A 72,089-nucleotide genomic window follows, 5' to 3' on the forward strand; every position below is an offset into this window, starting at 1 on the left:
TGGTCTTTCTTTTCACAGTGTTCAGAAAGTTGTCCCTTGTAGTCTGTTGGATATATTCACTCTCCAGTTTCAGCTGAGGTATGTAGCCTTTGGGTAAGATTGGGAAGTCAGAGGACACTTGTGAATTTTCTTGGTTTTTATAAAAGCTAGCTCTTTGTTTATGAGTAGAGATTTCCAAGATACGTTTCATTTTTCTTTCTGAATTTTCCTGTTGTGAGCTTCCTTTGTTTAGCTTTCTCCTCTCTTTGCCTTGTGATTACCAAAATGCTTAGTGATGGTTGTTCTGGGTTCACATCTACCAGTGAAAGGACTGTCTGTAAGTGCAGGGGCCTTTCAAAGACATTGGTTGCTGCTGTCTAGGTGCTTTGGGAGGCAGGTGTTCCTGTTTGTGTTTAAATATCTGGAAATAAGACATTAGTCTAGAAACTTGATGATGCTTGTCCCCACATGACAGAAAAGTAGACATCTCTCAGCATTGTTATTTACTTTGTGAGTATCTTTAACTTGCCTCAAGCCATCTCTCTTCACAACTATAAGTCCAGTTTTCCCTGCTTATTTACTACAGCTTTCTGTCAAAGGCTCCTTACATGGGTGATGAACCAAAACTCAGGTCCAGACAGAGGGAGGCTGCAGATGCTGCTGTTCTGGGCATTTGGGAGTGGTGTATTTCAGATCCTGTGGACCCAGTACTCCTTGCTGCAGGCAAAACAACCCAGGATTGACAGGCTCTGTGGGAGATTAGGTGCTCCCACAAATCTGAAATGAGTAACCTGCTGTTGAGACACTGGCTACCTGTCCAGGTCACTTGGGTTGGTGCTTACCAAACCAGAAAAGGTGATCATATCATTGCAACAGGATATGGAAACCAAGGCAGTAGCAGCAGCATGGCAGAGCCATGATGGAAACAGTCTTCCTAACACAAGGCCTCTAACTGAATGAATGAATGAATGAATGAATGAATATTGGTGCCTCTAGAGATCTGCCTCACTGAAGAGCCACTTACTGCTTAGTCCTCTACAACCAGCAGCACCATTTCTTACAGACTAAAATGGTTTATTTCTCTAAAATTCACATATTGGGGCCCAGCCTTTGTCCCTTAGGAAGTGATAGGGTTTAATAAGGTCATTAGAGAGGCACATTCATGGTAGAATTAGTGTCCCTTGAGAAGACAGAGAAAGGTTATCCTACCCTGAGAGCTCCTTGTCTATAGGCCAAGTGGGAATACAGCAAAGAGACCACTCTCTGTAAGTCAGGAAGCAGCTCTCAGCAAGAATGGGATCCACCATGAAGCACTTTGACCTTGGATTTCATCTCTAGAACTGCAGGAAGGGAATGACTGCTGTTGAGTGACACCTTCTGTCCTTGGAGCTTGTTTCAGTTGCAGAGAGAAGACTGCTTGCCCATCAGAACTGTGTGCTAAGAGCCTCCTCTGCCTGTCTAATATCATAGCCACTGGCCATATGTAGCTCCTGATCGCTTAAAGTGTAGTTACTATGATTGAGAAATGGAAAATACAAATCGCATTTAGTTTTCATTCATGTAAGTGGGAGTTTAAGTAGTCAAGTGGGATGCATATGCACTGTATCTGATAGCATGCGTACAGATGAATTTCGTCACTAGCCTGCCTGAACACTGGTTGGAGCAAGCAGTCCATGGGAATGGAAACCTAGGAGGCTACCATTAAAGGTGACCCATATCCTCACCTATCTATAGCCTCAGAATTTCAGAGCACTGGGCTGCTGTCATTAACCCTTGAGGTCTCTTTTCAAATTCTTCTCATGTCCTACATTGCATGTCTGAAGTATACATTTTCCTCAGAATGAAACACATAGTCACCAGAGCTCCAGGAATATCAGAAGGGCATGATCAAGCCCCAAATCAGGGGTTTCCTGGTACAATATGGCTTCCCCTAGTGTCCTATATCCTGAGAAATTACAGGGACACTATAATAAATATGGTTGTAGAGAATTCATACTATGTCAGTATGAATGTGGCACATGTCAATAATAAATCTAGTTGCCTATGGCTTTGGCAGGAAATGGGAACTGGGACATCCAGGAGGCAGAAAGAATTCTGGGAGAGTGTCAGGAAAGAGATACACCCTTTCCAATATATATTCATTTGATCTCCTTTTGTTGTCTAATTGCTCTGGCTAGGACTTCAAGAACTATATTGAATAGGTAGGGACAAAGTGGGCAGCCTTGTCTAGTCCCTGATTTTAGTGGGATTGCTTCAAGTTTCTCTCAATTTTGTTTGATGTTGGCTACTGGTTTGCTATATATTGCTTTTATTATGTTTAGGTATGGGCCTTCCATGAATTCCTGATCTTTCCAAGATTTTTATCATGAACTGGTGTTGAATTTTGTCGAATACTTTCTCAGCATCTAATGAGATGATCATGTGTTTTTGGTCTTTGAGTTTGTTTATATAGTGGATTACGTTGATGGGTTTCTGTATGTTAAATCATCCTTGCATCCCTGGGATGAAGCCTATCTGATCATGATGAATGATCATTTTGATGTGTTCTTGGATTCCGTTTGAGAGAATTTTGTTGAGTATTTTTGCATCGTTAGTCATAAGGGAAATTGGTTTGAAGTTCTCTTTCTTTGTTGGGTCTTTGTGTGGTTTAGGTGTCAGGATAATTGAGGCTTCATAGAGCAAATTGGGTAGAGTACCTTCTGTTTCTATTTTGTGGAATAGTTTGAGGAGTATTGAATATTGTACTTGAAGTTCTGTCTCGAACAATTAGAAAACAAAAGGAGGTCAAATGGATATAAATTGCAAAGGAAGAAGTCAAAATATCAATATTTGCAAATTATATGGTAGTATATATATGTGACCCTTAAAATTCCACCAGAGAACTCCTAAACCTGATAAACAACATCAGTGAAGTAGCTGGATATAAAATTAACTCAAACAAATCAGAAGCCTTTCTCTACACAAAGGATAAACAGGTTGAGAAAGAAGTTAGGAAAAAAAACCCTTCGAAATAGTCACAAATAATATAAAATATCTTGATATGACTCTAACTAAAAAGTGAAAGATCTGTATAGTAAGAATTTCAAGTCTCTGAAGAAAGAAATCAAAGATCTCAGAAGATGGAAAGATCTCCCATGCTCATGGATTGGCAGAATCAATATAGTAAAAATGGCTATCCTGCTGAAAGCAATCTACAGACTCAGTGCAATCCCCATCAAAATTCCAACTCAATTCTTCAACGAATTAGAAAGAGCAACTTGCAAATTCATCTGGAATAACAAAAAACCTAGGATAGCAAAAACTATTCTCAACAACAAAAGAACCTCTGATGGAATCACCATGCCTGACCTCAAGCTGTACTACAGAGCAATTGTGATTAAAAAAAAAAACTGCATGGTTCTTGTATAGTGACAGACAAGTAGATCAGTGGAATAGAACTGAAGACCCAGAAATGAACCCACACACCTATGGTCACTTGATCTCTAACAAAGGAGCTAAAACCACCCAGTAGAAAGAAGACAGCATCTTCAACAAATGGTGCTGGCTAAACTGGCTTTTATCATGTAGAAGAATGCTAATTGATCCATTCTTATCTCATTGTACAAAACTCAAGTCTAAGTGGATCAAGGAACTCTACATAAAACCAGAGACACTGAAACTTATAGAGGAGAAAGTGGGGAAAACCCTCTAAGATATGGGCACAGGGGAAAGATTTCTGAACAGAACAGCAATGGCTTGTGCTGTAAGATCAAGAATCGATAAATGGGACTTCATAAAATTGCAAAGCTTCTATAAGGCAAAGTACACTGTCAATAAGGCAAAACAGCAACCAACAGATTGGGAAAAGACCTTCACCAATCCCAAATCTGATAGGAGACTAATATCCAATATATATAAAGAACTCAAGAAGTTGGATTCCAGAAAACCAAATAACCCTATTAAAAATGGGGTACAGAGCTAAACAAAGAATTCTCAACTGAGGAATACTGAATGGCTGAGAAGCACCTACAAACATGTTCAACATCCTTAATCATCAAGGAAATGCTAATCAAAACAACCCTGAGATTCCACCTCACACCAGTCAGAATGGCTAAGATCAAAAACTCAGGTGACAGCAGATGCTGGTGAGGATGTGGAGAAAGAGGAACGCTCCTCCATTGTTGGTGGGATTGCAAGCTGGTACAACCACTCTAGAAACCAATTTGGCGTTTCCTCAGAAAATTGGACATAGTTCTACTGGAAGATCCAGTGACACCACTCCTGGGCATATACCCAGAAGATGATCCACCATGTAAGAAGGACACATGCTCCACTATGATCATAGCAGCCTTATTTATAATAATGAGAAGCAGGAAAGAACCCAGATGTCCCTCAACAGAGGAATGGATACAGAAAATGTGGCACATTTATACAATGGAGTACTACTCAGCTATTAAAAACAATGAATTCATGAAATTCTTAGACAAATGAATGGGTCTGGAGGATATCATCTTAAGTGAGGTAACCCAATTACAAAAGAACACACATGATATGCACTCACTGATAAGTGGAGCCCAGAAGCTCAGAATACCCAAGATACAATTTGCAAAACCCATGAAACTCAAGAAGAAGGAAGACCAAAGTGTGGATACTTTGATCCTTCTTAGAAGGGGCAACAAAATAACCATGAAAGGAGTTACAGAGACAAAGTTCAGAGCAGACACTGAAGGAATGACCATCCAGAAACTGCTCCACCTAGGGATCCATCCCATAAACAACCACTACTTTTGTAGATGCCAACAAGAGCTTGCTGACAGGAGCCTGATATAGCTGTCTCCTGAGAGGCTCTGCCAGTGCCTGACAAATACAGAAGTTGATGTTCACAGTCATACATTAGTCGGAGCGCAGGGTCCCCAATGAAGTAGCTAGAAAGAATACCCAAGGAGCTGAAGGGCTTTGCAGTCCCCTAGAAGGAACAACAATATGAACTAACCAGTAACCCCAGTGCTCCCTGGGACTAAACCACCAATAAAAGAAAACACACGGAGGGACTTGTGGCTCTAGCTGGCCTGGCCTGGGCCAGTAAGTGGGAGTGGGTAGGTTGGAGAGCAAGGAGAGTGGGGAGAGGATGGGGGGTTTTCAGAGGGGAAACCAGGAAAGGGGATAACATTTGAAATGTAAATAAAGAAAAGATCAGAGAGAGAGAGAGAGAGAGAGAGAGAGAGAGAGAGAGAGAGACAGACACCGAAGAGATGGATGAGTGTTACCTGAGCACAGGTAGCCAGACACGTGGCAAAATGTAGGCTAAAATAAATGGAATATTTTCATTATGATCTAGTCAAATATCTATAGTCTAAAGTCTAGTTTAGCTATATGGCCAAGATATTTGTAAATATATTTTGAGTCTGAGTCTTATTTTTGGGAACATGGGACTGGAAGGAAGAGTCGACCCTAACTTCTACATACAATATTTTCACTTTTTTGAGACATGAAGTGAACACCAGAACAGCTCAGGACTTGTTCCCTCTAGACCCATCCATAGCTTGTACTGCTGCTGCTCCCTGGAAGTCGAGCTCATTTTGCCTTGAGATGTTCCTTCTTGAGAACTAGACATTGCCAGAGTCTGACACCCATCCCTGACAGGCTTTCCTCTTAGCCTCACACCTACCACTCAACAGATTGCAGGTCCAGGGCATAGTCATGGCTGCATTGGGAATTCTGAGGTTCAGAGAGGACTTTGGCTATCACAGTACTGTGAAGAATGGATGGCCTGTGGGTTCTGACTGGGAGCACGGTAACCTGGGAGCTGGGAGGCCTTCCTGCACTTGAATTTTGAGATTGTGGGTGCTCTGTGATTTCAGACATAAACCTAAATACCCCATCTTTCTGTTGAATGGCTGAAACCTGTAGGCTAATATGACCGAAAAGCCCATGACTAGTAAGTGACCATACCTTCCCAAAGGTATGTTTATTATTCTAGAATTTTCTTTAAAAAGAAAATTCATGTACTGCTGTGGGAGACCCTGTAAAATTTGTACATATTGAAATACAAAGAACAAGGGAAGCGTACATGTTTTGAAATGCCTGACACAGCTTTTCCTATTTTTTTTTTTTTTTTTTTTTGTGTGACTGCTTACTGGAAGCTCCTTGGAACAACTAACAGCATCACTGGGAGAAAGCTTTGAGGAGCCTGGTATAGTGTCTCACGCAGAGAATGTAGCCCTCTACTAAACATGCTGTCTCTTCAGACCCAATTCAACTGGCTAAGTGGAGCTCTTAGCCCCAGTATTTCTGGGGGTGCATTGATGATCCAGTGCAATCCAGCTGCAAGCCACTTAGGTCATTTCTTTCAGGGAAATACGAATTAAAATACTTTGGGATCCCATCCTGACCAATCAGAATGGTCTTCAAGAAACCAGATGACAAATGCTGCTGTTGGTGTGGGAAAGAGGAAGACTTATTTAAAACTGGCAGGAGGGCAAACTGGAGCTGTTACTGAGGAAATCAGTGGAAATTCCTCAAAACACTAAAACCAGAATTACCATATGACCCAGCTGCTCCACTTCTGGGCATCTACTCAAAGGACTCCATATACTACTACAGAGACCTCCCTGTTTATTGCCTCTCTATTCACAACACAAAGACAAACATGGTATGTACTCACTTACAAGTGGATATTAGCTACAAAGTAAAGGATAATCACACTACAATCCACAGACCCAGAGAGGCTAAGTAACAAGAGGGGCTGAAGGGAGAATTCATGAATCTCTTTGGAAAGGGAAACTAGAATAGACAAATAGACTTGGGGCTGGATGGGGATGGAACAGAAGGATCAGGTTTGGAGAAGATAAAGGGAGAGAATTCTGAGACAACTGGAATTAGGGGGCATTAGGAAGTATGGTAGAAAACTAGTAAACTCCAGGGAATCTACGAGGGTAACCCTAGCTAAGATCCTAGTAGGCAGATGGATAAGGAACCTGAACTGACCATCTCTTGTAACCTGGCAAGACTTCTAGTGGAGGATTGGAACATCAACCCAGCCTCAAAACCTTTATCCTAAAATTTGTCCTGCCTACAAGATGTGCTGTAGTAAAGATGATGCAGAAATTGGAAGAATGGCCAACAAATGACTGGTCCAGCTTGAGATTCATGTCATAAAAGGGCTGGAACCCTAAATGCTGTAAAGCAACTGTTGCTTGAGTAGAAGGTACTGCTGGTATGAGCATCTTCAACTCTCTTGTGACTTCTCTAAGACATTTTATTTCCCCCAGTTTCCTTGAAAATCATGGCCCAGCAAAGCTTGGAGACTGATGGATCCAGCCCCTTTTGCTTAGGTGAGGATGCTGTGGTTTGCCTGAGTCACAATGATGTCCTAGCAGTCCTTCAAGGCCAAATTCAGTCTCTTCCCTCTCCAAGAGAGGTATTTTCACCTCCAGAGAAACTTTCACTTTAATCTGTGTGTTCTAGAAGAGGTGAGAGCTTCAGAAGGGTCTCAGAGTTTCAGTGGAAGAGATCCTGCACATGGTTGTAGACCCAAGGCTCAAAACCACAATGTGGAGACCATTCTCAAGGGATCAAACTGTACAGAGCCACTTGCAACTGGGTATACATCAAGAGTTGGTTGAAGTATAATTTTCCAGTCTTGCAGCTGACTATATCGATCCCCTGAAACAGATTGAGAAAGCAATTGTTTGTAGTCTGTGGGGTAACAGTTTAAGTCAAAGCTCTCCACAGCTTGTGTCCAGAGCTGAACTGTTTGATATTGATGTGCCCAGTATGGAGGCTGCCAGATAGCAACTGGGTTCTCTGTACCATAGCCTCTTCTTTCCCAGTGTTTAGCCAAATGTTGTGAGGCATTAAAAGGTCGCTGGCCCTTGGCTTTGGCATGATCCCAAAGTCTAGTCAGCCAAGTGCACCCGCAGTGCCTGACATCTCTCTGAAATGACACAGTCACTTTGCACATTTTGATTTTTACATGGCATTTAGACTATTATTATCTGTGACTGACATCAGGATCTATTTCACCCCAAGCAAAGGCAGCGTGTGGATTCTGTCAGCATCGTCTGACATTGCACCGTGTTCTCTTTCTCTTGGAAGTATTGCAAGCTTGTGCAATGCCAGAGATGTTCCTGTCTGTCTGAGACAGATGTTGGAGATGAATATTGTTTGGAAAGGATTAGAAATGTTGTCACAGGAAGAATCAAGTGCCAGGAGTGACTGGTGAGGATAGCGCAAGCTCTGATGATGGCTGGGTGCCCACAGCACTCTGCTTCCTCAGTGGTTTTCAGATGGTGGGATCTCTGTACAAGTGCCTAGTGAGAGGCTACAAAGGCAGGGATTGTCTGGGAGCAGTGCCCATTCTTCTAAGGAATGATCATGGAAATGGCACCTACATAAATATCCACCTTCATCATTGCCCTCCTCCTGCTTCATCAGCAGACTGCAGAGCATTGGAAATGGGGGCAACTCCAATTCATGCAGGGCGCAGCTATTGGCCATGGCTGCTTTCAGAGCCTGGGCTCTCTGCTATCTTGTCGGTGCTTGGGAGGACCAACGTCTTCAGTGATAGGTGGACAGTCTAGTTGTCACCTGAATTTTCTCTAGCTCTCATTTATCAAGATTCTTATACCTCATTTGTTTACTTTTCAGAAGGTAACACAAAAGAAAGTGAAAGTACCGAGGGACATTAAAGCTGAAAGGAGCTCACTTCGCAGAGAAGCAACAAGAGGTTGAGGTTGGAGTGACTCACAAGCGTGGTGTTATGCCATGGGCATAGCATCTGATTTATTCCCGGGAGGAACCCGGGAAGCCAGGGTTGTAATAATACCTTTAGAAATGTAGAAACAAGGTTTGGGAAAATGACTTAGTAGGTGAAGTGTTCACTATGCAAACATGAAAACTCTGAATTTGGATCCTGAGTACTCATGTAAAGTCTGGCTGTGGTGGCACAGGCCTGTAACCCCAGCACTAGATCAGTAGACAGGAGGGAGGCCCTGTATCAAAATATAAGCTTGAGAAGTGATTAATGAATGCACCCTGTGTCAATCTTTGGCCTCTACATGTGCCCACACAGCTGGTACATCCCCTTAAAAAACATAGTACACACACACACACACACACACACACACACAAATTGAATATGGAAACAAAGTTCCACACAGTGTGTTACATCTATCAGGCTGCCTGGCAGCCTGATACATGTACATTTTTGTCTGCTGTGAACTTGATGAACACTTAGAGAACAGATACATTCTGGAAATCTCCTCCATCATGTGCCTGTGTCTGGCTCTTAGTCCGTATCTCCATGAGCATCAAAGAGCTTCTTTCCATCCTAGATATCAGCTCAGATCTAGCCTGCCACCACATGCCTGCCTTTAGTTCTGACCTGGCATATCCTATTGCTCCCAGTTTCTAGGGCATCATCATCCAGGAAGCCTTCTTTTCCTCACCTCATAGCCTCAGTGGTCCCTCCTGATTCTCCATGCCACTGACTGCCATCCCAACACTGATATGAGGACTGCCTCCACTTGCTTTGTCATCCACTTGACCCTTGATTCCCACTGAGTGTGATTTTACCATGAAAGGAGCACTTGGGCTTCCTGGTGACATTTTCTGTTGTCTTGTCTGGGAGAGCTCCTGATATCTAGTGAGAAGACAGAGATGTCACTCAGTAATATGCAATATATTGTGATGGTCCCCACAGCAAAGAACTATACACTGCAGAATAATATCTAGCCAAGGCTGAGACAGTCCAATTTCTCCAGACAAAGACCCCAGCTTGTTCTCCCCTGCTCCTTATTACAAGCATGTAGTTACAAGGACTCAGTACTGCTGGCTGAATATTACTGAACAAACAGAGTGATGGAGACTGCAAGATTCATGACATCTTCCATTGAAGAAATCAGTTCACCTGTTGGAAACCTCACAGTAGCTTCATGTCACTATGGAACCCCCCCCCCCAACACACACACACACACACACTATAAGAGCTCTATATCAAGAACTGTGTTCTGGGTATAAGAAAGGCACAGCAGCAGAAGAGATGACTGTACCCTATTGTATCTCATGGTTGGAAATAAAAATGCATTATTGTATGCTAGGGTTTTTCTTGAATGTATTAGAATTGTATTCAGTGACAAGACCAAACACACATTGCTTGTCAGGTAATTAAAAGGCCCTGATTAGAAATCACTTGGCAGTGGCAGAGGCCCTTACTACAAAATTCCAGAGAATTCTTCTTTTACTGTTTGTCCAAAGTGAGTATCACATAGGGTGAGATGACTCACTACTGAATAGGAACTAGTAGAATAGTATTCTGTTGACACATCAGTCACCACACTGAACACCAGGGTTCTAGAACTTATTCTTGTCATTTCACCTTTGACCAGCATCTACCTCCCTGCTTTTCACCTCCCTTCTCTGGCAACCCCTGTGTCATTGAAGTGGAAACGTAAGGGTTCTTTGGAAAGTCAGTTGTGTCAGATGGTATTTTGTCAGAGCACATGGGTGAAGGAACATTTCTCTGAAGCAGACCGGCTGAAAGGATGTTCTGCTAAAGCAAGCATGTGAAAGGACACAATGAGATTCTTCGCTAACGACACATGTGTATTGGTCTGCCTTACACTGCATAGTTGAGCTGCATTTGTTGGTACTCCATAGAGAGAAACGCACCGAAAAAACTTGTGGTGGTGTGCTGCAGCTTCTTGCCGCTTCTGTGGACTCAGGCTGATTGGCAGAATATGTCAGCTAGAGGGTATAAATAGGACTCTATGGACAGTGATGGAAACTGAGCTAGGCTTGCTTATGGATCTAGCTGTGCAATGCTTCTTGGTCTTCATATCTTTGCTGATCTTCACTTCACTAAGAACATTTCCTGACTTTCCTATTGGAAAGCCAGGTCCCTCATGCTGACTCATGGTGATTAGGCTGAGGCTTGGCTGTTCCTGTTAGGTCATGTCACCACTGTTGCTATCCTGACACTACTGAACTGAATTGAGCTGCCACTACTAACCTGTGAACCTGTGAACTGAACTGCTGATTTCCTGGCAATGCAGATAGGATTTGTTCAAACAAAGCAAAACAAAACAAAACAAAACAAAACAAAGCAAAACAAAACGTTTCTAAACAGGCTCACTTCCCTCACAACCTTTCTTTTCCACTGCCTCTTGTGGGTGGTGGGCTAGAAAAGAGGTTAAAGCATTTAAGAACCATCATTAAGTGTAGGTTTTGAAGAAAGTAGAGCTACAGTGCCTAGCTACTCTCTCCACTTAGCCTCCATTGACAAGCGAGGGTAAGGAGAGACTGTTTTCCTCCCTTCCACATGGTCTATTTCACTTATTTTCTCCAGGCTCACCTACAGCAAATGAAGACTTCCCTCTCTTCTCTAAGGCTAAATACTACACCATTATGTTGATATGCCACATTTTAAAATCCATTCTTTGGCTGATAGACATAGACTGTCTCTGAATCTTGCTATTGTGAATACATCTACCATGAATCTGGGAATGTAAGTATCTTTCTGATATAATAATTTAATTCTCTTTGGGTATATGTTCAGTGGTGGGATTGCTGTATCCTATTATCCCATATCCCATGGTAACTCTGCACATACACTCAACTTTCAACCTGCATGTGGTCTCACAGTTACAGAACTGAAGGTATAGTTGTGAGGAGATTCACATTGTCTTCTGTGATGGATGTACCAATTCACACTGACACTAAAATCATACAGCAGTGGTTCTCAACCTTCCTAATGCTGCAACCCCTTAACACAATTCTCCATGTGATGGTTCTCAGCCATAAAAAATATTTCATTGTTTCTTCATAACTGTAATTTTTTATTGTTATGGATTATAATATAAAAATATCTGATATGCAAGATATCTGATATGCAACCCCTAATGGAATTACGATGGACATATTGAGAACCACTGCCCTACAATAGGGTTTCTTTGCTGGTATTTATCCTTTATCTTTTGACAGTCACTATTCTACTAGGTGGAAATGTAATCTTGGTGTGGTTTTTGGCTTTGAATTTCCAGGATAATTGTTGATGCCATTTCAAATAAATACTCATTGGCTATTTGTATGTCTTCTTTAGAAATATGCCCTTTTAGGCCTTTCTTTTTTAATCGATTATTTGTGCTTTTTTGTTATTGGATTGAGTTTGTTATATAGTTTTATATTAGCTCTTTATTGGTATAGGATTTGTAAACATTTCCCTCATTTTGTGAGTTGTCTTAACCTATTGTTTTAATCTTCATGACTAATGGTCACTTAGCCACATCTCATAAATGAAATTTGTGAATGACATTATATAGTTCAGCATGCTTAATTGATATTTGCAATGTCAGGTTTTGGCCATTACTAAAATGGAATCCATTAATAAATTAAAATATGACTCATTTGAGAAAGGACTTGAAGCAGATGAAATTCCCATCCTATAAAATGGGAAGAGATGGAGGTGAATGCAGAACAAGGGGAAGTGAGGTCAGCAGTGCACCACAGTGCTACACAGTGGCTCAAGCAGAATGGACACCCTCAGCTGGTTTCTCAACAGAGTGAAGAGGACAGGGCAGTTGAAGGTGTCATGGTGCTTACATGTGCAAATGTGGCAGCCAAAATGAAATTAATCAATAAGATCCAAAACCCCTATGTTAAGATCTATGGACAAATGTAGTTCACCTTACTCAAACCCAAAGAAGTTTCTCAAACATAACGATAAGGTCAACTTTCAACCTGCATGTGGTTCTCACAGCTACAGAATGGAGGGCATTTCTAGCATGTTAACATCTTTCAAATCTGGAGTGGAGGCAATCGTGAAACACTGTTAAATATCAGAGCTTGCAAGGTTCACAAGTGTTCAAGGCTGACTATCTTCTGTCTTTACATTGTACAAATTAGTTAGAAAAAGCGGGCTTTATTTTTTAAATTAGTCACTAGAATTCTAGAGTATGAATGAGTACACACGAGAGTGCTTACCCATTTAGCTACTAAGACTGAATTTCTAGGATATAGGACTGCCAGCGAATGAGGCAGTTCCCATGTAGATTTTCATCCTAAGGACACAGACAAGATTCTGATGTAGGACAAACCATGTATATCATTTGGGGAGACACTCCAGAGCAGGGCTGTCCAGTCTGGTACCACTGAGCTTAGGTAGCCACTGAACTCTTAGGAAAAAATCCCATCTCAATGGAAATGCACTTTAGGTACAAGCACAGGAGCAGAGGGGATGGCTCAGTGGGGAAAGTGCTTGTTATGCAATTATGAGAATCTGAGTTTGGATCCCCAACACCCATGCAAAAGCTGGGAGCAGTGGCTCATATCGATAATCCAGACAGGAGGATCATAGGACTCATCAGCTAGTCTGATCATGTTGGTAAGCTCCAGGATTAGTGAGAGCTCTTGTCTCAAAAATAAAGGGAAACAGAGGAGTGGATATGGGAAAGGGTAGGCATGACAGATAACTGGGAGGAATGGAGGAAGGGGAAACTGTGATCAGAATATGTGGTATGAAAGAAGAATTTAAAAAGCAACATATTATTCGTATTATGTGTACATGTATATGAAATATACACATGTATGGTTTAGGATTAGAGTATTATATTATTAGGATTAGGGTTAGTGTTGTGTTAGGGTTAGGTTTGTGTTATTGTTAGGGCTTGGGATTAGGATATAGGGTTAGGGTTAGGGCTCAGGTTTAGGTCAGTGAGAAAAATATCTCAGGAAGAATTATTCAACCTTTGCATTATTGGTGCAATGATGCCAGTTAGCTGGGCCTGAAAATACAGAGGTGATTAATAAGAGCTCTGCATCATTGATGTTAACTCTTCCAAGAAGTATCTCCCCATAGCCAGTTGTTAAGCTATTGTCCAGTAGCTTAAGCATCTCCTACTGGCTGACATCATTGGTTCTCACCATCAGCATCAGCATCAACATCAGCACTACCACATCATCAGGCTCCTCTCAGACTCACCAATTCTTGACATCACTACCATGTTAATTAATTACCATCACTTTGTCATCGCCACCTTCATCACTGTAATAATTACTGCCATTGCCACCATTGTTTTATGATCAGCACCATGTATTCAGCATTACTACTGTTTTACTGTATCACCATCACCACCGCAATCACTGTCATTATTAACACTGTTATCACCATTACAATCATGACTGTCATTATCAAGAGCATAATCATCAGGGCTTGTCTCCAGTACCACCATGACCACCATCATCATCATCTTCACCTTCAACAATCCTTTATGGATGTCGAAGTGAAGGTGCATTGGTGGGTTGTTAGAAAAGCTGAGCTTGCAAGCAAGCACCCTTGCAGCCATTGACATCTGTGGTTCAGACAGTTTTACATACTTTTACCTTGTAGCTGATCTCGTATCTCGTGGTTGGTCAGAGGGCTCTGCATGGCTCAGGTATGAATTTCATGGCCCATTTATCTTTCCCACATGAACCCACATTCTGACAGCTAGTTGAATGAAGGAGAAGTTTCTGGAGCTCTCAAACAGTAAGTGGTAAATGATTGATAGCTGCTCTTCTGGACCCACAGCTGTGGCTCTGCTGCGGGGGTGCACAAGCACGCACTAGGCTTCATTCTGGACCAAAATGTATAATATATAATTGTTTATATAATATATTACAATATTACAATTATAATATTTAGTATAATACACACACACATATATATATAATATGATTTTTAATTTAATCCTGGAGACAACAAAGGAAAAGAAGAACAGTGAGAAATTTATTTTGGCTATAGATATTGATCTATTTTTTATGAAGAGTTACAGTTAAAGTTCCCCTGCCTTTGAAAGCACCATGTCAGCAAGCTGGATAATAAAGAAGGCAGTTGTGTGTGATCGGGATGGATAACTTCATGATTTCCTCTCCATAAGACAGAAGATCCAGGGTAACTTTAGACAGCCATCTGTATTTCAAAAACCTGAATACTGTGTCAATATGAAAACACAGCCTCAACTGATCTTCCTGAGAAACGGAGAGATGTGGAAAGAATCCAGAGAAGGAAGGAGGACGGCTGAGGCCCGGAAGCTGGTGTCTCCTCTGCTAGTAAATAGGCCCTGAGTTAGTGACTGGTTTGGATAACTAGATATGCACTCACTGATAAGTGGATATTAGCCCAGAAACTTAGAACACACAAGATACAATTTGCAAAACACAGGAAAATCAAGAAGAAAGAAGACCAATGTGTGGATACTTCATTCCTCCTTAGAATAGGGAACAAAATACCCATGAAAGGAGCTACAGAGACAAAGTTTGGAGCTAAGACAAAAGGATGGACTATCCAGAGACTACTCCACCCAGGGATCCATCCCATAACCAGCCACCAAACCCAGACACTATTGCATATGCCAGCAAGATTTTGCTGAAGGGACTCTGATATAGCTGCTTCGTATGAGGCTATGCTAGTGCCTGGCAAATACAGAAGTGGATGCTCACAGTCATCTATAAGATGGAACACAGGGCTCCCAATGGAGGAGCTAGAGAAAGTACCCAAGGAGCTGAAGGGGTCTGCAACCCTATAGGTGGAACAAGAATATGAACTAACCAGTACCCCCAGAGCCTGTGTCTCTAGCTGCATATGTAGCAGAAGATGGTCTAGGCGGCCATCATTGGGAAGAGAGGCCCCTAGGTCTTGCAAACTTTATATGCCCCAGAAAATATCTAATAAAATAAAATAAAGCCAGGTGTGGTGGTGCACGCCTTTAATCACAGCACTCAGGAGGCAGAGGCAGGCAGATTTCTGAGTTCGAGGCCAGCCTGGTCTATAAAGTGAGTTCCAGGACAGCCAGGGCTATACAGAGAAACCCTGTCCCCAAAACCTAACTAATTAACTAACTAACTAACTAACTAACTAACTAACAAACAACTAACTAACTAACTAAATAACTAACTAAATAAATAAATAAATAAATAAATATAAAAATAAAATAATTCCTTTGTTAGGCACTCAGAAAGTGTCTGCTATAAGATAATTCTGAGGCCAAGGTGGCCCCAAGAGGCCATGGATGTGACTGAGAAAATAGATATAATAAATATTCTTTGTTTCACCTAGCATGACTCAATCCTGAGGATGCAATCTTATAACCTGGAGGGCAGAGTAGGTTAAAGCTCCTTTCATTATGTTGCTCTGCTTTGGACGTAGGTATCTGCTGCCCTCAGTAATTGATGGGAACTGCAGAGTAGGCTCAAACCAGGACCAAATGTATCTCCTTCAGTCTAACTGACATCCCCTGTGGCTTTCTTGTCTCATCATAGGAATGCTGGCCAAAGCCTCAGCTTCCTCTTAATGCAAGCAAGCATCATTTAATTGGCATCAGTTCCAGAATTCTGCATTCTCAACAAAAGAAATTTAGCCCATGTTTCCTAGTAAGTGAGCAGATTCCCATTTATATGTATATCTATATACATGTACATATATATGTATACACACACATGCTATATATGTGTATATATGTATATGTATATATATACACAGATACACAGAGAGAGAGAACTTACTAATAAACTTGTATGTTTCTTGACCCTGCTATATAGATGTCATTAATATCGTTGTGCCATTACTCCATCTCTCCATGCTTTCCATATTCCCTCATTCATTCACTATCAATAACTCATACAATATAAGAAATAGAACTGAGTAAGTACCTCAAGGTCTAGGGTGGGTGATATAGGCGTGTTCCTGAGTGCTGAGTACAGTGTGCAAAGGTGTTGTGATGAGCAGAGATGAAGTTCTTGACAAGTCACAGTAGCTGCTATGGTACCAACTAATTCCACTCATAAAATGATTTCACATACCATTATTTGGAGAAGATGTAGAATAGTTTCTGACAAACAAGAAACACCCAGTGTGGTGAAGAGTCCATGTTCTGGGTACTGGTCCATTGCTGGAAGCCACCACTTACTCCAGTGATGCTGGGGGGTTTGAGTGAGAGTTTTGAGCAATCTCACGCTGCTCTCAGGGACTCGCTGTGTGCCCCTGGCTAGGCTCTATGCTGGAGAGCTACAGGCTGGGACTGAGGAGGTTCATTATCAGCTAGCCTCTGATTCTGCACAGTTTCTTTAGGCCCGAGCTAAGCATCCCTGTGGCTGGGTCTGCAGATTCTAATGCTGGGGCAAAGATGTTCTGAACACTACAGAAATCGTGTACTTCATAACAATGTTACATGACAGATTATGGAACAAATATGCAGGAAATGACTCAGTATGTGTTTGTATGTGTCTGTGTATATGGAAAATGGAGAGGACAGGAATGAGATATAAGGAAGAACACCCTGCCTTTACCCAGCCCTCCTTCCCCCAGGGCTTTCGTTTTCAGAAAGTCAGTTTGGGTCTTTCAATTAAAGCGCTGTTCCAGATAAAGGTTATTCTAACACTCCCCACTGAGTCTGGAGAAGCAGGAATCATGAGATGCTCTACTTTTTATGTGATACTAAGAAGACACCCGGTCACACTGTCTGTTGTCTTTATCTGTGAAGCTGTTTCTGATTTCAGAGATATCAAAATATGAAATAATGTATTGCTGACACACGATTGCTGCTAACAGTGGAAAGACTTGATTTACAGATTGACCAGATAGATAGACACACAGACACACAGACTAGTAGTACATGAACAGGTAACAGATGATTATTGATGTATCAGAAATACATAGCTGTGTGGACAGACAGTGATGTCCATAGATAGGTTCCCATGGAACTCAGAGCAGCCAGTCTCCTCCCCCCTCATAGATGGCATGTGAGTGGATTCTAAGTAGGTGTTTCCAAATAACCAGTCACAGTCAGGAAGCTCTGACATATCCTTTCTCTGCTCCTGTAACCTTCTCAAAGTTCTTTATCATCAGAGATAAGGGCTACCTGCATGGGGATGATGGACTAGTTACATGCAGCACTAAAATACTGCTTGACAGTGAACCTGAAGGCTAACCCACTGTATCCAGATTGGATCACATCAGCTTACAGAGGTCCTCACATTTCTCTGAGGAGCTTAGGAGCTTTACAAAGTAGAAAGATGTGAAGTGTCTGATTACACAGCACATCTACTCTTTCCAACGGCCTCTCTGTGAGGCTACATGGTCTCTTTCTCTGCTGCATTCTAGCTTTCTATGTATCTTTCTTTTCTCATTTTGAGACAGGGCTTCATGTCTCTGGGAATACAGCCCATACAGGCTTTGAACCTCTGATCCTCCTGTCTGTGCCTCCTGAGTTCTGGGATACATGAGTTACAGTCATGTGCAACCATGACCAGTACTTATGATTCTGGGGGTCAAAGCATGCTAGACCCAGGTCTACCAACTGAGCTTTATTTCCCAGCCTCCAAGTGTCTTTCAATACTGGCTGCAGGTGTCCTGGCTGACAGCGGAGGTCAAAGGGCTCTGTAGTCACTTTTCTCCACTGTTGTTGTAGCTGGCATCGTGGACTGGGTCTAAATCTCCTTAGAGCTTCCAGGACTTACAGCATGATGCTGTACTACAGTGGGATCCAGGTAAATTAGTTAAAGTTAAGATTATCACTGAGGCAGGCAAGAAGCAGTTGGTTTCACTGCTGGCACCAGAGACCCAAACAGAAGCAACCAGATCAAACTACACAAATCTAAAGACCAGAGACAACTTTAAATCAGGTAATGATTGTGAGATGCTCTGAGTGTGTCAAGCAGCATTAAATTCTGGGTTTCAGGATGAAGAGAGAGAGAGAATTCTATATATAATCTCACACGACCCGTGGGTGAGGTGTGTTTTGAACTTAGAGGCTGCAACTGCAGATGAGAAGTCAGTGTTGGGCTGTTGGTACTGCTGACTGTTAGCCTTTACCAGAGATGAGAACCACTGAGCAGCTTTGCCAGATGAGTGTGATGCAGGCTTGTACCACAGTGGTGAAGTGGTGGAATGAACTGAGATGTAGGTCTTTCTCCTGTCTCCTCCTCCAGTCCAAATTCTTCAGACACTTCAGACAGCTTGTACATCACTCTTAGGATACCTGTCACTAACCCACCAGCAGTAGACACCTTAAAGGTAGGGAGGGTCCAGGTCTTAGTTTCTTGAACTCCACCATCATCTTTTCCACCCTCCACCATCGTCGTTCTGACTGACCACAGAGAGGTGAGCAGGGCCATGAATCTCAGTGGTGTTCATCTACTTCTGGTCACAGGACCAGGGTACTGCTGGCTAGTGGAACAGCAGAGTGGAAGTGGGGTTTGAGAGACAATCTGCATACCCTAACAGCCGTTCCTGCTCTCTTCCTCCTCCTCTCATGGTGGTCTTGGGATCTTTTATCTCAGTGGAGACTACAAAGTAGGAAGAGTGAGCAGCAGCCCATGGGCAGAATGTCACTGACAAGCAGGGAGACAAGAAAAATAGTTCTTGGAAACAGCCTGAGGATTTGGCTTTTAGTCTGTGACTTGTGCCCCTAAACATCACACAAATGCTGTCCATTTGAGGAATGCCCATACAATTGTGGCTTCCTCTGATACATTTCTGATCTGTTATCATATTCCAGATAGATGAGAATGTCAACTAAAGCAAAGTGGCCAAGGACAGGATGCCTCGCCTGACAGCAGTGGTGGGAAAGATCATAAGAAACAAGACAGTCATGTCTAGCACTCATCAGCTCCTCACTGGCTCTGTGGGGGCCATATCTTTGCAGAGCCACATGACTAGAGTTGTAGCCTTTGTGCAATCCTTTCACACCTGTCTCTTTCAGGCAGACTAAGACAGGCAGCTCCAGGAAAGACCTCATCTGAGGTGTCTACAGCAGGTAAAGAAAAGAAATGGGGACTTTTGACTCCACTCTTAATGTGGAGCAAGAAACCCATATCCTGGAGGTAGGTATGGCTTTGGCTCTTTCTTGCTTATAACTCAGCTCTGAGCTCTACAGCACTGCTGTAAGTAGCCAGGAGCTGAATTGTTGGTACAGCCTACTTCCCAGAAGATCATGAGGGTATCAGGACAGCCTGAGTGAATTGTTACCTGTCAATAAATCACAGTTCCTTGATTGGAATTTAAACTCAAACCCAAGGTATGTTGCTTATAAACTGATAAAATGAAAGATGGAAAAGAAATCAAAAGCAGGATTGTATGCATGCGTTCAGGAGAGTCCACAGAGTTCATGTCATACAGAGTAGACATCAAAGCAGAGCACCGACCGAACAAAGACAGCGATTTTATATTGTAAAGGGTTCCATTCATAACAAAGATATATAATTGCTATCACCTTTTACACACTGAATTATACTGTCTTTAAATAGCTAAATTAATGTCAGCAATTTCAAAAAGATGGACAGAAACAAAATGAAGTAGGAGACTTGATGTCTGCCTCTTTTTGACAGGTTATTCAAGCAGATTGTAAACAAAGTGAGAGAGGGAAGGAACAAAGGAATTGGAAATGATTTCATACAGAAGCAGGTATCCTTGGGAAAATGTATCTTGCCCTCAATATCCAGGGGAAGGATGGGTATGCATGAGTTCTATGGTGTAAATAAAAATCTCAAGTTAGGAAAAGCAGCCTGGATTCTAAGAGTCTAGCTTTCAGCCAAAGAGAGAAGGGAAAGGAATGTGGGAGCGAGGAAGAGTAGGAAAGAAAATAAGCTGAGATGCTTAGTGGGGAAAGGGCTTCCATACAAACATGGCGGCCAGAGTTCCAAACCGCAGTGATCATGTAAACCGGGAAACAGCAGCTTGCATCATAATCACACTGTTCTTACTGCAACCTAGGAGGTAGGAATGGGGGAAGCCAGCGAAGTCTGTGAACCAGCTAGCCTGCTGACCTCAGTGACAAACAAAAAGAAACCCTGTCTCAAACAAGGTAGAAGGGGAAGACTCATACCCATTTGTGTCCTCTGGCCTTCTCACATGTTGTGACATGCATTCACACACACACACACACACACACACACACACACACACAGAGAGAGAGAGAGAGAGAGAGAGAGAGAGAGAGAGAGAGAGAGAGAGATGGGGGTCTCTCCCTTCTTAGAGGAGAAGGGGGAAGGGGTTGGGGGAGGATCTGAGTGAGGAGGAACTCAGAGGAAGGGGGCTGATATTGGTTTATAAAGTAAATAAATATATATTTTTAAAAAAGATAATCTTCAATAGACGTGCCCCCACTAAACAATCCTGAACAATCCCCCACTGAGACTCTTCTTAGGTTACTCTAGCTTACGTCAAGTTGACAAAACTAGCCATTGCAGTACCCACCATCAAAGCAGACCTGGGTTCCACATCTCTCAGATGTGTTGGCACTTACTGTTTTCTGACTTATGTTACAAGAACTGAATGGCTCTAGGTTCTTTCCAGAGAGGTTCTAAAAAGTTAGTATGTATATCAGTGACAAACTCTTCGGTGTTGTTGCCTGGGCAACAAGGCTCTGCTCAGTGCATGAGGTCTGGGTTTGAGAACTGGGTAGAGGAAGCTATGTTCTGTTGAGGTGGCTTTCAGTTAAAAAGCAATTGTAGCTAAGGAATAGGAAAAATTAATTTGCTGGGTAAAAAATAAGTATACAAAAGTGAGAGCATATATAGAATAAAAATATTTAACTATAAATATAATTGCAAAAAGCGGCAATTTTCAGAACAATAGAAACCTCCAGTTGTTCTTTCAGACCTTTAAATACTAGACTACTGATTGAAGGTGCTGCCGTGATGAGAAAGGGGCAGTCTTCCTCCTTCAGTTAAATCTTCCAGGAAACACCCTTACCCTCACACACCTGGCAGCTGGACAAGCTTACAGACTTATCTTAGTTGAGCCTAGATCCAGTGACACTAGCCACCAAGAGTAGCCATCATACACTGAAGCCTTTCATGACAAAAAGTGTGACTGAGTCTTGTGAGATGAGGAGACTTCATCGGATTTTCTGGGTGAGGATAAGCACAGGTGTTTACATCAAAGGCAGCCAGAAGGAGCAGGGAATGGACGCCATGCTGGCAGCTCAACCATGGAGAGACAGTGTGGGGGCTTCAGCACTACTCAGCTGGTTTGGAGGCTGAGGAACAGGAGCCTAGAATCTCTGGGGGGAAGACAGCCCTGAAACACTTCAGTCCTAGGAATCCTGACCTCAGATAGATGATAAATGAGGATGGGTAATTATTCTTTGGGAGATCAGTGAAAAGTGGCAATATCTGAGAGGAAGGAAGGACTTCATAATCTTCTGAGAAGCTGTTCTGGTAAAATATGTCAAACTGAAAACCAATCTAGTAAGTTCATTCCTAAAGGTTACCTCCAGGGAATTAAATATAGGCACAAGGAAAAACTCATTTTAAATTTGGTGTTCATGGCTAAGATTTAAAGAACCCCAAAGTGTAAAATAAAGTCAGTGATCTAGAATAAATGAAGACAACAAAAATGGAGACACTTGTCTGCTTCCACTGGTGTTGTCTAAGAGACCATGATATGTCTGTGTGTGTATGTGTGTGTATTTCGAATATATATACATACCCGAAAAAGTCTGAAAAATATTCACACATGTGCTAATAGAATTCTTTTTCCTGTTAGGTTATGATTTAAGGGTGATTTTTGCCTTCAATTTTTGTGTATGCCTGATTTCTTTCTTTGCAACAAATATGGACAATATCCATGGTTCATACAGATGATAAAGACATGGTCATTTTGACAAAAGGCACAAAAATCAAAATTAGTTACATGATGGAATACACAATGAACAGATTAAGTACTTTAAAGATGAAGGATACCAAGTTATTAGGAAAACCATAAGGTGTTTTTTAAAAGTAACACATGGTCACTCACATGTGCATGCATTCACATTTATTCACACATACATTCACACATACAAGCACACACATGCATTGCATGTGTCAGTAGGGGCCTGATAAGAATTTTAAGTCTCATGGGCAGTATATAACTGGAATACATTTTCTCTTCTTCTGCTATTCTGCTGAGGGGAAATTCAGTCATTGGATTATATCTGTTGTCTCTAAAAGTCAAGTGTACTATCTAGAGATGCTTAAATGTTCACCTAGGTGCCTTTGCATCTTGCTTCACACATGAACGGTGAAGAGGTTGCTGATTGCTTTGCCTGCTTAGGTCACAGCCACAAGGGTGGCTCTGCTGGGAGAGTCACCTGAATCAGTAGTGTTTGACAACTGCAGGGTCCAGCAAGAAGGCTTGTTCTCTCTGCCAAAGGAGAGGCCAGCATCTTGTCTACCACTTGGATAGAATCCCACTGAGAACTTTAAGACTATTTTAACTTGATTAATTTCTCCAATTTATAAAGCTGGAAAGATTTTTTTTTAAAGCACAATTGCATTATCGCATGGAGCCGTTATAGATTTGGACCACTGATCTGCATTAAAATAGCCATAATTAGAGGAAGCAGCATCTTAGTCAGTAGGGTTCCTGGTCCCTAGCCATTGAGCTGCTATCTAGACACTTTATCTTCAGTGGGGACACAGTGTTCTGCTCATTCAGATATATCCATTCATCAAAGCAGAGATGGAACTCAACTTCAAAAAGTGACCTTGTAGTTGGGAGTTGGTGTCTCAGCCAGCAGGAAGTAGAGGGTATTGCCTGAGAGCTGGGGAGGCCTTGCAAGGAGTTCCTGACACAGTGCCAAGATTTGAGAAAATAAAGGTTTCAGGGTCACCCATGTTTCTCCTGATATCCTCAAAGGAATGGCTGTCCTTTCTAAATTTGATGCCTGCATTTGTCTAGAAGAGCTTTTTTTTTTTTTTTTTTCGCACTGAAGTTAATATACAGATGTTTCAAAAGCAGGGAACACAGGCAGTTATGCTCAGAATGCGTACAAATCACCATGTCTGGACCTATGCAAAACTGAAGGACTTGGGTTTCCTGAAAGTCACCACTTTATCAGAAGAAACTGACTAACCTCAGTTTGTTCTAGTCACTTGACTGGCTGACAGAGCCAAGCACAATGCTGAGCAAAGTAGGGTGGCTACCATTGTCCATATATGCCCCAGCTCTCAGGCGATGACAGCAGTCTTAAAATGGAGACTTGGGTGTCAGGCACAGGTTCCATTAATAAGAAACCAACAGATGAGCACATGACAGCACAGTTGAAGAGAACTTTTCTTGGGCTCTACTTATATACAATGCAGCTGTCAGGGCTGGGGTGTGGCTCAGTGGAAGTTGCCTAGCATGCACTCCTGGGCTTATTCAACAGCACCACATGTAACTAGATGTGATGTCACTGCCTAGCACCCCAGATGTACAGAGGTAGAGGCAGGGGGATCACAAGTTTAAAATCATCTTTGCTATGTATCAAGACTCCATCTCAAAAACAAAGGTAAAACCAGACAGACAACACTAAAAAACCAAAGACAGACAACCCTACCTAACCCCAGCCCTATGTCTCAGATGTCTAGTTCTGGGACCTTGGTCTTCCTGGTTGTGTGATGAATTTTGGAATACAGCACTTTTCTTTATGTGTTCAAGCTCCTGCTCACTTCTGTCAACCAACCAGGCCTCCACAGCAACCCCTCCCCCCTTTCTCCAAACCCCTGTGGCCACAGTCCTGCTCACTAGTTTCAAATGTTTTTAAATTTCAAAGCAAATGAGCACCTTTCTGCTTTATATGTAGCCCCACCATAGTAACACTAGAAAAACATAAAACAAGAAACCCTAAACCTTAGACAGCCACCAAACCTGATGCTTATTTTGAGATTTTTCAAGGGGATTTGAATGTGACATTGAGAATCAGCAGGAAACTGGTGTTACTATTTAAAAATGTCAGTAGGATAGCAATCCTGTAATGTGGAGCTTCTGAAAATCACACTGGAGTTGAGGTATTATTTTTAAAGACCACAGTTATTTCCAAGCCCTAGATGTGGAGTGAAACACTGTGACAGGCACTAAGGGCATGTGCACTGAGATGTTCCAGCAGCCCAGAGTCTCCCTGTAGAGGCAGGCAGCATTCAACTGTGCGATGGAGAGTATAGCCTGCAGAAGACAGAGGCCATTCCAGACAGGGACATTGCTTGGAATCTAAGGGTTGAATTTCTGGGCAGCTCAGGCTGCTGGGAAACCCCTCTGCTGAGCTGGAACCTGCTTTCCCCTGGCTGCTTCTGCTGCTTCCAACTATGTTCTCGCTCCCCCTCTCCCCCTTCTCTCTCCCCCCCCTCTCCTCCCCCTCCTCCCATCCTCCTCTCCTCCACTTTCCTCCTTCCCTCTTGTGCCTTTTGAGCCAGGCCTTCTCTGTCTTTTTTGTCATAGCTTCTCTCCACTTAAACCATCCTTTCTCCTTTACTTGTTTCTTAGCACTTGGCATGGTTGGGATGGGCACAGTCATGGTGCCTATGAACACTTGCTAGGGAGGAATGTTTCCCAGGATTGAAATTCACTGTAGGTGATATGTCTTCCCAAGTCTGAAGAAAGGACTGTCAGCCATTTCTGTGCCCATTCAGGCTGCCCTTACCTATCTGCCTCTTCTGGGACATGTCTGAGAAAAGGCTAGAAACTCACAGAGGGCTCTCATCCCTTGCAATAGTATCAGGCTCAAATCATGAAGTAGGAGGCCTTGTTGTAGACTGTGACTCTGTAATGAGGAGTCAAGATGTTGTTCTCCAGAGCCCCCATCTCCCTGCTAATGTCCCTGTCCATGTGACCTGAGCTCAAAGCTATGGGTCCTGCTCATCAACAGCCATGCTCTGAAGATAACGAGTATGCTTGCATCAATCGTGTTGGTCATGCATATAGGCGTTGTATAGATATCTTGATTGTTTTCTATTAGACATCATAACCAAGGCAACTTATTGAGGTCTTACAGTTGCAGAGGGCAAGGCCATGACCATCCTAGCAGGAACATGGCAATAGTCAGGCATGCAGGCATTGTGCTAGAGCAGTAATTGAAAGCTTATGTCCTTACCCCAATGTGAAGGTAGGATACAGGGGGGAGCAGGGAGAGAGGGAGAGAGAGACAGAGACAGACAGACACACACACACACACACAGGGAGAGAGAGAGAGAGAGAGAGAGAGAGAGAGAGAGAGAGAGAGAGAGAGAGAAAAGCTAAGTAACTAGAAATGGCATTGACTTTTGAAACTTCAAAGCCCTCCTACAATGATACACACCAAGCAACAAGTTCTAATTCTTGGCAAATATTTCTACCAACTGAGGACAAAGCATTTAAACATATGAGCCTACAGGGTCTATTCTCATTCAAACCACCACAGTAACAATCTTCTCTAAGATAAAAACCTTCCATCTTAGAACAAAGCTTTGTTCTATAAAGGGTGAGTGGAGAGGGATGACATCCTGGGGACACAGTTCTTGGGGATGATGTTGATCAGTCCTTACTTGGGTGTGGTGAGGGTGAGATTCCAGCTCCTACTCTCTTTCTACACTGCCTTGTGCCACCATGAGTTGGCCTCCACCATGCCATCCTGTAGCAAAGCCATCACCCATCATATTTAGGTGTCTGTCTCTTGAACTTCCTGGTACCCAAAAAGGAAAAATGATTATTTTTAAATGGCTCCTGTGGTGTCCTGTGGAAGTAGAACATACTCTCTGGAGAGAACTCACCAGCCGTAGGACAGTGCCATCTGCTCAGTAGATACCCAGATATCAGGGCTAAAGTGATGAAGAGTGGGAAAGCTCTGTTCTGATGCCCAGATGCTGTAGGTGAGTGTAGGTCATCTAATAAAAGGCTAGCTAAGGATGATGCCATGTGGGGGCTGTTCCCAACAATAGTAATGACTGGATGTTACTACTGTCCCAGGCTGTGCAGGAGCCATTCACACACCTCTGGGACCTTTTTTGAAAAAGCACCACAGGCATTCTGTGAGTCTCAGAGGTTAGCAACAGCCTCCCTCACTCCAGTGGCATCTGGTACCATCATTTAGAGGGCCCAGCAGGCATCTGGGCTTGGTAGATGTGTAAGAGGCTGGAAATCTGGCAGGCCACCACCAGGCTCCCTTTTTCTCTACATTGAGGCTTGTCTTCCAAACCCTTGTTCATGCACCTCCGTATACCTCAATGACCTCACATGTTGTCTTGAGAGGTGCAGACATCAGAGAGACTGGCTCTTGTGTGGCCTTTGGGGGTGGTGGTGGTTGTGGTGTGTAGTAGAATCTGTTTCTGACCTTAAATTAATCCATTTGGTCACACCAGTGGCTCATCTTCAGACATCAAGGAAAGGCTAGCACTGAAAGAGGAGGACAGTGGTCATTGGAGCTCAGTATCTGGTGGTCCAGCTGTCACTGGCACACATATCTGTAAGCCCTCCATACCTCTTGTGGCATATACATCTTTTATGTGAGAAATGGGGGAAAAACCATGCACTTGAGGCCAGTCATCCTCTGCCTACCTTCCAGGAGTGGTGCCATGGAAACCAAGGGCCTTGGGTACCATGGCAACAGAGCTGCAGGTCAAGCTAGTTGTTTCCTGAAAAGATGAACACTGGGAACCCTGTCCTCCAGGTTTAGCTCCCCACAGTCTGAGGGTGCTTACTGTCCTGGTGGGTACTATGCTCTATAGGCCAGATAAGTGGGTTGAAGTGAGTTTTGTTCTTCCCTTTCCTGATGTGGTCGCCAGGGAACTGCATGATGCAGGAACTGTGACATCTAATGATTTCTTAGTATAGTGATTCTGCACTGTGGAAAACTCACAACCTGGCTCTAGAGAGTCTGAACTGAAGCAGCCTTGGGACTAGACCATAGCCATCCTGGATTAGCTACATGACAAATCCCAGCTGTGGCCCTGGCATAGGGGCACTCGTAGATAGGCCCTTACAGTACACAGCACACAAGGCTGGGCAGGGAATAGTTTGCCAGTGACATACTGAGGATAAGAAGATGTAGACTTTCCATCCAGGCTCTGACCTCCCTTCCTGGACAGTCATGTGGGGTCAACAGAATGACTGGAGAACACATCAACACTGTGCTGAAACGCCTGACCACACTGTGTGATGGACACCTTTGTACAGCATCCTCTGAGACTAGTGCAGGATCAAGAATCCTTAATGTTGATGTGAATTCATCCAAAAAATGAACCAGTACCCCACTCTACAATAGCAGTACCTGTAAAATTGGAGCCTGGCCCTTTAGAGTTGCGTTTTATTTTTGACAGACACAGGATCACTGGACATGTTTGAGGGCTGCAGTGTGACTTTTTCCTCTGTGTGTGAGCACTCTCACCCCATGGCATAGTCAAGGTTATTTGGAGAGCAGGGATTGGAAACATCAGATGCCTGATGTTTGGTTTCTAAGTGGATAGAGCACTCACACCACCCTTGGGCAACCCTCATCCAGCATCTACAAATGTGGGTGAGTTCTGAGAAAGAGCTGGGCTGCTACTGTTAATCCTTTATCTGGTGGGTACCCCATCAATATTCTGTCACACTACACATCTCAGACAAACATGGATTATCAGAGACTTTCCCTGACCTAGAATCCATTTCTACCACAATTGGTGCCAATAAAATCAAAACCAGCCAAATTGTCTCCACTCTAGGAGGTTTGGGTCTTGTGGCTGGGTTGGACAGTTGACAGATGTCACCGAGTTGTGTGACCCAAGGTGGTCACTTATGTGTGCTATTTTTCTCTTCAGTGAAGTGAGGGGGGGGATGGATTTCCCATTTACCTCTAACTACCAGGGTTAGAATGTGAGGATGGCAGGAAATTTTCTCACTATCTCACTATGCTCCATTGTAATGACAGTCACTGCCAGGTCAGGCAGGGGCCTGGATTTTCAGGGCAGCATTGGTGCTATCATGCTGGTCATCAGACCCTAGTCACTTAGACAGAGAGGTAAAATAGCCATGGTACTATATGCATCTTCTTGCCATGTACAACATTAGGAAAAGAGCCTGCCATACTTCTTAGGAATAGAGCACATCTTCTCATGAGCAGTTCTTAGATAACAGAGCCACAGCATGGCTGCTCTTGATTCATTGTGCTTTGGAAACCTGAGATATTTTATGTGTCAGCTTAGGTCACAGGAACTGGTTTGCAGTGCTATGAGGACCATCTCTGTGAGGATTCTGCTCAGAGGTCTAGGGTGTGAGAACATCCATTGGCTATACTCTAGAGCCATCTGTGGTCTCCTGGTCCTGTGACTTTGCTTGCTTGTGTTCTATTCTCTTTCAAACTGAAGATGTTCTTGGGGGCAGTAATTTGGTGAACCTTGGCACAGATTAAGAAAGAAAAGCTCTTTCCTTTTCTTTTTTTTTTTTTTTTTTTCCTTTTCAGACTGATCCTGGAAACAGTGGAGAATCTGAAAAGCCATTAGGAGAGAGGAGCATGCCAGATGGGGAAAAGACAAAGGGAAATGGAGAAGAAGCAAAGGGGAGGGGCCATATATGCTCAGGGCACTGCAGGGAACAGGAGAGGTGTAAACACATCTATGTGGTCTAGTCTGTTTTCTACTTTTGTGATACAACAATCAGACCAGAAGCAACTTACAGGAACTAAGGATTATTTGGCTTGTATTCCCAGCTAAGTCTATCACTGTCAAGATAGGAAGTCAAACAAGAGCTGCCTCACAGACAAGGAAGTACAGCAGAAACCATGAATGAATGCTGCTTACTGGCTCACGTACAGGTGCATGCTTAGTCTGCTTTTTTAAATACAGCCCAGGAGACACATGTCTATGGAATACTGCTGTCCACCATGGTACCTACCTCAATTGAGAATCAAGACAGTCCCTCACAGACACTCAATAACCCAATCTGATCTTGGAAATCCCTCAATAGCGATTCTTTTCTCTGTTAACCCTAGGTTGCATCAAGTTGACAGTTAAAACCTAACTAGGGCAATATTTATTTACAACATTTACAAATGTTTTGGGGATCAATAAACCTATCTCTGGATCCCTGTTCACATCACATACCAGCTTAATTTGTACAGTTGTGGTTTCCTTTAATTCTGGGTTAGGTTTTACTTCCCCTTTAAAGCATCTCTCACAGGAATCATCTACTCAAGTAGGGAGGATTTGGAGGCTAATTCTAAACTTCTGTCTTTGGGAACCTTCAGTACCCTTATGCTCTGGTCTGACCTTTAAAGTGACAGTCAGTATATCCTGGGCAATCTCCAAAAGCCTCAACAGAACAAACACAGGATGCAAGATTTACACAGGAGGACAGTGGGCTCTGTGGTGGAAGACTCAATCCACTCTTGAAAAGAGGGGTAGTTGGACTGTGGGGAGGTACTTGTCACTAAATGATAGAAATCTTTGCCCATTTATTAAATGACTCATTATCTAAAAGACCCAGGTGAACTTCAAACAACCTTGATATTTTTCTCTAGGATCAGACCAGGTCTCAGTGGCCATTGCTGTGTAGCAACTTCCTTCCTGACTTATTAAGATGCAATGAGATCTAAAAGGAAGTTCTTTAATACTGGGACAAAAACTCATACATTTCAGGAATTCCCTGAAACTGACCAGGAAGTACCAGGCAACTTCCTCCCCAAGGTTATATAAGGTTATATAAGGTTATATAAGGTTATATAAGGTTATATAAGCGGTAAGGAGACTTAGAACAGCCGAACTGTATGGAAGAGGCTTTCTAGTCATGAAAGATTCAGAGTTCCATCTTTCATGACTCTTTGTTCATGCTGGGATTGGCTTTGGTGATGCATCTGGATATGAGTCATCCATATTACTGCAAGTAACCCCTCACCCTACTCCTACAATAAGGCCAATAAACTCAGTGGTTCACCAAGTTGGATTTTGGTCATATCCATAATTTGGTCTTTTGTTTCCTTTTGGGGGTGAGTGGGTGCACTCAGGTCTGGAGAAATGTGCCTAGTACCCTCCCCCCACCCCTCACACTAATTCTAACACCACTACATCACCAACACTGCCAAATGAAACGTGTTTACTTTTAAGCAGTAGCAATTATTTGTGATAATTAATGGCTGGGTTCTTCTGTTCTTTCTCAGGAAAGTGAGTGGTTTCTGTTCTTTGCAACTGCTGAAAATGTTGTAAGTGAAATTATCTCACCAATCTCCAAATGAAAAACTCTCCAGGCTCTGTTTGTTTGCATGGCAAAGGCAGGCAGTTTAGGGAGCATGCTCTCCTGCAGAGCTATATTCTCAGACTGTCACACTGAGGTGAGTATTGTAAACACAGGGAGTTTTGCTTGTAATGAACCTCTGCAGAAACTTTAAAGGAGAAATCACTCCACATGGACACAGAGGAACAAAGACGTCCAGCCCGCTTGTGATGCAATCAGGCTTCTGTGTCCACCCTGGATAGCTGATCCCTATTCAGATATCATTTGGAGATTGGATGAGAGCTTTGTCTCTGTGCTGCCATTGGAGGGAGGCTAAGTCCCTCAGTCCTCACCCCATCCATTACAAGTACTACTATAGTACTACTATACTATATACTACTATATATAGTACTACTATATATACTTGTTTATCTACATGGTTTCTGTGTTAGTGTACATAGTAAATTTTCTTTTTCATGGAGAAACTAATTATGAGTCTATCTGAAAACTTTGAGTAACAATGGTTAATTTGATGGTATAAAATTAAATCCAGAACCCCAGCCTCACTTCTTTATGCATGAGTATCACCTAGGTATATGGTAAGAGAGCCATGGGTTCCACCAACCCCCAGAATTCTGCCCTTTTCCTTTCTGCAGTCAAGTATGGAAATCAATATCAGTATGAAGGAGCCAATGGACCTCACATCAAACTGAATTTCACACCAGTCTTCTGAAATAGAATTAGAGGGTTTCTGTGTTTTTATAAATTAGAAGACAAGATTAAATGTTAATCACCAGAACTTTATGGTCCCCAAATCAACATCTTTCTCTGAATCCCTAGTCAGGAAAGTCCCCCCGAGTCTGCACTGGCTGTGTGCTCAAGTGCAAGTTTTAATAACCAGCAAAGGTGAACCCACCTGCTGAGCCAGCCAAGGCTCTCTAGAGGACCAGAACCAGGAGAATGTGTGTGTGTGTGTGTGTGTGTGTGTGTGTGTGTGTGTGTGTGTGTGTGTGTGTGTGTGTGTAACACACACAGAGTAAATGGGGGTTTATTGGTTTATTGGATTGGACTGGTTAAACAGTAGCCATCTGCATGCTGGAGAAAATCCAACAACTGCCCAGACCATCTCAGCTATCTTGGTCTGGAGGTCAAACACAGACACTTCCTAGAGGGACACTGGTGCTGAGTCTATGCCAGAAAGCATGTCTGATAGTAATGACAGATAATCTTGCTCAGGAAAAGCAATGAGGGACAAGCAGGTGATATGGCTCTTCTCAGACATACCTGGGCTGCCCACTTGGAGAATGGACCTTTCTTCCTCACTTAAACATCTCTGGAAGCATCCTCAAGAACACATACAGAGGTACACACCTGGTTTCCTAGGTGACTCTAAATTCTGTTGGAGTAGATGTGACCTTGTTGGAGGAAGTGTGTCACTGGAGGTGGGCTTTGGGAATTCAGATGCTCAAGCCAGGCCCAGTGTCACCTTCTCCTCCTGCTGCCTGCAGATCTGGATGTAGAACTCTCAATTCCTTCTCCAGGGCCATGTCTGCCTTCATGCCACCATGCTTCACACCATGATGATAATGTACTATACCTCTGAACTATAAACCAGTCCCAATTAAATGGTTTCCTTTATAAGCATTGTCTTGGTCATAGTGTCTCTTCACAGTAATAGAACACTAAGACAGTCCGCTTTGCTATGTTTTAAACAACATTGTGAGACTTTGCAATTTGCAAGAACAGGAGTTTCTGAAGACTGGGTATCTAAGGTTGGGTTTGAGTTTGGCTACAGTATTCCAGCTATGTCAGTCACCCCACAGTGGACAGCAGAAGGGCAGGAAAGCATGTGACCCTGATCTGATTTCATTATAGACTCATTGCCATGGCTTGGTTCTTCAGAGTCTCCCAAAGGCACAGTCATGACTGTGAGGTATTAAGACTTAGTAGAACCTTTTGGAGATGAGGCCTCATGGAAGGAAGGAAGATTACTTGGATATCCCATTGAAGGAGGCATTGGGACCCCAGCCTTTACTCTCTTTTCTTTCAATTTATAGTAGGTTCAAAGTGAATGTTTTTTTTTTCTTCCTATCATGTTCTTCTACCATGATCTTTACCACAGGCTCAAAATCCAGGAGGGCAATCAAAAATGGACTGGGCTCTAAAATCATGCTAAAATTACCTGTACCAGAATAAGAGAAGAATAAGTTTCTTCTCCTTGCACATTATCTACATCAAGTATTTTGTTGGAAATGAATCTACCACAAGAATTCTATCAGCTGACAGATGAAAGCAGAGTGCTCAGCATTATCATACCTAGTAAAGGTCCCACCTCTCCACACTGCTTGTGTTGGGTTCACATTTCCAATATGTGAATGTGTTTCTATTGATTTATTTGTGAGCATTTAATTTTAGGGGTAGTTATTTTAGTGCTGATATTTAGTTGCTTGTTGCTATTATGTGGGATTACAATTAATTTTAAACATTTAAGTTGTATCATACAAACTTGCTATACTTAACTCTAGGTGATTTTGTATATTTGTTGCATTTTTTCCTACAGGTAAGATGGTATCAGTACATGAACATTGCTATGTTTTATCCTTTCTAGTGGAATGCTCTTACCACCTTCTCTTGTCTTATCAAAGTGTCTAGCATGTCTCCCATTGTAGTGAGTAGTGATGATATACGAATATGCTCACCTTCCCCCAGTTCTAGGGGAGGCATTCATTTTTTTGTTTTTGTCTTGTTTGTTTTGTTTTTAAGGCATTTTTATTAGATATTTTCTTCATTTACATCTCAAATGCTATCCCCAAAGGCCCCTATACCCTCCCTCTGCTCTGCTCCCCAACCCACTCACTCCTGCTTCCTGGCCCTGGCATTCCCCTATACTAGGGCATATGATCTTTGCAATACCAAGGGCCTCCCCTCCCATTGATGTCTAACTAGGCCATCCTCTGCTACATACGTAACTAGAGACACAGCTCTGGGGAGTACTGGTTAGTTCATATTGTTGTTCCTCCTATAGGGTTGCAGACCCCTTTACCTCCTTGGGTACTTTCTTTAGCTCCTTCATTAGGGGCCCTGTGTTCCATCTTATAGATGACTGTGAGCATCCACTTCTGTATTTGCCAGGCACTGGCATAGCCTCACAAGAGACAGCTATGCCAGGGTTCTGCTAGCAAAATCTTGCTGGCATATGCAATCGTGCCTGGGTTTGGTGGTTGTTTATGGGATGGATTCCTAGGTGGGACAGTCTCTGTATGGTCCTTCCTTCCATCTCAGCTCTGAACTTTGTCTCTGTAACTCCTTCAATGGGTATTTTGTTCCCCCATTCTAAGAAGGAATGAATTATCCACACTTTGGTCTTCCTTCTTCTTGAGTTTCATGTATTTTGCAAATTGTATCTTGGATATTCTAAGTTTCTGGGCATTCAGTTCTTTAGCTCTGTATACAATATTAAATGTAGTCCTCCATTCCCGAATATTCCTCTTTTCAAGCTTTCCCTTTCTGTTTTTACCTACACTTTCTGAGCTCAGCTCATAATGCCAGCCAGGCTGAGGGCTAACAGATTTGATGTCTAAAAACTATGGACACGGAATACTTTGATAGAAGTCAGATCCAGTTAGAAATTGGGAATGGGAAAATGTTCCTTTACCTCCTTTTGCTGTGTGTCCCCAGTCACCATTTAAGTACTGTGCCACTCCATGGTGAGGGCTGAAGGATCTGAGAGACAGGACAAATAACATGAGTCACTACAGGACAGCCTCCTCTGCTGCTGTGCAGACAGAAACCTGGCTTCCAACTGTCTCTGCTCTCTTAGCCTTATTGTGCAAAGTGTCCCAGCTTCTCTTATCTGTCTGCAGGCTCCTTATTTTGTCATTGTTCATATGGGATGGAATGTCCACACAAGGCTTTAAGGGAAGAAGGGGGCCCAGTAAGGTGATGGATAGAGAGGAAGAAACATCTTTGGTTTGCAGTCCTGGCTGAGTCCACTGCATGAGAAGGAATGCAGTGATTCAGGTCTTGCATGTAGTTGGTAACATAGCAATAGAGAATTGGCAAAGTAGTCAAGACCTCTATGCTGCACTGGATGACTTATGTGACATGTTGTGAAGGGTGGGTCCAGCCTGAAAGCTCTCTATAACCTGCCTGTGGCCATGTTAATCCTGTGTTTGGCTTAGCATTCAGAGGAGAACCTAAATATTGACAATTTACATAGTTGTGCTCTGAGATTTGTCAACCCTCAGAGGCTGAACTGGGAGATGGAGCCTTTGATGGAGCCCATGTCAACCCCAACAGTGTTCTTGGATGCACTTGCTGCCTACTCCTATGCCATTGAGGGTTATAAAAATAAAAATATTGGCCAGTGAAGGTTATAGTATGTCAAACACGGGACTCCAGAACCAGATGGGGATATTCGGGTGTTTGCCCACTGCACTGGTTTCAAGGAAAATGTCATCCTCTAGTGTCAGGCTTCACTGGTGGCCATGATAGTAGTGACACAGTCCTGGGAGAGGTGTGACCCCAGAGAGGGCAAAGAAACTCTGTTATCATTAGGATTCCTTTCTACACATGTGTGCCCATGTGAACATTCTGTTTCCTCAATATCTGCTCACTGAGTAGGGTTTATTCATATTTCCATTAACACCTCTCAGGATCTTGTGTGTGTGACCACAGGACCACTGGGCTTTCTCATTAGCATGGCTACCTGGAATCAGGATGCAGGCTTTGCACACTTTGTAGCTGTCCTCTCTTCTTAATGTCATCCGACCATGTTCAGCTTCCACAGATTGCAGCTGACATCTCCACACAGGTCATACACTCATCCAACAAGGCAAAGGGCTTCCTTGGAGCTCCCCCTGGACAACTGTGAAGGTCTCCATCTGAGGACTGCTCCCACCTGGTAGACATCAGTTGGGTTTCCATTCCTGAGTTTCCTCTCCACCTTAGTCAATGCCCATTACTTGGATCTCTCATCCCATTCATAATCCTTCTTCCGAAGATAGTACGTTTTCCTCCTGGGGAATCTCAAAAAGACAGTGGCGGAATGCCGAGTAAAAATGTGCCATTTTCCTCTAGACCATCCCAAACATCTTTGAATAGAGATAACTAGGGCCTGGTAGTCATGGCAACTAAATGAACAGCCAGATACAGGATAGAGTGGCAGCTAGGACTTTTGGAGTGGTAATGGAGCTGTTAGCATTTCATAGAGGATGAGAGTTAAAGGACCTTCATCTTTCATTTCCTGCAATGACTTTCCCCTGCTTCCTACTCCAGCTACAAGGCCTCTTGGGAGCTACTAGAGTGTATGGGGGATAGAAGGTTCACCAAAAGTGTGAGCCCATTATGCAAATCCCATGAGGTCACCATGCAGGATGGTGAGTCTTTGTGGTGATGCGGCTGCCCCGGGGTCAGCCATGTTCCTGTGAGCATGAACCACTCAGCCATGTTCTGTAAGGAATCCCAGTAACTCTAGAGGTCCACCAAGCTGGACTTTGGTGGGGTCTTTACTATTGTTGGTGCCATATCTGGGGTAAATAGATGTTCGTTCATATTTCTTAGGAAAAAACGAATGCAACAAGTGTCTACAGGGTACCTTCCATGTCCTGAGACAGGGCAGAATACATGAATACCAAATTATCTGTTTGTGGGCCAAGTCTCAGCAGCAAAGTAGCAGACACAAAAGTCTCCTATCATATTTCAAAAATCCCTGAATTTGGGCTCTTAATTCAAATTACAAACTATTCCATCAAAAAGTTTCCTGGAATGCCTGGTGACAGGTAAGAAAGAATATGTTCAGTCCCTGGGCTCTGCTCATCCCCACTTTTCATATCAATGTTTGACTGACACTTCTGAGTTATGTTGTTAGGGCTCAGGTTTTCCTATCAGTAGGAAAAGGGACTTAATTTGTCATCAAAGCTTGACTCCTTTATTTCCCCTACACATAAATGCTTTGAGTTGGGTTGCTAGTGAAAGCACTCATCACCAGAAAGGAGCTCTCCCACAACCTTAAAGGCTGCCCTGGCTTCTTTGCTTAATTGTATTAATAAAATTTCTAGCAACATAGTTTTGGGGAATCAATGCAGTAGGCCCTGCCAATCAAAGACTGCATTTTGAGGAAGTGCTAGCTAGACTTTCGGTTCCTTTGTGACAAGCTAGGAAAGGCTGTGTCACCCACAGAAGATTAAATCTTTAATTTTGCGTTATTTCCAGCCATCTCTACAGAACAAAGTGGGCTTTACCTGTTGAATATGGGCTTATGCAACTTGAAGGACCCTTGAGACGTTAAGTGGCGGCCAAGAGCGCTCTCTAAGATTTAAGCGGAGGGGAATTCTGAAGGGATTACGGCTGCATTTTCCATAAAATGAGAAATAAAAACAGACTTAAGCATTTCATGATCATAAATGCATTCCTGCTGCGGTGGAGGGCCATTCCCACTGCTGCTGTGGGGCCCAGGCAGGAAGCTCTCACGCTTGTGCGGATTTGTATGAGTTCAGCCATAATGAAGTGAGGGTCTGAGGCTTTGGACAGACTGGCTACTTTAAAAAAAGAAAAAGATACTCTTCCACTCTTTCTGGTCCAAAGGTGAGAAATGCGGGCTTCATTTTGACATCATTAAGATGTCTTTTGTATGGAAGTCTAACCTGCTTTGACCAAGACCGGATAATTCTCTACAGAAGGAGGAAGAACAAAGCGATTCCTGGGAAGATTTTCCTCTCTGATTAATTATGTGTTGGAAAAAAAAATCCTGATGTCTTCGAAAGACACAAAGAAAATGGGGACCCCAATTAAAATCCCATCCTTACTAATCAGCTTAAGAAACACAACTAAAACAAAAGTCCTATTAAAAGCAAAGCCGTGCTCTGGAGCAGGCATCAGTCACTCAGCAAACCCCACTCACACTGGGGTTTCTGTGTCCTCAGCGCAGGCCTGAGAGTTAATGACTCCCACAGTGGGAGAAAGTGGAAATAAATGCCACAGAGAGTGATGGGTAACTCTTAGTTTGAAGCCTATTAAAAAGCAAAGACTTCTGAATTTAGGGGTGCTTGTATGATATAAGTTCTTGAACGCGGGGGCTCCTTCTTCATGACCACTCTCTACATTATTATTTTGTTATTTAGCTTTTTAAATTTTATTGTTATTAGATCCATAAAAGCAGTGACAGCGTACCAGTTGTATAAAATGACAGGCTTCCTGGTGACATTTTCTTCAGACATGTAAATATAGATCTTCCCCATCACTTTCTCTCCTGGTTTTCTTTCCAGTATCCCTTCTACCACCAGATCTAAGCTTCCAGAAGGTGCATTTTGCAGATGAGAGAAACCGGGCCATTTTTGGTGAGTCTGGCTCATATTCCAATTTAATAATCTCTAATTCTACCATTTTTTCCTGCAAATGATGGGATTTTGTTTTTCTAATGGCTAACTAATATTTTATGACATTTATTTAGTGAATTTTCTTTATATATTCATCTGTTGTCATGCACACATATGCTATGGTATCCAACCTGACAATAAATTTATAAACGGAAATTCTTTGGGGTCAATGGCTCATTAGGTAAGAGACTTGCTGCAATGGATTGATCTGGAGGATATCATCCTGAGTAAGGTAACCCAATCACAAAAGAACTCACATGATATGTACTCACTGATAAGTGGATATTAGGCCAGAAAATTAGAATACCCAAGATACAATTTGCAAAACACATGAAAACCAAGAAGAAGGAAGACCAAAGTGTGGATACTTCATTCCTCTTTAGAATAGGGAATAAAATACCCATGGAAGGAGTTACAGAGACAAAGTTTGGAGCTGAGATGGAAGGATGGACCATCAAGAGACTGCCCCACCCAGGGATCCATCCCATAATCAGCCACCAAACGCAGACACTATTGCATATGCCAGCAAGATTTTGTTCACAGTACCCTGATATAGCTGTCTCATATGAGGCTATGCCGGTGCCTGGCAAACACAGAAGTGGATGCTCACAGTCATCTATAGGATGGAACACAGGGACCCCAATGGAGGAGCTAGAGAAAGTGCCCAAGGAGCTGAAGGGGTCTGCAACCCTATAGGTGGAACAAGAATATGAACTAACCAGTACCCCCAGAGCTCGTGTCTCTAGCTGCATAAGTAGCAGAAGATGGCCTAGGAGGCCATCATTGGGAACAAAGGCCCCTTGGTCTTGCATTGTTTATATGCCCCAGTACAGGGGAACACCAGGGCCAGGAAGCAAGAGTGAATGGGTTGGGGAGCATGGCAGGGGAAGGGTATAGGGGACTTTCAGGATAGCATTTGAAATGTAAATGAAGAAAATATCTAATAAAATTGTTAAAAAAAAAGAAAAAGAAATGTAAATAAAGAAAATATCCAATTAAAAGATTTAAAATTAAGAGAGAGAGAGGAGAGAGAGAGAGAGAAAGAGAGAGAGAGAGAGAGAGAGAGAGAGAGAGAGAGAGAGAGAGAGAGAGAGAGAGAGTTACTGCAAAAGCACCAAGACCTGAGTCTGGACCCTAGCATCTGAAAAAGGTTGTGTGTGGCCATGCAGACTTGTGATCTCAGCACTGTGAAGAAGGTTGCTGGCCACCAGGATGAAAAACAGCACCCAAACAGTGATCTACAAGTTCAGAGAGAGGGGATAAAGTGGTGAGCCATGCTAGAGGAAGACACTGGAGAGCTCCTCTGCCCTGTACACATGTGTTCATGGGTATGTGAGTGTGTGCATGTACACACACACACACACACACACACAAACACACACACACACACACACACACACACACACACACGGTATTTTTTTTCAAAATATTGCCTCTAACACAGCCTATAAATCATTTGCTGGAAATAGCATTTTATGTCTGGATACTGCTGAAGCTCAACTCTTTCAGTGTAAATAAGATACCCACATTTTTCATCAGGGAAAATATAGCCATGTGTGTGTGACCCCTTGACCTCAGAGCAAACCCAGTCACATTTTGTGGTTCTGTGGTTGGACACACTCATGATCTTGATCTAGCCAGTGGACATATCCAGTGTCTCTGCTGCAGTACTCCCGGACCTATTTTCTTTTCCATCTTGTCCCCCCATCTTCCCTTGTACTTCCTGGCCAGCTTCCCAGGCTGCTCACAGGTTCCTGGTCCATGCTCAGTCCTGTCAGCTCAGAGTGGACTCATAAGTCCAGCATAAAGCTGTACTAATATAACCTCCACCTTGTAACCCCCAGGCCTTCCTGACACTTGGTGGGCTGAGCTAATGATGACACAGCAGGTCTAGTTGGAGGTGCTGAGTCTGCTTGGTAAATGGTAAAGGTCCTGCTTTTCAGGATCATAATGATGGATTTCACTTCAGGATGGGGGAGAACATCAGACAGGCAGAAGCATATGGGGTTCCTCATATCACATCCATTATAATTCCTTGCTGAAATCAGATCCCAGTGACAACAGGGCCCATGGGATCTATAGAGTGGTTGCAGGAAGGAACCAATTCTGGGGCAAATGAGAAAGACTTGCTCCAGGAAGACCACTCAGCTCAGATGCTGATCCTGTAAGGATGAGCACCCAGAACAGGGCCTCACACAGAGGAAAGCGGTAGTATCATCATTCATCACGCCCCTACAGCAGGGTTTCAAGGGACAAGGGTCTTGAAATCCTGTATTCTATTATCACAAAACTGTTAAAATATCAATCCCCAGGAAGGTGAGAATATCAACTACCACATTTGCTGTGGGAAGTACTGAGATTAGACTCCAATACCCACGGAGAGAAAAGACAGTAGAGATGGAGATGCAATTGAAAAGAGCTCCAGGGGCTTTATCAGGCAGCACAGGGCATGGACCTTCAGTTGATTCACATTTTGCTTGGAGGACTGGAAATGGTTTTACTGGACTGAAGATGACATCCTCTGACCTTCATCCTTTACCAGACTAAAGGAACTCTAACCTTAGCGAGCTATTCCTTGGCAAGACTTTCCCTGGAGTGGTCTATTAAGTGTGACCACTCAGTGCCCCTGCTATGCTTACCCCAGATAGTTCTACTAGGTTCATTTTGCATTGAAATGATGAGCTTGCCCTGAAGCTGCAGGGGACACTCTGGGGATTCAGGACTATTTCAGCCTTCACAAGCACTCCTGTGCATGTAGCATTCTGGAATGGAGGATGCCTGGCCAGCAGTTAGCCTCAGAATTAGACATTCAAAAGTCACCATAGGCTTATATAGAATTATAGTTTATGTCGGTTTTACAATGGACAGACCTTACATGTACCCTTTGTTGTCAAACTGCATGCCAAGAAAGTAGCCATCCCAGTTTGTCAGTATGGCTGTGAATAGCAATCCTGGATTCTTGTAAAGAATAAATAATAAACCAGGTGTGGTGGTACACATTTGTAATCCCAGCACTGAGAGGTTGGAGGCAGATAGACCCTTGGAGCTCACTGACCAGTGGGCCCACATCAGTTACTTTTCTATTGCTGTAATAACACACCATGACCAAGATAGCTTATAGAAGAAAGAATTTATTTCATCTTGCTGTTCCAGAGACGTGGAGTCTATGATGATGGAGCAAAGGCAGAGTGGCAAGAGCAGAAAGCCAAGGACTTACATCTTAAACTATTAGCACAAAGCAAAGAGAACTAAGTCACTATCGAAAAAGTCCTTAAACTCTCAAAACAGACCTCTTGTGGCATACTTCCTCCAACAAGGCCATTCCTTTGGAGCCTCCCAAAAAGTGTCATCAACTGGATACCAAGTGTTCAAATGCCCAAGGCTATGGTGGAACATTTCTCATTCAATCCCTCCTCCCACACCTCACCTCCATCCACACACACACACACACACACTCACACACACTCACACACACACACACTCACACACACACACTCACACACACACACACACAGACAGACACACACACACACACACACTCACACACACACACACTCACACACACACACACACACTCACACACACTCACACACACACACACTCACACACACACACTCACACAGACACACACACTCACACACTCACACACACACACACACACAGACACACACAGACACACACACTCACACACTCACACACACACACACACAGACACACACACACACACATACACACACACACACAGACACACACACACAGACACACACACACACACACATACACACACACACACTCACACACACACACACACACACACACACACACACACGTATAGACTTAAATGAATTAGAACAAAAGCTTCTGATGTGGCTGGGGTAGGGGAAGAGAACTAGTTAAAGGGGACAAAGCGTCTACCCTGAGAGGTGGTTGTGGAGGCTGCGCAGTGGGACTATATCGCTCTGTTGATCCAGGCACTTCATAGGGATCACAATTTTGTATGTTTTTAAACCACAAGACCTTCATAAGCTCAAGCTAGACAAAGATCCAAGCATGAAAGAACGGTGGTGGACATGAATTCTCACCCAGGCCAAGGAGTTATAGCCCTTTGATTGCTGCTGGGTGAGGAAGAGTCAGTTCTTTACAAATAAAGTGACAACTGGTATATTTACCAAATTCCAGGACAGGCCCTGAGCCCAGAACTTAGTCAGCAGAAGTTAGACTCTATGTTTTTTATTTGTTTTATTTTGTTTGTTTTATAAAAGAGAGATCAAGAGCTTGAAGTTGGGTGGTTAGGAAGCTGGGGGAAGGGAATAATATATTTCAAATATATTGTATGAAATTTTCAAAGGATAAATACGTTTTTAAAACAATTTTATGAGCCACTGTAGCTTTGAGGGTGTTTTCTAAAATCTTCTGTATTGGAGCAGATGAATACTCAAACTCATATTTTTTAAAGAATGCTGCATACGGAGTTGAGATACAATCAGCCCTTCAGTCAGTTCTTTGTAAACTACTGATGTTGGCTCTTTTGTATTACCATTTACGTAAACTTAGAGAGAAGCCCTGGTGTCAACTGCAGCAATCAGACATTCTCAGGAATCAAGGGAAAGTTCCAGCAGCCTCACCCGGCTTAGCCAGTGCCACCCTTTGCCTCTGTCCTGGCTGTACTCACTGGCTCCCCACTTTCCTAGGCTCTGCATGTGCAGCCTTCTGCCTCTGTCTTCTGTGGGGATGTCATATCTTCTACACTGTCTGCCTCTGGCTGGCTGGCTGGCTCTTTTTATGACGTTAGTTGGTATCGGACATGGTACAATTATTTGTTTTGATCAAACGAAGGAGCTGTGCGGTCAAAACTGCCCTTGATATATGTCCTAAGAAGATCAATCATTGCAGTGATGTAGAGAAGTGGGGTCGAGACAAGTAAGGATCCTTTGGAAAGCAAATGTCTTCCTGCTTCGGCAGGGCTGCCTGCAGCTGGACTGACTGGTCTGGGCAATCACTGTTTATTGCAAGGTGAATGATAGCTCAGATGATTACATTTTAAAAAATAGATTAAAGACATTTTTGTCATTTTTAATGTCTTACTACTAGTACTTTATAAAAAATATCTGAGATGATGTTGACAGACATTTTACAGTGAAAACACTTTCAGGGCTGCTTAATGGGTCACTTATTACTCTGCAGGAATTCTCCAGGGCACCTGGATTTTTAATCCATGGTGCCATCTTTGAGGATTTTACTGCATACAAGGCAGTGTGAAAAACAAGGGTGAGAGACAGGATAATAACATGCATTTTTCCAATTGATCATAAAAGTTTTAAGAACCAGTCTGGGAATGAGAACAGTTCAGGTGCGCAGAAAGTCTACAGAGGAACGCCAGGGGATGCAGGCTAAAGATGGTCTCCTCAGAGCGTCTCTGAGCAGGTTGCAGTTTGCAGTTAAGCAAGAATATTCAGTAAGAAATGTTTTACCACACAATAAGAGGTCTCACATTTTAGGAAGAGAGATGACACCTACCTTGTTAAGCCATCTTCAAATGCTTTGAAGAACAACCCTTAGTTTCTGCTTGAAGTACTTTGGGAATCAAGAAGGAAGTGTCTCCTGTGTTCCCATGTCTTCTTAAGGTGGAGGCAAACATCTGTGCAGGATAATGAGGCACACTTCTGTGATGTGAGATGGAAGGATTCGGGCTGTAGTCACTTTCTCAGACCCTTCCATAGCCATTCCTGCTCATAGTCACCAGCTGTATTTCAAATTTGGATAAAATGGCACATAAATTATAAAGGTGTTTCCTGTTGACCTGAATTTCAAGTTTACCTGAGCACACTTACTTTTTATTTATGAAATCTAGCACATTTCCAATCAATTCCTGGTAATGTGTCTCTGAGCACTACAGACAGCAATGAACCCGCAGAGCTTTCTGCTAGCAACCATGAGGGTCAAACCGAGAGAGAGAGAGAGAGAGAGAGAGAGAGAGAGAGAGAGAGAGAGAGAGCACTCTCTTGTAGTGGAGAATGCTACTGACCCGTTCTTGATGCTCCTGGAAACGGTATCTACAGACCCACTCAGTTAAATCACAGGTCTGGGATTTCTATACTATAAGGCAGACTTTTCACCACCAAATCTTTCTCTGCCTTGGGGAAGTGATGCCCACAGGAAAAGGGTGACAGGTTGACCTCTGAGTTCTGTTTAGTGAGTTTGTACTTTGTGCTCTCTCTGTCCTGCAGAAGCCCACCACAGAAAGGGGTAAGAGAAGAGCAGATCCCATAAGCAAGAGTTTGAGGCTGTGTGAGAGGGTGGGGCTCTGTGTGCTCACATGATTGCAGTGCATACTAGAAGATTGCTTACCTATCATCTCGACATCTAGACATACAGAGTTCTCCTCTGAGCAGACAGCAAAGCTTACAAATGGATACAGTGCTGGACAAAACAACTCAGTAAGACATAGGCACTAAGGAGCCCCAGAGGCTTCTGAGACAGAGGTCCAGAGGGAGCAAGAATTTCCAGAATGTTCCTTGTGGGTCTTGTCACATTGTGCTGCCCCTCAGGGGAAAAAGAGATGTTCTCTCTGTCTCTTTGTGTGTTTGTGGTGTGTGTGTATGTGTGTGTTCTGTTTGTCTCTGTGTATGCGTGTATGCGTGTGAGGTTCTGTCTGTGTGTCTGTGTATCTTCTCTCTCTCTCTCTCTCTCTCTCTCTCTCTCTCTGTGTGTGTGTGTGTGTGTGTGTGTGTGAGATATGCATCCCAGCATCACAGTCATCTAGGAATGTCATAAGAGCCCATGCTCGGGGAGTCACAGAAAAGCAGCTTAGATGAGGATCAGTTGGGGTTCTCTCTGTCATAGTCAGCCTCCATGGGGAAATCAAATATGGGCAATCTAGAGCTGGGTGGGAAAGTGCAGCGGAGGGCATAGATGGCAGGAGAGAGAGAAAGGCAGAGTCACAGATGACTTTCTGGAGGTGGAGGCAAAGTCCCAAGGCTTACACGGCAACACCTTCAAAAGAAATATTTGTAAAATAAGTGGGTAAATATAATCTGCAAATGGCACACAGAAACCCAGACATGTGCCCACTTCTGGGCATGTGGGCATAAATCCACTTTCCTAGACCATAGACTGTAGCTGGACTTTGTATCTGGACTTTGGCTACTTTGTGACTACTTCTTTCTTCCACCTTTCACTACCCCTAACACCTGATAGGAGGGAAGACGATGATAGAAAGGAAAGGGGTGGCATCATCATTACAGCACTTCCTGCTGATAAGGGGTGTGGAGCTCCTTGGGGTAAGTTTGAGCTTCATCATCAGGATATCTAATTTCTTCTTGTTTGTTCTTTTCACATGACTACTTAACCAACCTTGACCAAACAGCAACCAAACAATAACCAACAACCTACTACCTCCAACACTGTCATTAAGGGTCCCTAGCATTTATATAACCTCTGAAGAGTCCCCAGAATTCCAAATGTCACACAATTTCAGAAATTATCTGCAGCTCGCAAAATCACGGCCCTGCTAGAGTATGAATCAAATCATAGTCAGCTGCTATGGATAGTCTGAAGCACTCCCATATCCCACACCTGAGATTAAAATGAAAACATATTCCCATAATATTTCTGTTTTTCAAAGAAACCAAATTCCCACTACAATAGGCATATATTCATTGTCCTAGACAGGAATATTCCCAGTTTCCTAGACTACAGAAATATAATCACCTTTCTAGACTACAGGCATACACACACACACACACACACACACACACACTAGCCACTTTCTTAGAGTACAGGCATATACCCACTTTTCTAGAGTAAGGTGTCCACTGCAGCTGAAGATCTCATCAGCTAAACACTCAGACATACACTTTCCACTCAACCAACCTGCATCTACTTGGCAGTCTGGCTGAAAGTGGCTTCAGGTGCCCAGTTCCAGAGAAGCTCAGGAAGACAGATGGCAGGACCTAGCTGCAGTCCTGTTCTCGAGAATTCAACCGTCCAGATGAGGCTAAGTGAGCACTCCCTGAAAAGGGATGTATAGTCTTTATATAAATATTCAGCAGCACCATGGCAGTGCCAACAGCTGGGGCTCCTTCCTGGGCAAACACACAGCTGTGGGCCAAGAAAATTGTGTTTACGGCTGTGAACTGCAAAGTTCATGTAGTTATCATGTTGGAAAACATTATCCTCTCTTGATTTTCCCAGCCATTTTAAGCCATAAAATTATATTTAGTATATAGAACATAAAACGTCCAAACAGCAGAAGTGATTTGCATCTTATCACCATCAGAACACTAAGAACGGCTCTAAGGTGGGGTTGGTTGTGACCTTTTGCCTTTTGGGTAATGCCAGGAATGATGGAAGACCAAGAATAGGGCAGGTGTGGATAGAGGCCAGGTATGAACACAGAGCACACACACACACACACACACACACACACACATATATATATTATAATATTGGCACAGTGCAGACATATAAACCACACAAGTATGTATACAGTGCAGGTGTATTTATAATACAGGTATGTATACAGTACAGTGTGGGCACTGTTTAGATATGTACACAATGCCAGTGTGAGCACTGTACAGCTATGCAAGCAGTAGAAGTATGTACGCAGCGCAGGTGTATATATAGTGCATATGTTTTTACAGTGCAGGTGTGTACGCAGCACAGGTGTGTATAAAGTGCATATGTTTTTACAGTTCAGGTGTGTATGCAGTGCAGGTGCGTATATAGTGCATATGTTTATACAGTGCAGGTGTTTATACAGTGCGGGTGTTTATACCGCACAGGTGTGTAGCAGTGAGGTATGTACACAGTGCAGATATGCATACAGTGCAGGTGTTTGTACAGTTAAGGAAAGGATCCAGTGCAGATAAGACCATGGTACATATATACCCATGTATAGGTGTTGGCCTAGTGTAGCTGAGAACACACTTCAGGAGTGAGTCAGTTCAGATACTCAGGTATAGACCAAGTTCAGTTGTTGTCCCAGTTCAGGTATCAATCTAGTCAAGAGGGGAACCCAGTGTTAGTGTGAATTCGGCACATGGACAGAGCCTGTGTGGATGAAGTCACAGAGAAGCAGGTGTGCATACAGTGCTGGGTGTGAACCCAGTGAACATCTGGGCGCAGATCTCAGTTGGATTGTGGGGCATCAGGTCTGCTGACATTTCCTTCAGGCAGATCACGCTCCTAGTGCTCACCAGAGAGAGGGCTGGGCCACTCCCAGGCAGCACAGACCAAACTCACCCCCCTCTTCCTTCACAGCGCCTTAGCTCACAGACTGACACTGTGCAGGTGGTTGAGGCGGGGGCTCTGGAGTTGGCCCCCCAGGCTTGGCTAGTGCTGGTTCTTCCCATGCTTGGAAAATGGACACTGTCTCTGGTTTGGGTTTCCTGAGTCCCACTGAACATTGCCTGGGTTAGGATGCAGATGGCTGATGCAGATAAGAAGGCAGGCAGGTCACTTGCAGAGAGAGCTGGTAGTCTTCCATTTGCATCTCTGATTGACTTAACCACGGTGAAATTGGTTGCTTTGGAGCAAAAAACTTAACTACTTAATTTGGCCTTGCATTGTGAAGTCATTAAGATGACACTCCTGGCTGTCCTGGCCAACCCTGGGGTTAGAGACTGCTCCCTAGGCCCCATGTCTTTTCACTAGGCCCTGCTAGTGAAGTCCTTCTTCAGTCTCAGCTCCTTTCCTGGCCATATCTATACCACCTGGCTCTGTGATTTTCTTCCCTTGCTTACCCTTGCCTCGGGGTTCATTTCTACTAGGAAGACATATTCATACCTCTCAGTTACTTATTGGCTGATAGTGGCCTAAGGCTGTAATCCAGAACACTTTCATTTTTGTTAAAGGACCAAGGAAGCTCTCTGAGTTGGGCCCACACTCACTACCAGTTCCAGAAGTAGATCATGCTCTACTATGTCTTGTTCACTAGAAATTTCAGAATCACAAAGGGCAGCACCAGGGGGAGGTACAGAAGGTAAAGCGAGACAGAGGGGGACTTGCTGGTTGGTTTTTGTCAGTGTGAAACAAACCTAGACATATCTGAGAAGAGGGGTCTCAACTGAGAAAATATCTCTCTAAGATTGGCCTACTGGCACATCGGTTGGCCTTTTTCTTGATTAATGATCAACATGGGAGGGATCAGCCATTGTGGTCACTGCCACCCCTGAGTAGTACAAGAAAGTAGGCTGAGTAAGCCACGGGGAACAGGCAAGTAAGAGCACTCCTTCATGACCTCTGCTTCAGTTCCTGCCTCCAAGTTTTGCATAGCATTCCTGACCTGACATCCCTCATTGATGAACTCATGTGGAAGCCTAAGCTGAAATAAACCCTTTCCTCCCCAAGGTACTCTGAGTTAAGACATCCTATAACAGTAATTAAACACACACACACACACACACACACACACACACACACGCACGCACGCACACACACACACACACACACACACACACACACACACCTAAGACAGGAACATGCCATGCCTTAGGTGGGAGAGACAGGACATGTGGTCAACATTGACCCTTCCCCTGGAGCACATCTGGGTGTCAGCTGGGGCCTGAAAGCTACAGGGAAATGCCTGCTGAGAGCCAGGAAGTTTCATGGGGGTGGGGGAAGAACATAAAAAGGCTTTTACTGAGCACTTGGCTACTGAGACAAAGCAGCTAAGGGTTGAGGGGGAAGATTAAAGAGAGATATTGGGAAACTAAAAGTGAGGAAGAAGCTCAGGCAGGTGAACAGCCCTTAGTTGGGGGAAAGGTGGTCTGTGGACAGCCTGTTTGGGCCAAATGTCAAATGTAGCTGGGGTGGAGTAATGGGACTTCTTGGGGCTGAGGGTTTCACACCTGTGTTTTTGAGTGACACTCAGGGAGGACTAGTATTAGGATGGGTAGCACCCACTGTTCTCCATGGAATCTCACAGGAGCTGGGAGGCCATCAGGCAGATGCTCACTGAGTTTGCTGGAAAGTGTGCAGTGGATGACCTATACACAGACCCATAACATAAGTGTGAATGAGGGAGGACATAGGTATCCAGGCTTTGTGAAGTGCTTGGCCAGGGTGGACTAAGGGGGAAGGTGTAGGGGAATGGCCATCAGTGGGGAGGAGTCTATCCTAGCTCTAGTGTCCTGTCTACCTAGTAGGGCAGGAAGCCAGTTCCAGACCCATTAATAAGCATAGGCCTTAGGCAAGCCTACTGTACTTCTAGTCTGTCAGTGTATTGAGAGGGCTTGGAAGAAGCCAGCAACATCCACTCTATGCCCTCCGGAGACCACCTACAGCCCTATACCTCCTATCTCACACAGCTCTTTAGAGTTGTCATTGTCATACTGATGCTGCATGGGTGTGCATTTGGGACAAGAACAAGATGTGACTTTGGCATTGCTAGGCCTTGCAGAGAGTCTCAGATGCATCCCTGGTGACACGGGTGCACCCCTTCAGTGCTTGTCCTGATTACTATCTTTTTCCCACAGACCATAAATGGTCTATTAAGACACCCAATCCTAAATCACTTCATTTCTCACAATTGTCAAGGTCATGGGGATGAAGCAACTGAAGATCATGGGGAGAACTGTCAGGGGACAATATAACTGGTCCAATGTCTGATTCTGGCTGAGGTCCCAAACTGGGGCCAAAGTCTCTTCACCTGCTACATGTATGTGGCTTCTGAATGTGGGCACTGGGCCCAGGAAGTGGTAGGAGCCTCTTCCCTTTTGTGTATTCACCCACCCTCTTGGTTGTTTTGTTTGTTTGTTCAGGCGTGTGTGTGTGTGTGTGTGTGTGCATGTTTGCTGAGGGCTGTCCCTGTGGCATTACTGACCTCAGGGCATGAAGCTAGGGCAGAGGAAGGCAGTGTGAGTCAAGTATAAATGTGGACTCAGTGCAGGTATAGAGACAGTGCAGGGGTAAATGTAGGGCATTGTGGGCACAATGTATGTCAGACACAATCTCCTGGGTATATATTATGGATACCTGAAACTGTCTCTCCATTCTCCCCAGGAGAGATGTAAGAGGATTGTCTCTCATCCTGTTTGTCCTTTGGATGAGACAAAACTGACAACCAGATATCGCCTGACACAAGTGTCAGGCAAAGGACCCTTGGGGATCCATTGCTGATGCCTTCAGACTCTCCCAGAATTAACATCGGTCCTGTCCTTTCTTCTTGCTTTTTCATGTCTATCTCAGTCTTCAGTGTAGAAGACCTGGCTGCCCAGGTCCTGCCAGGCTCAGCCTCTATCTCACCCTACCCTCACTTTGCCTATGTTTCATCTAGTCTGTAACATTCCATTTGTCTTTCCTTTGCTATGTGTCAGGTGCCACGAGCATATGGCCAGGCACAGGGCAGAACCCTGGAACAAAGGATGACTAACACGAGTCAGCGGGGCTCATGACACCTGTCCTCCCAGAAACCTGAAAGTAGAACCTGGATGCCATTGAGCTACCAGTGTGTGAGTCTTCTGGGTAGCAAAGATCCTGGCTGTTCCGCTTCAAAGCTCAAGATGTTTCTCAAGCATCAGGACAGGAAACAGAATAGAGTCAATGGTGAGCAGCCAGATGTGCTGGTGTGTGTTCATAACCCTAGCACTCAGACAGGTAAACTGAAGTTTAAGACCAGATACATAGTGAGTTCCAGGACAGCTAGTGGTGAGCCCCTATTTCAAGCCCACTTCTCCTCCCATGCCAAAACCAAAAACACCATAAAAACAAAGCCTGTTGCATAGAGGCAGGCTGTGTGCCTTCACCCTCTGCACATCTCTGTGCCACAACTGGTTTATTTTAAGACTTAAGGAAAGACTCAACAAACTGGATTTTCAGGTCTACTGAGGGGATTTCAAAGGCAGAAATCCCAAGTTGCCCCACAGAGTTGTCGGCTTGACTTGTAACTTGTGGTTACACAGATCTGCCAAGCACGCCCTTGAGCTTCCATGAGGAAAGTGGCTTCACACCTGAGCTATGCTTCTGAAAGACCTGGTACTTCCCTCTTCTCAAGAAAACTTGCAGTTCTGACCCATAAATATTGTCAGGGTGCTCCTCCAGTGAACATTGTTCTGACTTAAGCTCTTTGATAATGTTTTTAAAACTACACCAATCCTCCTGGGCTGCCGCCGGCAACTATAGTGTTTGATTGCTGTCTGAGGCTTGCGGCGTTTCTTAATGAGAGAGTTAAGATTTCAAAAATTCCCCAAGTTGTGAATGGAGTATCCACCCTCCACCTGAGACTCCGAAGGGACACATTGGGCCCTCAGGTCTGTGCCTTGCAGTGCAAGACTGTGAAGGGAGACTGCATATTTCAAGAGCTGAGGCGTGAACATAGCCTGTAGGAAGAAAACCTGTGACAGGGCTAGTATGATCTGCCACAGAGAGAGGGGATTCTGCAGGCCTCACAGACCTATCCCTTATAAATGGCCCTCTGCATTCACTTCCCCGTGGTCACAGCCCCAGCCAGTAACATCTGAGAAGCCCAGGAAATTAACTGGGTTACAGAAAAGGGCATGGTTCCTAACCATGGCCCGGTGGTCCCTGGTATGAATCTGGGAATTCTCCAGCACTCAAATGCAACTGAGTGAGACTTGAAAAAGATCTTGGGTTCTCCAACCCCAGAAATTACATCTTGTGGCCCCGTCTTGAATGAGTCCTGCTCTAAAGTGGAAACAGACACTAGAGAAGTGGCCTCAGGACCTGGCCTCTGACTTTGTCACTTCTCTCCCACTATCTACTGAAAGCAGATTCACCACTGTGAAGAGGCCTGTGTGAGAAGATTCTACACGGACACAAGGGATAGTTTCCTGGGCAACATAAACTCTAAGGTCTGTGAGCATGTCCCAGTACTACAAAGGTGTTCTATCTGTGGGAAGCAGGAAGTGAGACTGGAGACGCTGCTGTATGGAGTGAGATGTAGAGGCAGTGTGCGACAGTGGAGGCTTAGCCCTGCGGTCATCTGCGCTCAGGGATCATCTGATGCCTTGGAGCTGAAGCAAGATCTGGTAAACAAGCCTTCTGTGCACACTGGTCAGAGTGACAGCCTATCGCCCAACCACAAATGAGTAGGGGATGGGGTGTGGAAGGCCTGGGTATCACTGTCTTCAGTAGACAAGAGGATGCCGTGAGTCTTATCTATATGATTTAGGAAGAATGCTAGCCATGAGGTGACCCCGGCCCACAGAGAATGAGCACCTTTTATCTAATGCAAAGCCGAGCCGTCACATTGGTGGAATGCATCAGACGTAAAACACTGAGTAAGTGCTGTTTCCACAGCCTAGTTTTGCCATATCATGTCCCAAGGATCATGTGTAGGTCTCTCAGGGGAAGAGAATTTTGAGTCACCACCCACTCAAGGCCCAGACGGATGAGATGCTTGAATCAGTGACTTGTACTGTGTACAGAAAATTGCAAATACAGTAGAACTATGGGGCTCCTCCTACCAGAACAGGGTGACTTAGAAGTTTAGACCATGCTATAGCATCAATACAGCCCATATATACATCATATATAATATATATCATCATACATATACACACATTTGTATATATACATCAAAACATCATGGCACATACCTTAAAAATATACAATAAAGACAATTTAGTTAGACAGAGATGCTAGAAAACTAACAGGAAAAGGTTGGCATAGTTTGGAGAGGCCAATACTACTTTGGGGTCATTGGGCCATATGTTTCTATCAGGCTGGGACATCTGCAGATATTCAGGCTAGGCCTACCATGGAGGGAAATGTCACCAAGAATTATGATGGCACCTGACTTTTTCTCCACTAACAGGCAGTGGGGACTGTCTCAGACAGCTCTGAGCCACAAAGAACATGTTGCAGAGAGCTTGGAGGACCCATTGGCCCAGGCAACAAAGAGACAGTGTATCAGCTCTAGAGAGAGTGATGGCAGGAAGGAGCCAGCAGAATGGTTGTAACCAGTCACATTTGCAATGGCTCTTCTGGTAATAATGTCACCATTATTACCCAAGTGCTTGTCACAGGACGAGTCTGGGAAGATTAGGCAGCCATCAAAGATCCTATTCCATGAGAGACAACCCCTGTTGCCCCTAAGTAACAGCATAAGGCATAGCACTGTCTTCAGCAAGGACAGGCAGTCTGACCACTGACAGTTTATTTCAGACCCCACTTGCCTGATGGCTGGATCCAATCACAGACTCCTGATAAGAATCAAGTGTGATGGCCTAGGCCTTTAGCTTCAGAATAGATTTTCTTTGTCAAGACTCAGGAGAGATTGAAAGAGAATTTAAGGTGACTGACTAAAAGCCATCAAGGTTGGCCTGGACTTGCCAAATTGTGTCTCATTTCTTTTAACCACTCAACTGCCCCCTCCTTTCAATTGCCCTGTTTTCCTGACGGAGGCCTGAGACTTGATTAGCTCATCTGGTCTCATTGTTATCTTCCCAGCTGGCCCCTGTGGCCATCCATACCCTGTCCCTTTGGGATTCAGCATTAAGTACTGTTTGGGGGACTCAGCATTCAGTATTGTTAGTTTGGGAATTCCAGAGAGCCATGTCCTTGACTAAGACTTCCTTCTGTCTGCTGGGGGTTCTCATGGAGGGTCCCTCTTGCCAGCCCAGAAAAAAAAAGGTGCGTTCAGAGGAATATACATTGAGGAGGTGTAACCAGGGAGCAACAGGGAGACCAGAAAACAAAAGGGAAAGGGGAAATGAGGGGACACAGGAAGGTAGCTGAGCTTCCCTTGTACAACTGGGGAATAGGAAAGAGAAGCTGAGGGTTAAATATGAACTCTTGACTACAACTTGTTCTTGGGGCTGGGGGTGGAGTCATGAGCAAGCATTCATGAAAACCTCAGAAGACTGGGCTATAAGGACACATACCTGACCTGTCTGCAGCCTTTGTCTCAGGCAGAAGAAACCCCGGATATTGTCAGTTCAACCTGGGATGGCTAAGGCAGTGTCAGAACTCTCTCTACCAGAACTGGATTTCATGGAGGAGAGTAGATCTGTAGAGTTTTGAAAGTGAGCAAAGATAGTGTCACCTCTGTAATAAAGCTGGCTTCAAATTGCTCCCAGGTGGCTTGTGCCTGAGAGCCTGCAACAGGTGGTGGTGGGGTATGTATAATGCTATGACCATCTCAGTCGTGCTTCTTACATCCTCTTGGCCCTTGTCTATGGCCTATCTTTATGTGTCACAAACACATGTCCTACACAGTCTCTAGAGATGGTAGTCTCCTGAGTGAAGCAGACCAGGTCAAGGAGCCCTTATCTAAAAGCTAACTCATAGAACAGAACTAGTGGACTGCCACACTGGAGACATCTCCTGTGTAGTTACAGAAACAGAGGTCAACAGCAAAAGGATGGAGTGACTAAAGACACTGAGAATAAGGCTTGGGAGTCAGAGTGTAACTGTGCCCAGCCAGAAGACAGTGAAGCCTCCTGACTCTGTGATTCCCAACCCTCTGAGAACGTGTAGCCACCTCTGCCCTCAGCTTGTAGAAGCATCACTCTGTCTAATTCCTGGTCAATCCCTCATGTGGGGGTCCCTCTCCAGGAAGTACAGCACACACGGCCACAGGATTTCTAGCTCTCTGGAGTCACTGCTGTTGAAGATGGCTGTTGCTCCTCTACCACTGACATATACAAGAGGTGGAATGTCCAGGCTGGGCATGACATGTGTGAGGGCAGGCAACTATGCAGATGGCATTTAAGAGGGCACAGACCTATCTCATAAAGGTTTAGACAATGGAATGAGAATCAGGCTATCAGCCTCAGCATTGCAGGACCACAAATCAGTTTCTTCCATTAGGAACACTAGCTAGCAACACTAGCTTCTATTCTTTGGAGAATAGAAGAGAATTTCCCAGCTACACTTGCCAGGCCCCTCGGGACTTTCAAGAAATGTGGGGACATTGACACAGCAGATAGAGAAGAGGGAAGCTTTAGGAGTGGAAGAATTCACAGATGCTAATTAATGGTCAGAAAACTCACCTATGGCTTTAGGGACACAACCTGTCGAAGGAGAGGGGACACAGGGCACAGTGAGCCATAGAGACGAGCAGAGCAGTGAGAGGAGGGGCTACATAGATGAAGATCTTGTAGCCAAGAAGACTCTTAGGTGACAGCAGACGCTGGTGAGGATGTGGAGAAAGAGGAACACTCCTCCATTACTGGTGGGATTGCAAGCTTGTACAACCACTTTGGAAGTCAATCTGGTGGTTCCTCAGAAAACTGGACATAGTACTACTGGAAGATCCAGCAATACCTCTCCTGGGCATATACCCAGAAGATGTTCTAACTGGTAATAAGGACACATGCTCCATTATGTTCATAGCAGCCCTATTTATAATAGCCAGAAGCTGGAAAGAACCCAGATGTTCCTCAACAGAGAAATGGATACAGAAAATGTGGTACATTTACACAATGGAGTACTACTCAGCTATTAAAAACAATGAATTTATGAAATTCTTGGGCAAATGGATGTATCTGGAGGATATCATCCTTAGTGAGGTAACCCAGTCACAAAGAAGTCATTAGATATGCACTCACTGATAAGTGGATATTAGCCCAGAAACTTATAACACCCAAGATACAATTTGCAAAACACATGAACATCAAGAAGAAGGAAGACCAACGTGTGGATACTTCATTCCTCCTTAGAATAGGGAACAAACTACCCATGAAAGGAGTTACAGAGACAAAGTTTGGAGCTAAGACAAAAGGATGGACTATCCAGAGACTACCCCACCCAGGGATCCATCCCATAATCAGCCACCAAACCCAGACACTATTGCATATGACAGCAAGATTTTGCTGAAGGGACCCTGATATAGCTGTCTTTTGTGAGGCTATGCTGGTGCCTGGCAAATACAGAAGTGGATGCTCACAGTCATCTATAGCATGGAACACAGGGCCCCCAATGGAGGAGCTAGAAAAAGTACCTAATGAGCTGAAGGGGTCTGCAACCCTATAGGTTGAACAACAATATTAACTAACCAGTACCCCCAGAGCTCGTGTCTCTAGCTGCATATGTATCAGAAGATGGCCTAGTCGGTCATCATTGGGAAGAGAGGCCCCTAGGTCTTGCAAACTTTATATGCCCCAGTACAGGGGAACACCGGGGCCAAGAAGTGGGAGTGGGTGGGTAGGGGAGCAGGGTGGGGAGAGGGTATAGGGAACTTCTGGGATAACATTTGAAATGTAAATAAAGAAAATATCTAAGAAAATAAAATAAAATAGAATTAAAAAAAGAAGAAGAAGACTCTTAAGAACACTTGAAGTCCATCTGGTGATCACAAGGAAGTAGGTGCTAAGCACAGGTCAGTCATTCCCAACCCTGTGTGGCTCCTGTACACATCCTGATTCAGTGACATCGAGACAGGTCATTTCTAACTCTCAGAGGTGCCAGAAGGACTTCTAATTTCCACCCTACTTTTTCCTCTCCTTCAAATTTCCTTCCCCCAGGATGTAGCTGTGACCAAAGTAGAATACGAACTCAATTCAGCAATTCCTTGTGAATTTTCTTATCATGTAACAGAGAAGCACAGAAGGATTGTTTTATTCCTGTCCTTAAAGCTTGAATTTTTTCATGAGCCAGGAAGTAAGGCAAGGCAGTGTTTGGCAAAGACGGAGAGCTTGTCCATGGCATGGTGTCCGGCATCCATCTTGCTTCCTAATCTTGGTTTGTGGAAAGGCAAAGTGAGACCCAACAAATGTGAGATGCATCATTGGTTCTGTGTTCTCAGCTGTGTCCTGCCAATACCAGGCATTGCTGGATAATGTGCCTTTAGGTGGATGGGAAGTGGAGACTGTTCATCACTGTGGGTACATGATATATGGCCCTAGTCTTCCTTGAAGTTCAATTTCACTTGCAAAGACTAGAAACAAATATCAGAGATAGTGGAAAGCAAAGAGGCATTGTACAGAAGCTAATAAAGTAGCTTTGCCTGGCAGCACAGCATTAGTTACTTTTCTGTGGCTGTGAGAAAACACCATGACCCAGGGATCTTCTGAAAGAAGGAGTTGTGGTTCATGACCCCCCCCCCCCCAGGGTTAGAATCCATTATAATAGGGATGTAGGTATGGAGGCACCTGTAGCAGGAAGCTGAGAGATCACATCTTCAACCTCAAATGCAAAGCATCAGAAACCAAACTGGAAGTGGAGGAATGCTATAAACTCCTAGAGCCTCCCCTCCCCCACTGGCATACTTCCTATAGCAAGCCTGCTCTTCTCCAAACTGTGCTATTAACTGAGGACTAAGTGTTCAAGTATGTGAAACTAGATGGGACATTTCTCACTCAAATTATCACAGGCATCCTCCCAACTAACACAATAAAGGCAGATGTTGCTACTCTGCCCCCCCCCTACCCCCACCATGGCTGCCTGTAATACCTGTGATGTGTCAGATTGTGAATACTTTACATTCTGAGAGCCTTTAGGCTACACCAGGGATGCCTAGTCCTGCAGAGGTAGTAGCATGATGGGTGGCAGACAGCAAGTGGCTGAGTTCTGAGATGTTTACTTCCAGAAATGGACAGGGGCCAGATGTGATCCATGGACTGCAGTGTACCAGAACCCTGGGTTCTTCCCTCTGATCACTGTGAGTTCTCTGCAGGATCTCTGAGGCCATTTAGTCACCCCTGCTTCACAGCCAGTTCATCACAAGCATTGAATGAGTTCGGGAATGTCTGAATCAGGTCTCAGTCCCCATCCAGGGATTGACTGGTAAGTCATTTTTTGACCCTCATCCTCTTTGCACTTTAGTCTGCCCACTGGGACAGCAGATCACATTCAATGCACTGGTAGTTGCATCCCACTGACTTGACCATGGTCACCTCCATCATCCTCAGGGAACTGAGCTCTGATGCAAGCTCACCCTTGCCCTCAGCTATTGGCAGATGAAGCTGTGTTGGGGGCAGGGGGGGTCTTGTCTTTCCATATTCACTCTAAACCTCAGAATGTGACTGGTATTAGAGACAGGGCCTTTAGGAAGTAATTATCATTAAATGAAGTTTTGTGTGTGTGTGTGTGTGTGTGTGTGTGTGTGTGTGTGTGTGTGTGTGTAAATGAGTACCTTCTGGTATCTGCCAGGTGTCCTTATAGGAAGAGAGGTGACCATGTGAAATCCTAGGGAGAAGAAGCCATTTGTAAGATCAGATGGTGTGATACTCAGGAGGAACCATCCTAAGAACCTGACCTTGGGCCTTTATCTTCTAGTATGCAGGGTCTCTCCATCCTCATATTTGAGCTCATGTCTGTAACACCCTGCTCTGTTGAGTTGTTTTAGCTGGGAACATTGCAAAGAGGAAGTATGGACAAGCTGTCATGTCAGATGGTACCTTGGCTCCTCCTCAATCTCCACAAAGTCATCTGTATGTGCTTTGGGGATGCTGGGGGACAAACAGGGAAGGGCACTAGAGACAGACCAGAGACTTACAGCTAGACAATACTGTGAGAATGTTGGCTATAAAGGCAGACTAGAGACAGGCCAAAAGCCTAGGGCTGTGTTGAAGGTGCTAGGTGAGGCCGGGAACAGGAACCCAGGCAGGTCTCCTAAGTGGCACAGTTTCACAGCCCAGGCTGTGGAGGATCGCCAGGTATATCCTCACAGGGTGAGAGAGCTCCCATGTGTCAGGGTCCAAGCTCCAGAAAACAGCTTCCTGATGGTAGAGTGGATAGAATTCCTTGCTGAATAGGATCAGAAAGGATTTGAGCCTCCAGGGGGACAGGCTTAAAGAAATAGGCTGTGGTCAGGATGTCCTTGAAGACTCAAGTCTTTCTCATTTTCTGCTGTATCTCCCAATATTATCTCCATTCTGAAGTGAATAGGGTGTGACACAGCAGTTGGTAATGAGGTTTCTTCCCCTGCAGTCTGCAGGGCAGACCCAGATTGACGACAACCTCAAATTTTACTAGTGGTTTTCAAAATCAAAACATCTGATTGATCCTTTTTAAACACACACACACACACACACACACACACACACACGTGCAAACATGCACACACACACACACACACACACGTGCAAACACGCACATGCACACACAAGCACATGTGCAAACATGCACACATACACACACACACACACACACACACACACATACACACACACAGATTTTGAGATGAAGACTTGGAAATACTTCAGTCTACTGACTCTGTCCAGCCCAAAATTGGGGGAAAAATGATTTTTACCCTCAGAAAAACTATCCCAGGAAGGGGAGATAGAAAGCTGGAAGTGTAGTGCCATTAAGGCCCATCCCTCAGCGATGCGTCAAAGACCTGAAAATGAATACAAATATTTTCCAAACACTCGGAGATGGTCTGTGCCTGTGAGTCAGAAAGACAATAGGACAGACAGGATGGAGCCTCCACGGTATGGCCCTGTGCCAGCCTCAGGACAGCTGTGCTGTGTGCAAGAATCACAGCAGCTGTATTTAAACTAGAAATTAATTCTCCTTTTATTTAATGGGCACAGTCTTTTTAGTTTTCAGAAAGGCAACATTGGCAATTAGACTGTGTGCATTTCTTGGATGGCACTGGATTCGCTCTTTTTGTTTGCCACATCTGTGATCTCTAGTCCCAAGACAGGATGATGATGGCCAAGCCAGGTTTCCTAGAGAGAGGGGGCTCTCTGGCCACCTTTCTCTTTGTTGGCAGAAGGGAATTTCAGTCATGTCCATGTCCCCACCTTCCTAGAGGGATGGCAACAATTTTATTCTCTACTGCGGCTGTTTGATTTTGATTTGGAATGCTGAGGTCAGGCAAAAAAGAAGGGAGTGGAGAGGAGACAAGAAGAGAGCTAGAGAAAAAAGAGACAGTTCTGGGCTGCTTGGGCATACTAGGGACAGCAAGACAAATGATATTGCTGAAGAGACAAAGGAACAAGTCTTCCATGAGATACTCGGGAAGGTGTGTGCTACTCTGTCTGCCCATGAGGTGGTCAGAGTACTGCTATGTGAGGAGCTCACAATGTCTGGGGGATGTAGTGTGTGTGTGTGTGTGTGTGTGTGTGTGTGTGTGTGTGTGTGTGTGTGTCTGTTTGTGTCTCTATGTATGTGTGTCTGTGTGTATATGTTTCTGTATGTATGTGTGTATGTGTGTCTTTATGTGTGTGTGTACCTGTGTGTCTCTCTATATGTGTATATGTGTGTTTGTGCCTTTCTGTGTTTGTCTGTGTGTCTGTCTGTCTGTGTGTGTCTGTGCATTTTCCCCTTCTTCTACAATGCACCTCCTAAGCAGCTGGTCTGCTTTATACACAGAGGTAGAAACTGAATAAGAAGCAGAGTGATGGCCTCAGACTTTGAATTCTCAAAAAGAAACCCAGAGTCATCCACCACCTCCGCAGAAATGGCATCTTCCAGACCCAACAGGGGAGTGTGCACATGGATTCAGACTGTGGCAGCAGACACAAGGCCTGCACAAGTTCAAACCAGACAATATTCCAGAACTGAGCAGGGAAGTGGACACACAGCCCTGCCTTCATCAAGAAGTCATTTCTAACTGATACCTGCTGAGAAAGAGAAATAGTTTTTTTTTTCCCCCCCAATGGAGTGTCACTGGAATGGTAAACTTAGGAGTGTGTGTACTTTTTAAAAAAAATCAATTTCTGTACATCTTTTTTGAGTGTGATGGGGAGAGAAACATAAAATTGGGTGGGTAGGGGGGTGGAGAGGATCTGGATGGTGTTGGAGGAGGGAAAAATAATGTGATCAAAGACAAAAGGGAAACAGCTTTGCTCCTGCCTTCTCTACCCACTGAAATTCAAGCTGGAAGCCCATGAGATAGGGCATAGTCCCCAGAGAACTCCCTGTTTAGGACAATAGCAACAGCTTCTTTAAGGGATTCCTCTTCTATGCTTCACACATATAGCATAGCCCCCTTATTGGTTACAGGTATTGTCTTAGTCAGGGTTTTACTGCTGTGAACAGACACCATGACCAATGCAAGTCTTATAAAAAACAACATTTAATTGGGGCTGGCTTACAGGTTTAGAAGTTCAATTATCATCAAGATGGGAGCATGGCAGCATCCAGGCAGACATGGCTCAGGCAGAGCTGAGAGTTCTATGTCTTCATCCAAAGGCTGCTAGTGGAAGACTGATTTCCAGGCAACTAGGGTGAGGGTCTTAAGCCCACACCCACAGTGACACACCTATTCCAACAAGGCCACACCTCCAAATGGTGTCACTCCATGGCCCAAGAATATACAAACCATCACATTCCACTCCCTGGCCCCCATAGACTTGTTCAAACACATGAGTCTATGGGAGGATCATACTTAAACATATCATAATGCAAAATGAATTTAGACCAACTTTCAAAGTCCTCATAGTCTATAGCTGTCTCAACAATGTTAAAAGTCCATAATTCAAGGTCTCTTCTGAGATTCAGCCAATCACTTAACTGTAATCCCCAAAGAAAGACAGGAAACTAGCTAGGCAAACTCCAAACTCTGCATCTCCATGGCTGATGTCAAAGCCATCTTCCTTCATGGCCTAAGCTTGGCTATCCTGGATCTTGCTCTGTAAATTGACCTTGAACACAGAGATCAGCATGCCTGTCTCCTGGGATTAAAGGTGTGTACCACCATGCTTGGATCTAAATTTAGCTGGGTAGGATCTTGCCCCAAAGTCCCATTCCCTTAATCTGTTATCTCCTAGAACACAGGATTTTGCTCCATTTCACTTCCTGGTACCCCTTTAACACTCGAACCATGTATTTTATATTTTTCCTTTCTAAGCTTGCTATGCTTGTTCAAACTTCTCTTCATAAAACTTAATCAGAGAACAAAGTCTCTGCTGGGCTTTTTTGAAACTTCCTTTGTCAATGCAATTAATCTGAGTCTCTGCACCTTAGCCTCAGGCAGGCTTTCCAGACAAGGGCAAAAAGTAGCCACATTCTTCACCAAAATACCACAAAAACAGTCTTTATGCCACATTCTGAAATTCTTCTCCTTTGAAATCTCTTGGGCCAGGCCAACACAGTTCAAATTACTCCCAGCAACAAAGTTTTCAATATTCCTACTAGGATGACCCACTAAGCCCCATTTAAAGCATTCTACTGCCTTCCAAATCCAAAGTTTCAAAATCCACATTCTTTCAAATAAAAGCATGGTCAGGCCTATCACAGCAATACCCCCATCCCTGGTACCAACTTTTGTCTTAGTCAGGGCTTTACTGCTGTGAACAGACACCATGACCAAGGCAAGTCTTATTAAAAAACAAAAAACATTTAATTGGGGCTGACTTACAGGTTCCAAGGTTCAGTCCATTATCATCAAGACAGGAACATGGCAGCATGCAGGAAGGCATGGTGCAGGAGGAGCTGAGAGTTCTACATCTTCATCCAAAGACTGCTAGAAGAATACTGGCTTCCAGGCAGCTAGGATGAGGGTCTTAAAGTCCATACCCACAGTGACACACCTACTCCAACAAGGCCACACCCACTCCAACAGGGCCACACCTACTCCAACAGGGCCTCACGTTGTAAAAGTGCCACTCTCTGGGCTGAGCATATATAAACCATCCAATCCCCACTTGTATCTCCAATGGAGCTAGGCAGAGATCAGAGGGCAGAGGGCAGAGGCCCACAACACTGTCCAGAGCAGCAGAGTGGTAACAGCGTCTGACTGTTACACTGAAGTGCAGAAGGCAAGTGACAGCAACTAAGGTTATGTCTAGCAAAAGTCGGGTGCTAGCTATGTGATGCCTTTGATGTCCTTTTATGTCACGTGAGCAAGGCCTTAGCAGTTATGCTGTCAGAGCAGCCTGAACTAATAGCCAGCCAATCCTCAATCACAGGGACAAAACATTGTCACCATGCAGGGGTTGGAAGAGCAGTTCCAGACTAAGGGGACAGAGGTAGGACTGGCTGGAGGTAGGACTGGGTCACTCTCCTTTCTGCTGAGCAGGAAGATGGAGGGTGGCTTCCTGGGTCCTGCATGAAACCCCCAGAACTTGTAGGGCCTGGTCACATTTAACCCATACACCCAGACACTAGTTCATTACATAGCAAAATACACAGCAGTTGTCTTTTTAAAAATAATATTTCAAACTTACTTATTGTGTGTGTGTGTGTGTGTGTGTGTGTGTGTGTGTGTGTGTGTGTGTGGTGTGCATGTATGTGAATGATTTCATGTGTAGGTGTGCATGCACGTTTGTTCACGTGCATGTGGAGGCCAGAGGCTGAGACAGATGTCTTCTTTGGTTGGTTGCTTTCGCTTTATTTACTGAGGCAGAGTCTCCTGCTGAACCCAGAGATTACCAATCCAGCAAGTCTAGCCAACCAGCTGGCCCCATGGCAGTCTCTGTGTCTGCCTTCTGAGCTCAAGAATTACAATTGAGCTGCCATGTTTGGCTTTTATATGTGCCCAGGGACCTGAACTCTAATCCTTATACTACTGCAACATATATTTTGTTCAATGAACCATCAGCACTACCTCAATGCATTCGTTTTACAGTTAGCTTGCAAGGTGTTACATGTTCTTATGGCATTTTCCAACAGAATTGGCATTTGTTGCCCCTTCTTACTCCATTTCTCCCCATTCCCTCCCCTTGCACCCTTTCATCCCCATAATTTCCTTTGTACTCCCATGTCACGTGTCCTGTTGTCATGCCCTCTCCTCAACCCTGCCTTCCCCACTTTTGTCTCCTTTCTAGCTCCATACCATGTACCTGTGCTCACACCTGTGTAAGGTGAGCAGGGAGCCAAACCTCACAAGGAAGAGTTGAGGTTACCAGAAAGGATCCTGAAGAGGATCCCAAATGGAGGCAAGATAGCCCAGCTGATGCCCAGAAAGAATAGAGCATTCCCAGGGAGGGGACAGGGCAGAGGTAGGATGACAACAGCTGCTTCTCGGGGCTACTTACAAAGGAAACTTCTGGAAGACGGTGAGCTGGCACCTGAGCAGGAGGTGAGTGAGACTAGTTCTTCTGAAGCTCTGTGGTTCTCCTCCCTCCTACCCCACTCTCACCCTTTATATATACCATCTTAACCTTTAGAAATAGTGGCACCGACTGTCTTTTCATATACTGATGGTATTATATTTCCCTTGCCAGCAGTACATGTACGTTCAGGGCTGAGAAGGAAGCTCCTGTGTATACAGCCAGAAAAAGTGCTGGTGGGAACTAATTTTACAACTCAGAACACACAATCAAGACCCTGACATGTAGAAGGGCTCACAGGACCACGTGCCGAAGGCCTGACGGCTGGGATCCTCCCTTGACATGGGTACCACCAAGCTCCTTGGCTCAAGGAGCTGGCACTGCGTCTGGGCCTGCCTTAGGCTGCCAATCATGGCTACCTTTCCTTCTTATCTGCCCTGACTGGAGAACTTGTCACTGTACTCAAGGATGTGTGTAAATTGAAGAATCAGGTTTTCATTCAGAATGAGATGAAGTATTTTCCCAAGACCTCAAGAATTTCTAGAGAGTTCCAACTTATGTTTGGATCCTGCCTTCAGTTAGCACCCATACTCGGGTGCTCTGCAGACAGAATTCTGTTGGATTCTGAGAGTCCCGAGTCCAGTCAGAAGGATGGAGAAAAAAACTTACTTCCTCCACGCTGCACCCAGGCTGGGCTGGGAGCCCATTCCAGCCTCATCTCAGGGCCTTTGTATCAAGTGCATGTACAGCTGGGAGACATTACAATGTAGAGTGCATCTCTAGTTCTACCTTGCTTCCAACAGAGGGATTAAAACAATGAGGCTGAACTATTGCATGCAGGCATAAGGAGTTGCTCTCCTGTGGCAAGAAAGAATCAAAATTGGTGAGGAAGTGCTTAGCCCCCATATGGCAATTGTCATCTATGTCAGGGGTCTGACAACGTGGTGAAGAAAGGATCCATCTCTCCAAGCAGCAGGCGTGGGGATAGAACTGAAGTCCTTTTTGTCTACTATGCCAGCCCAGGCTGTCCATCCAGGTTTTGATTGCCAGCTAGTAGTAGAGTTGCCCTGAGCAAAGGCAAGGGTGTTGAATTGCTTTCAGCAAGTCTAAGACCATGTATCACTTGTTTCTTAACAAAACTGAGGTAGCAATGAAGACAGTCTAAAGGCTGAACAAAGAGTGGAGGCAGGCCTTAGTCGAAGCCGGAGGACCCAGCCTGCAAGGCCAAGTTCGGTGAGGTAGTTGGGTAAAGCTGAGGTAGAAGGCATGGGAGTGTGAGGCTCACACTGCAATTCCACAGTCTTTTCCTGATGATCTTGACTCAGCAGCTGGCTCCCTGTACGGGACAGAACAGTGGCTGATAATACTAATTCTGTTCCTGGAATTTTATAAGATATGCTAAGGAGAAGGTGCACTCCTCCAGGACATAGTCCCTCCATGGCCAGACCAGAGTCAGAAACACACTGGCATGGCTTCCTCAGCATTTCTGTAGATTAAAATTCCACTCACAGTGCATTTGCCAAGGTTACCGACCTATCGTGTTCTTCTAGGTGGCTTTGGTACCAAGAAGACAGGCTTTCCAAGAGCAAACTGGCTCATCCTCTTTGTACACACATACCCTCAATGGCACAGGAAATCTACTTAGGGGCTTTAGTCTATAGGCAGACTATCAGTTCCCAAGATGTCCACAAACACATTTAGTTGACAATCAGTCATTCTTAGGGAGAGCTTGGCTCATACCCACCACTGTTGTAGTCCAAGTAGCCAGGGGTGTGTGGTGGCAAGTGGCAGAGGGAAGTGGTCCTCCGCTGCTAACATTTATACTTCAGAGCCAGAGGAAGAAGCAAGGCAGTGTACCCACCAAGAACATCTGTTTGGATGGAGCACTTGAAAGAAATGCAGTACCTTGTCTCCTGTGATCTTTTTTCAGTTTCTGGTCTCCAGTGTCCAGAAGCTAGGTCTTCCTTCCACCCTGCCCTTTCAGGACAACCATGTCTGGTCACTGTTGGAAGCCCTGTGTATTAGGCTCTCTCCACATGTCTAACTTCAAGAGAAAAATCACTTGCCACTATGACATGTGAGCCATCCTGAGGTAGAGAAGAGATCCTCACTCGTGTCTTACAAGGCCACCTATCCAATAGAAGCACTTGAAAGCCTTCTTAATTGAGCCATTTTCTGAGGCTTGCCTTGACTGCTCAAGGCTACACTGGGGAATGGGCTGAATGGAGTGGAAATGAGCCATTAGTATAGATGGTGGTGTGGCTAGAGTGCTGAATGATTGACTTTGCTGCAGGTCTGTAGCTCTGGCCGTCGGAGACTTGGACACAGAAGGGTCACACAGAAATAGCCATACTTAAGCATATGCCTGCCACAGAACACTGCATGAAAGCTGTCACTGTGGAGCTGACCTTCACGTTCAAAGCCACCTTTAAATTAGACCTTGGATATAAAGGGGAGATGCTGTAACATGGCTGTCTCCTTCTTTCCTCCCCCTTTCTCCATTTCACCATCCATAAAGAGGCCAAAGGCTCTGCTCCTGAGAAAGCATGCAGTTCTAAGGAAGGTCCACACATTGTACTGGGCAGCCATTCATGCCAGGACTGAGGACAGCTAGGGGTCACTTCATGTTACCTTCCTTGCCCTAACATGGTAGTCCGATAGCATTTTATCGGCTGTGAAAGTGAGAAGAGGCCACAAGACCAGGGTGATAGAGGTCAGCACTAGGATTGGCCTCTCAAACAAGACTGTGCTTGTCCTCCATGTACCTAGCACCAAGCACAGAACACTGTGGAACAACCTTTATCATGGCCTGCCATCCCACTGCAGAGTTAGGAATGCCCTAAGAGCATGCTCACATTCTTGTCTTCTTTGAGCCATATCACTACAAATTCATCTTAAAATAGGACTTCAATCCATATTTTGATTACAAAAGTAAGAAACAACAACAGTACAATTATATACAGAACTTAAGAAGAGATTTGACAAATGTGTTATCTTACTCTATGAAAATATTTCAGGTTATTGAAAAACTTATTTTACAAAGAAACATGACTGTTAATAGGAAACTCAATAAAAGGCAAAATAAAAAGTATAGACTACTCTCACTTTAAAATAAAATTGCCAAAATTACAAATAAAATATCACGACACTGAGGACATAATAGACAACTGACCAAGCAAAAAAGCACAATATAAAGGTATGTAGACATTACCCATCACCTCCACACGTCAAGAGCACCACTGGACACTCATGGGAAATTATAGCAGTAATTTCTAATGAAAACTACATGCAAAATAGACAGGAGAAAAATGTATAGACAGATATTTTATGGCTGGGAATGTAGCTCAGTAATAGAGCACTTAGCTGCTGTGCACAAAACTCTGGATTCATTCTTCAATAGTACTCCTAAGTAGAGTATTTAATAAAATTAACAACGGATGGTAAAATGCCGAATTTACTTAAGATGCTAATATCTGGTTGTGTTCATTTTCTTCAAACAACATAATTTTGTTTTTCTTTATGACTAAATGAAACTCTATTGACTACACATCACACACACACAAACAGATATATGCACACAGAGACACAGACACATACACACATGGACAGAGAAAACAGTCACATCTTTACATCAAAAGGAGTACAGTGTGTACATGTCTGTAACTACACTTCAGCATAAATTGACAACCAACATCTAGGCTGAATTCCACATGCACATACATGTCTCCTAGCATCAATTTGAGATTCCTGTCAGAACTGGACTACATGGCCTTGTCAAAGTCCTCACCATCTCTTAAATAGTACTGCTCTCCACCCAGCAGTTAGAGCCAGAGCTTCAGGAACCTCCTCCTTCATGTCCCTTTCTCCCTCCTCCCTCCTCCCTCCCTCCTCCCTCCTTCCCTTTCCTCCTCTCCTTCCCTCCCTTCCCCTTCCTCTTCCTTCCTCCCTCCTCCTGCCTCCCTCATCCCTCCTCCTTCCTCCCTTCCCTTTCCTCCTCCCTCCTTCCTCTTCCCTCCCCCTCCCTCCCTCCTTCCCTTTCCTTCTCCTCCCTCCTCTCTTCTCCCTCCACTCTCTTCCCTTCCTCTCCTTCCCTCCTTCCCTCCCTCCCTCCCTCCCTCTCTCCCTCCCTCTTTCTCTCTCTCTCTCCCTCCCTTCCTCCCTCCCTTCCTCCCTCTCTCCCTCCCTCTCTCTCTTTTCCTCCCAACTCCAGAAGCTGCCAGAATTAGGACAGGTTGGTGATAGGTCTGGGCTGCCTTCTTGTTCATAGATGGCATCTTCTCTGTGCTCTCAAAGCAGACAGGAGCCTCCAGTCTCGAGAAGAAAACATGAAGGCTAGCAGCCAGATGCTATTGCATGATTTTTTCCCCTGGGAGATCTGAGCAAATGCCTATCTATCCCAGGCAGGGTGCTTGACAGCACCAAAGACACAGTGGCATCTAAGTCTAGTTTGGGGATCTAATGAGTCTATTGGGTTATACAGGAGAGTATGAGTGAGGGGTTCTTACGGGAGTATAAAAGGTTTACTACTCAAATGTGACTCAAAGGTACCCGAATCCTCCCAAATCTACCCCAGCCTGGGTGACAGCTTTTAAATGTGGTATTTCTGCAGTTCTCTGCACAGCTCCACCAAAGAGTCCCTTCCCCAGCATTTACTGCTCACATAACCTTCCAGGGGGCCCTGTGAGTCCTCTTTTTCTTTCCTCCAAGAGAAAGTATCTCAATTAGGAGGAGACAGCAATGTAACAGATGTCAAAATGCACACTGAATTTGTGGACAGAGAGAGGACAACCCTGGCATGCACAGCCACTGCCGTGTAGAGCTGGGCTCCAGAGCCACAACTTCAGCATACCAAACAAACAGTGATGCCTACAAATGTGTTAGCATCACCTGGGGGAAGACAGGCATGCTTGTACCTTGTACTACTTACTGTGAGCCACCATCTTAATGGCTCCATTCAGCCTTTTAGTCACATTTATGCCAAGCTGCCAAACTCTTTCCTGGGCTCCAGGGCTAGGCTGCCTTTCCTGTGTGCTTGCTTATAGTTCTCTGTGCACTGGAATGCTTTCTTGGCTGCACTTCAGGTCCCATCCTCATGCTGATCTCTGAAGACTTGATGTGTGCAACATGGAACTTCTGCTCTTAGGCAGCATTATTACTGAGCCTGAAGATGGCTGGGTGGAGAATGTGCCTACTGAGTAGTCATTAAGACTTAAGTTTGGATCCCCAACACCTGTGTAAAATCTGGATACAGAGGCAAGCCTCAGTAACTCCAGCCCTTAGGGGACAGAAATGGGCAGTTTCACGGTGCTTGATGACCATACAGTTTAGATGAAACAGCCAGCTCTAGGCTCAATGAGACCCTGTCTCAAAACATAAGAAAGACAAGTGATCAAGAATGGTACCTTGTGTCGACCTCTGGCCTCCACACATGCTTACATGAATACTCACATATATACAAACAAACACAGACTTATATACATGCATACTCATACATGTATATACATACATAAATACACTCATTCACACAACACATACATATAATCACTCATGTATACATATCTACATATATGTACATATAGACATATACATGCACACATACACATATTCATCTATCATGCTTGTACACATATACATATATTAAATCATACATGTAAACACATACACATAATCACGTATGCCCACATACAAACACACACATATACACAATATATACATACACATAATCACACATATACTTACACACAACATACACCATTCTTGCTGGCTGTGGTAGTGTATACTTATAATTTCTGTACTCAGGGAGAGGAGAAAGAAAGATCACAAGTTCAAAGCCAACTACACAGCTAGTTCAAAATCAGCCTGAGCTGTATAGTGAAATCCTATTTCAAAACCAAGGACTGGGTTAAGTCCAAGATGTAGTGGAGTTGCCCAGTATGCAAAGCTCTGAGTTCTGTTACTGGAGCTACTCCCAGTTCTTTACTTGAGATTTTCTGTTTGTTGGCTAGTTTTTCCTGTCGAGTTGACACAACCTAGACTCACTTGGAAAGAGGGAAATTCCTTTGAAGAGTTGCCTCCATCAAATTGGCCTATAGCCATGCCTGTGATAAATTAAGTGATGATTGATGTGGGTGGGTCCAGCATACTGTGGGCGGCGGCACTAGCCCTAGATGGGTGGGTCTTGGTGATAGAAGAAAGCTAACTGAGCAAGTCAGATAGCAAGCCAGTAAGCAGCATTCCTCCATGATTTCTGCTCGATGGACTATGGCCTGGAAGATGAATCAAATAAACCCTTTCCTCTCCAGCTTGCCTTTGGTCCTGATTTTATCACTGCAATAAAAATAAGGCAAGCTAGGGGTCTACCATTCTCATTCTTTGTGTCAGAATGGATTGTTCTTTAAACAGAACTTAGGCCACTACTTAGACATTGCAGTTATCCAGAGTACAGTCATTGCTTGGACCAGGGTTCCATCATCCCAGGTCCTGGCTTTGCTGCTTTGGAAAGATGACTTGGCTCTTCTGCCTCAGTTTCTCACCTACGAAGCTAAGTTGTCAATAATGTTTCTCTCAGAATGTTCATGAAGATTTCATGAAGTTACTATGACTCAGCAGTGAGAACAGCATCTGGCACACCATAAACACTGAATGAACAGTGAGCTGGGACTGTTACCCGGGTTGCCTGCCAACAAGAGTGGGCTGTCGGTGTTACTACAACCATTGCCGCTACTGATTCATAGTCTCTGGTAAATGCTTTCTGGTTATGAAATTACTTTAAGTGCATGTGGTCTTTTTGTCTTTAAAATTAGCATTACTTTTATTGGCACGTCTAATTTATTGTAGGTAATAAGTGTGTCTTTCAGGTGTATCATTATCAAGCACTCTGACAGTACTCATATTCCATGTCTGTCTCTCCTCCGTCCTCTCCGCTCATTCCTTCTCCTTTCATTTTCATATCACATGGTTTATGCATCTATTTAAAATCTAGGATCCACAGATGAGAGAAACCATGTACATCTTTGCATATGGTCTTCTTTTAACCAAAAGTAAATAAGTTTGAGCTGAGCAATCAGATAGTGCCCGATAGCTAAACCTACATGAAAGACACCTGCAATTGCTCCCATGCTCGGTCCTGTTCCTAACTTACCCCACTGACCCTGCCTCCTGCTTCGGCAACCTGGGAACCTGCACTGCAAATGCAAGGTCAGAAACCAAGCCCTGTGACACCTAGTGACTAATGACATACTGACACCATCAGGGTGTGGAACGGCCATTATCTTAGCGCAGATAAAGGCTATATAAAGACAGCATTGGGAAGTTGCCTGTGATCAGAAGACCAGAACAAAAACAACAACAAACTTCTTGGTGTCCTCCTGCCTCAATTCCCAGTCCTTGTGGAAGCCTCATTCTCAGCCCACAGAAATATCTTGAGGGTAACGTGACCAGAGGATCTACACCCCAGGGGAGTCAGCCAGAAAGTCCCTATTCTAGAACAACCTGTAAGTCTGTATTCCAGAGGAATTTCTAGGAAACTTCAAATATAAAACAAGGGACGATGGAATGGCCAGAGTGAGGCAAGGTGGAAGATTTTGGATTGTGCTCTGGAACTTTTCAATTCCCCTAATTCCAAGGTTGTTCTGAAAAATTTCAAGGCCTTTTGGGTGCATTTAAAAAAATTATGGAGGGGATTATTTAAAGTTGTTCATGAACTGTAAACTGCCACCTACCACAAGTTCCTCTGCACTGTCCATGGTAGTGTGGTAGTATCAGAGGGCTGTTCCATAGGATCACAGTTAAAGGCAGGACCACACTTTCAGCAGCATAGTGTTACCTATGTGACCAGTCAAGGAATGGTTATTGGAAAGGGAAGTGTGGTTCTGTGCCCTGAGGAAAAGGAAGATGCTTGACTGCCCTTATATGGAGATAGGAGATATGTCCCCTTGGTCACTGAGTGACTATAATTAGCACCTGTCTAAGCTG

At 44.1% G+C, this 72,089-nt stretch overlaps 1 annotated feature.

The window, feature by feature from the left end:
• Positions 36,673-37,805: an enhancer, noted in NCBI's record as "SBE4". NCBI's record gives its function as "enhancer in the medial ganglionic eminence" and the evidence as "EXISTENCE:transgenic organism evidence [ECO:0001131][PMID:16407397]".

The sequence above is a fragment of the Mus musculus genome, chromosome 5 (genome assembly GCF_000001635.26).
Source record: "Mus musculus strain C57BL/6J chromosome 5, GRCm38.p6 C57BL/6J".
Lineage (NCBI taxonomy): Eukaryota > Metazoa > Chordata > Mammalia > Rodentia > Muridae > Mus > Mus musculus.